Below are 72,089 nucleotides of genomic sequence, written 5' to 3'. Positions count from 1 at the left end.
TGCTGAGGTTATTTTGCTCACACTAATACCTACTTATAAACAAATCTCTCTCCACAGACCACACACAGTGTATTCTCGGCACAGAGGATCCCAGCAGGTTTGACTGTTCTAGGAATAAATACGATTTAAAATCCCAAAAGGGAATTTTATTCTGCTCTGTAATTTTGTTGTACACTACAACCTTTTTGATAAATCCTCTTGGGCTGTATTAGTGGGCCAGTTTATTGTCTCTATGGCAGCTTTATTTTTGTTGCTTCGTTATCATTTACGGAGAGGAGGTTTAACTCATTCGCAGGGTCTTGCAGCTGTTCAGGATTGAGTCTCTGGAAGTTATACATGTGGCAATAATAACAAAGGGGAAACTAAAAGTTGCATGTAAGATGCTGAATTATAACGTAAGTGGGAATGTTTGCACTTATTTCTGCCATTTGAAATAAAACCATAGACTCAAATTTGCAACTGAAATTCACTGGGGTGATTCTGGGAGGGCAGATATAATAAGGAGAGATAGGGCCTATAGTATGGAGATTATAATATGGAAATAATAGCATCTGTAGATGTGGGATAGCAGGTATAGTAGGGAGGGATGGTGCCTATAGTAGCAGTGGGATAATAGCCTCTGGGAAGGGACTGTGGCTGTGGGATAGCAGGTTTATTAGGGAGAGATGGTGCCTATAGTAGCAGTGGGATAATAGCCTCTGGGAAGGGACTGGAGCTGTGGGATAGCAGGTATAGTAGGGAGAGATGGTACCTATAGTAGCAGTGGGATAATAGCCTCTGGGAAGGGACTGGAGCTGTGGGATAGCAGGTATAGTAGGGAGAGATGGTACCTATAGTAGCAGTGGGATAATAGCCTCTGGGAAGGGACTGGAGCTGTGGGATAGCAGGTATAGTAGGGAGAGATGGTGCCTATAGTAGCAGTGGGATAATAGCCTCTGGGAAGGGACTGTGGCTGTGGGATAGCAGGTATAATAGGGAGAGATGGTGCCTATAGTAGCAGTGGGGGGATAATAGCCTCTGGGAAGGGACTGGGGCTGTGGGATAACAGGTTTAGTAGGGAGAGATGGTACCTGTAATGCTCATATTCATGTTCTTTATGTGCAGGAAACCAAGACCCTCTAGGCTGTTCTGTCTAATACCCAAGTAGCATTGCACCATTGCCCCCAAAAATGCTACGGGCTACAGAAACCTCTCTTATCTCTTATACTACAGACAGTTACAGTAAAATGGAATAAAGTATATCTTTAGTAATTCTATTGTTTGGAATTGATTATTATGGTAGAGGGGTTGTGGCCCCATGCTTTCTGTTTAGCCCCAGGACTAGTATAAGACTCTATTAACATGCTTTAGATTTTTTTAAATTAAATTAAGTAAAAAATAAAAGCAAAGTTTTAAATAAAGAACCCTCCCATGGGTAATTTTAAGCCTGTTATAGGAAACATATGTTCCTGGTTGTCAGGATCAGTTTAATTAGATTAAGGAGAGAATGGAATGCACTCCAAATCCATACTTTAGACATAAATGTGATTAAGGGCTTAGATGAGGGGTTTAGAGAGTAGATAGGCTCGGAGAAATGCAGTGTGCTTCAGAAGGCATGTTGCTGGAGTCAGGATGTACCACTTTGGAGCAACATATCATTCTGCCCCACAAGGAATGGATAAATTTCCAGTTCATATATTACAATTAGACAAATGGGGAGCAATCATTCCCAAAAAAAGGGGACTGTGGTGATTAAACCAATGTACATCACTATTTTGTTGCCATTAAAAAGGGGTAAAATAGAGATATAAAGTGCAATTGCTAGCTTTGCTAATTTTACTTCTTAGCTGATGCCATAAGGGGATATCGGTTCTGAAATGCGAAGTGCCATGTTTTTTGCCAATATCCACTGCTTGTGCCTGCACACGGCCCAACAAAGGGCAAGTCAGGCAAGGTAGGAGACTGATGTCGGGAGAGGGGCTGATACTCAACCTGCGTTTTTCCTCAGGCTCAGAATCAGTCTGTGTGGCATCAGCCTAAAACTGCATTGGCAAGTACAGGCTCCATCTCTTCTCAGCTACACAAAGCGGAGCCAAGCCCTGCAAATGCTTCTGAAAATGCTTGTAACCCTACTACATTTAGTATATGTTTATCCCAAAAATACTTCACTGTGAATACAGTATATTGCAACAGAACAGAATAAGCAAGATAGTGAAAACCACCAAACATGGTGGTTATATATATTATTATTATTTTTGACAGAGGCAGGGTTAGACTAGCCTGCCAGAGCACCAGAGGATCTCCTTTGGGCCCTCTCCTGATTCATTACCTATTAGATTGAAAAGGAAAGGCTGCATTCACTAACCCTGTATTTAAATCCCAAGCTTTTCAGTGGGGCCATGCCAGGCCCCTCTTTTAAACAAATCATTTACTATATGTGTTTCTGTTTCTTACTACAATGGTCTGTTTACAGTCTTCACCAAAGAGCCAAAGTGAGCTTTACAAATTCCTAAAATGCAAGTGTAGTTCTTTGCCCAAAGAAATGAATCTAGACTGCTGGGGTACCAGATAAAGTGATGTAGACCTTCTGCCATTTCAGTCTCATAAAAAATATCCTTAGTGACCCTGTCATTGCATTTTTCCCCTAAATACAGTATTCAGTATAACATACAATTCAGTATTATATGTAATTTCTATCATGTTTATGGTTTTATCGGCATAATGTCAAAACAGTGCCAATTAATTTGCCTTCTTGCCCTGTATGTACCACAGTCCTTGGCACTAAATGCAATACTACTTGGCCCATCACCCTGTCTGATGGCCCCCACCCTTTAATTGTGCCCCCCACCGTGAGTCGCACCTGAGGCACATGTCTTTGCTGCCTAACCCTGGTTCCAGCCCTCATGTAAGACCAGTCTTGACCAGGCAGTAAGTACAGTGCTCTATTCAGCAATGTCTCATCTAGTGGTTTTTACACACTTTGCACTACGATATCTCCCTCAGGGAGTGGAACGTAAACAAAATCTCTCCCCTTGGGGAAAAGCTAATCTCATGTTACATAGATCTCAGGGCATAGTGTTCGCTTATGTCATCTGTTGCATGACATTCACCTACCAAACATGATCCATGCAAAGAGTACATCATTTTGTTTCTTATGTAAGTAAGTAAGTATGTAAGCGTTAATTGTATGTGTTTTTAAACACACATTTAGGCCATATTAAGTGAATAGAGAAAGGTACCCCACCAACCACAAGACAGCATCTGCAGTTTGGCACTGAACCCTGTTGATTTGTGTCATACAACCTAAATTGCTAATATTGCCATGGTAGGTTCTGGTAGGTATTTACATAGCAATACATACTGTGGTTAGAGATTCATAATTTATATTTCATTCTGAAGCTTGAATGAAGTTGATATAATTAAACTGCAAAGTATCCTGAGAGTTCTGAATATCTAAATAAATTCCTGCCATAGAACAATAAATAGCTTGTCTTTGCCAAGAATATAGAAATAATTGCTTGTATACCAAGAGTTATAAAAAAGCGGCAAAATCTTTTCCAACAATAAAGTAAAACTTTTTTTGAAAATGTAATTTGTAGGAGTAAAACCTGTTTTCCGTCCCAGGATTCCTTCCTTCCATACAAATAAGAAGAGGGTGTCCTCACTCAAAATGCATCCTGTGGCTCATTATAACCTTATATTTAATAGTATGGCATATTGCTGTCTGTATATTTACCACTATGTAAACAAAATACATCTTATTCCAAATGTATTACTCTTAACGACTTTGTATTCACTGTGTAGCTAACAAAAAAATACTGTGTGTTGAAAAGTGGTACCACGTCTCAGGTCAAGTGTAAAGCTGGTCATTTACTTAACGGAAAAATTGTAGGAAGCAAAGTTTTGTACAATTTTCAGACATGTATGGTTGCTCTCAAAACCATTCTGATATCCATGTACTTTGGATATTGGTCAGTTTGGAGATCGGCATTGTAGGATATCTATGTTATCTGCTGGTTGAACCATATCGTACATGGTTAGATGAGGAAGTAAAGAGAAGCCACAGCTTCTTCAGTTCCTGACATAGAAAATAGAAAAATGGCCATGCTATTTATGCCTCATATGAGATATCCATTTGTTTGCCTCCAGGCCAATTGGCTGGAAGGCACAGGGGGCCTGTGCTTGTAGGGTCACCAGTGTCAGACTGACCCACCAGGATACCAGGAAAACTCCCAGTGGGCCCAGGTGTCAGTGGGCCCTCCTGCTACTCACCATTCGGCCTGTTTCACGGTCATTCCCTATTTCTGAATGGGAACAAAGAGGAGAAATAAATGTAAGGATAGATGCTAGCATGTAAATAAAAGAGACTAGGAGAATAAAGAGGTTGGGAGAGGAAAGAAAGAAATATAGTTTAGAGGGTGGGCCTAGGGTCTAAGGTTTTCTGGTGGGCCCCTGAGGTCCCAGTCCGACACTGAGGGTCATCATAAAGTACATGTAGGGGTGTATTTATTAGCATTGGAGACAAACTTCACTGGTGATGTTGCCCATAGCAACCAATCAGATCTTTGTTTTTGTTTTCTAACTTCTAATTGCTGATTAGTTGCTATGGGCAACATCACTGGTGATGTTTGCCTCCGGTGTTAATAAACACACCCAGTAGAGTGTTTGTGTTTAATAGAAAGAATATGGCAGTATCGTCTGAGAGGACTTACTACTCTTGTTCTTTTAATTCACAGATTGAAGCGTTTGGAGTCCTCATCGCTGAGGAGTGATTGAAGCCAATGGTGCCTGAAGGAAGATATTCCTGTGATAAAAGTTACAAGGAAGTGGTTACAAGGAATGGCTCTGAAACCTGAAGAAAGAAGTTGAGCTCATTAAACTGTGCATAGGATGGACATTATCATCACGTGTCCTTTGAGAGGAGGGATGTACAGGATTTCAGTAGGCCACCAGCAAAGTTTGGGAGAATGTGCAATGGGCTGGGTAATGTGGTGCTTATCTCTAGGGGTCCGAAAAAAACCCTGTGGTCACTCATCAAATACCAAAGGCACCAGAGGGGTACGGCCATTTCCAGCCTACATGTGTGGTCATTTTGGATTCTTTGGGCTTTCTCTACTACACACTGTTGTGTATGTATGATAATAATAAATGTACATATTATAGTCTATGATTTATTGTACAAAAAGTGTGTGTCATATCATTTGGTAAACACTTTTTGAGCATCGTTCCTATATGATGTATAGATTTCTATCTTACAGCTTTATTGTACACAGTAAAGCAATATGTGACTATTGGATGTTTTATTGACCTTACTAGATGAAACAGCACATTAAGCATCTGAAAGAAAGCTATTCATTAGCAACGATTAATATTTAAGTGCTGCAGATCAACAGTTCATTTAATGAGATACTGTTGGTGCTGTAACGATGAGTGATTTACTCACTACTGCTCAAAAATGATTTATCTTATCATTTATTAACGGCTGGAATTGGGAATCAGGCCTCCAGGATCCTTTGTTTTAAAGAAGGAAGTCAGAAAAGATATTTTATCTAATGAAAAGAATATGGTGTTGGTTAAATGGATTTCCTGCTTTTCTTAATTGGCACAAAAGTGTACAATTACAATGAACTTGTTCAGACTAAGAGTAAATCAGCAATTTTATACGTTTTAAATGTCACTTCTTTCTTTAAAGATAATGAATTATAAGGCATAAGAAAATTTTTTTTGTGACGATTTATCTTGCTTCAAGATCAGAGCAGGTACTTGGCCTGAAAAGTACAACTTATCGTAGTATGTTGATACTGCCCTCGATAGCCTCAATTCCAATGCATCCTTGAGCTCTTAGTCTGTTGCTACTGTACAATACCTAGTATTCCTGGCAGCAGAAGGGCAGTGGGCCCGTTCAGCCATAGCTCAAGGACAACAGATGAGATCCCTGTGCTACATGCAGCTTCACACATTAGTCAGTATTTGGCTTCAAGGCCTACTGATAAACCTAGAATATATTGCATTGCTAAGGAATGGAAATGGGTTAGACCATTTTACATATCTGTAACTAAACTTCCCAAGACCTTCCAAAATGTAAGCAGCCTAAGGAAAGCAGATTTCTGGGAAAGGTAAAAAGTCATTGTTTGAAGAAACTGTGTTGGGAATGATCTCCTCTAGATAAGCATGAAGATTAAACTCATACTCATACCAGCCACAGTAGAGCATATAAGTGGTAAGGCTAACTCGGGGTTGTTCTATGTAATGTATTGATGTGTTTAAATGCTTGGTTTTTGCATTGTTTCTGATAAAGATGCTGTACATTTCCTTATTTAGTGATTGTATATGTTGTGCATTACTTATAAGATGTACATTCTCTTTTTGCTCACCTTTAATTCACTATTGCTTCTTATCAGATGCAAAGCACTGCTTTTCTACATACAGCGGCTAGGGTGGCAACTTAACCAAATCTGGGCCAATGCATCTATTCCAAGGGGTGAGACTAATGTGAGAGCTTGTAGCCAGGCATTTTATCCATACGTGGGTTCTAAAACACCACCTAAAATCAGATATGTGTTATTCTGAACTGCTTGTGCTTTTGCTTGCAATCGCAAATTAAAGAGGTCACTTTAAATTCTATTATCTTCCAGGCTTACGGTATCTGAAGATTTTTAAAGAAAGCACAGGAAAGTAGGATTGGTGTTGCACCAACTGGATCTTTTTATAATGGCCCGCTAAGCACAGGCCAGATTGATTATAATCTTATAACTGTTCACATTTTATCACATCATGTGAAAGCAACAAGGAAAATCATCTTTTTTTTTACAATGTAATTAGGCTTTCAGCTTTTTTTTTTAACACAGATAAAAAAGCACTTAAACATCTTCCCTTCAATTCTCAATTTGTAGGCCAAAACTAGTTGGTCATATGCCCCTCCCTCTGTAAAAATCTGCATTACTGAAACTTGCATTTAATAGAAATCTTTCCATGACATGGCAGTGCCCTTTATGGGCATGTCAGTAAATATAAAGACAAGAATTTTGGTGCATATTACAAATGTACATTCAAAGATATTCATCCAGGTCAGTGCCAGCTTTGATCTCAATGTTCTTTTTACTGATAACACTTTATTACATGACTTGACTGTTAAAGTTGTATATAACTAATCCAATTGTACTGTTCTGCCTTATAATGTAACAAGCTGGTGCTGGAGATGGACTCATGACAATCCAACGTTACTATATTTGGGTGCTGCATCAAAGCTGGCAAGGTGCTAATTTTTGTGTGTTTGTGGTGCTAAGTACTGTTAATCTTGTAAGGGCTCGGGCTGTGGAACATAAAAACCCAATACCTTTAATGCTGCATGACAAATTAGGTAAAGGCCTTGCATTCTGGGAGCTTTTACACCAACCAGCAGGATTCCATCAGTTTAGTGTAAGGAAATGTAAACGATAACAGAATGTAAACACCATCATTTCTTGATGACTTTCCTAAATTCCAGTGATAATATAGTTTACAGATATTTTACAGGTATTAAATTGGTACTAAATGTTAAGACTCTTCCTTCTGAGTGCTTGGCCACTGAATTTTTTTTGACATTCAATATTTAATGAGCGCTTCCGGAAACATGCAGGCCACTTTGTATTCACAACATCATAGTATGGTTCCTTGGGACATGGACTAGTGCTAAGCTTAGCTGTGGGTCAACACAGACGCTATATTATTTCACTCCTTAACGGTTAATGAGTGGGACTTGTGCTGGCCATTAGCACTAATGGGGTTAAAGAGCAAAAAGTATAGTTGCTATGCTGGCAAATACATAAACTACTGTTTGCTCTGCAGCCCTACCTAATCTAACTCGTTACACAAAAACTTAAGGTGCTGTCATTACAACATGCCACGTCTTTGGTAATTCAGTCATTGGTCATTTTGACTTGATGGTAAAACTAATGCTTGCCCTGTTTGATATGGTTTACTTTTAATTAAGTTACCCATCAATATCTGCAATTGGCGTTGCATTATTAGAATGTTGGTATAGGATCATGGAGAATTAAATAAAAATACTTTACATTGTGAGAAATTACAGTGGTCATGGAATGGCCCAAAACATTACCAGAAAAACTCCGAGTGTGCCCAAGTGTCAGTGGGCCATCCTGCTTACCCAAACATTTGACCTTTTATGCCTGTTCCATGGTCCATCCCTTATTTCTTTATCAGAACAAAGAAAAGAAGTTGAGAGAATAGAACAAAGTATGACCCTGGGTAAACGTAGTCCCTTTTATTACATATATGTGTAAGGGGGTGTATGTAATACAAGGTGCAAAGTTTGCCACAGTTCTAATCACTTTTAGCAACCAATCAGCAGGTAGCACATACTGGTCACCTGTGTGAAAGAAAACATCATATAGGTTGCTATGGGTCACTGCACCTCGGCAAACTTGGTGCCTTTTGTTACAAATGGGGGGGGGTAGAGAATAAAAAAGGAAAGTGAAGAGGGGAGGGAAATATTTTGAAAATTGGGGCCTGGCACCCCAGTCCAACACTGAATTACAATATGCTATTATTATTATTAAATCAGCATCAGTCTCCCACAACGCAGAACCATCCCTCATGCTTTGCTTGCACTCGTCCAGTTGAACAAGGCTGGTCTGCCATGTCAGAATATTTACCCACAGGTTATCATTTTTATGTGTCTATGTCGTAGTGAATAGTAAATAAAAATGATATTTGATTAAATTAATGTGTTTACAAACCATCAGTTCTGGAGCTAATTCAGAACCAATGGACTTTGTCAAGTTTGAAGTTGAAAAACAAAAAAAAAAAACTTATTAAACTTTGCATAAGTATAAATTACAATGCTGTGAATGACTCATTATTCATTTCTCCCTTTTCCCCCCACCAATTCTTTTCACGTCGTCGTAACAACATCCTATATTTTGCACTGACACAGAATTTATAAACTTTTCTGGCTGTAGATTTGAAAATGTAAAATGGGAAGGGGACAAGCTCTCTCCTGTTACATTGCAGGTCCCACATGATCACTATTTACCCTTGCCATTTAGGCTAAAAGTGTATGGCTCATGTTTTCAACAAGCTGAAAAACGCTTGCCGAGAATACACTCCATACGGTTAAAGATCCCCCTACCTGTGCCTGCACCCAAATGAATTGAATACGCTCGGGTGCAGGCACATGTAGCCGATATCCGCCAAAAACGCAAATTCTTACGTTTTTATGCAGATATCGGCTACATGTGCCTACACCCGAGCGTATTCAATTCATTTGGGTGCAGGCACAGGTAGGGGGATCTTTAACCGTATGGAGCTTATTTTGGCCAGGCGTTTTTTGGCTTGCCGAAAATATGCGCCATATGCTTCGTGTGGCATTAGCCTTATATCCATGGGGTGTTTCCAAGAAAACCTGGAAAGGCACACACATTAGGTTGCCACCTTTTTCTTTGGCTAAGAGTTGGGGGGTGGGTGGTGACATAATTTGGGTGAGATAAGGGGCGGGGAAATTGGCAGACTAGACAGGGAAAGGTGGATGGGCCTGGTAAATGGGCGGGTTATAGACGGAGCAGAATGGGCTCGTAGTTAAAAAGGGTGATCGGCGTGTGCTCACATGTGGAAACATTAAACAATGAAGTGACTAAATTGAGCATATGATGGAAACTGGGAACCGATGATAGAATGCAGTATTATTTGGCCCAGGTTGCTTACCAAGAGGACCTAGGAAGGTATGTGCAGCATAACATCAAGAGGCAGATTTACTAAAGCTCAAATTTATCTTGTTTTAATTTTTTTGTAACCACAATCACAAAAAATCTAAAGTGGGAAAAAAGTTGCAACTTTCTCAACTTGTTGCACAAAAACAAATGTCAAAAATCCAAAAACCTCTAAAAGTTTGAACCCAAAAGGTTTAGTGGGTGAATTGTCAGATTTGGATTTTTTGCCATTTTGACGCATATTAAATCTTGAAAAGTTGCAACCTCTTCTCAACTTTTTGCAAGTTTTGGCACTAAAAAAATCTGAATTGAAAAAAAAAAAAAAATAAGTCTGAACGTCAGTAAATGATTCCCTAAATGTTTAAGTGATATTAAAGAAGTTCAAATGTATTAGCTTTGAGGCTACCGTGCATTTCTATTATTACCAGTTTTAATAAAGGATGAAACGTTGGCCCATCACCAGCAGTCACAGAATATTGCCAAAGTTCTCACAGCAGTGCATTTATGCTATGAAAAATAAACTGTATTTATTTCTCCATAAATAAAATGAAAAACCAGAAGGTATAATTTTTGATTACAAGCATGTTTAAATAAAGGTCTTGAGTCACTTTTCTTGCCCTTGGAGGGCGCCAACATGAGAAAAAACATGTATCAGCACGTTTAGCAGCACTCTTAATCCAATCACTGGTTCCCCCATGTTTCTATGGAAAAAGTGTTGGGGAGCTACACAAGCATGAAATAAGTTCCTGGAGGTGCCAATAAGAGCTATAATGGCCCCTATGTTGACTGGCAACCTACAGAAAGCTCTGTTTGGCAATTACACTATGTTTTTATACAACCAAAATTTGCCTCCTAACCAGAAATTAAAAAATAAGCACCTGCTTTGAGGCCACTGGGAGCAACATGTTGCTCAAGAGCCACTGGTTGGGGATCACTGCAATAAAGCAACAGATGTACTCCACTTAAAGCAGTTGTTGTTGGACTTTGGACACCTATTAGAAGTCCAACCTTTAGAGAGAAAATAATTTCCAGCTGACCTTGAGAAGGGCTTTAAGGGGTATCTAGGTAAGAAAACAGGTTTCTCTCCAGTGTTTATCCTACCTTGCCTTTAGGCTGAACCCTTCCAACAAAGCTTAAGACTCGCCCCATATGGGGTGAACTAGAGGCTCACACTTTGGGAACCAGAGAGTTGGATCTGCATCAAGAGTATAGTGTAATAATCTGCTCTGTAAAAATCAAAGACAGACCTACAGTCATGTCTTGATGTATAAACCTCTTTGTCTGCCTCTACTGGCTGTCTTACAGTTTTCAGAAGATTAAATATGCTTTATTTATCCCTACAGAGATCTATATAGTGGGTAAACTCCCTCAATGACAGGCAGAGGTGAACAATGAGTTGTATTCTCTAAAACCTAATAACATCTAGGTCATTTTTTTTGTAGCATACTAAAATTTATCAGTGTCTCCAGGCCTATAGTAAGTGGCAGGAGATATTTCACGGTGCCAGAATGTCTGGCAACTCTTACTTAGGCTTCCTCTTGCCTACAAGCTACCCTCTGAAGCTACATTAACAGTCAACAGAAGGTGGGCCTCAATTTGTCATCCATTTTAATTTTGCCATATTGACCTTTAAGGTGTGGTTTGAAAATAATCACAAAACAAACAAAAAGAGCGGCCACAGTTTCTGTCTTGCTAATGATGCAATAATATAGACCAGTGCTGTCCAACTGGCGGCCCGCGACCCCCCTCTGTGTGGCCCCCCACCTGTCTGGCTGCTTTGATGGCTTACTCTTGTGTAAGCTTTAAATGGTATCAGTACTGAGATTAACTGCCCCCCCTGCATGGTTCTCACCTCAGATTCAGGCTGTAATCAGGCTGTATTGTTTAAATATGTAATTCCCTGTGTTGTTCACACCTTTTAATCTCTGCATTGTTCACCCCCTGCAGTGTTCACACCTCAGGCTCAGGCTGTAATCACTCCCATTGTTCCCCTGTTCACACCTCAGGAGCAGTAGAAACCCACAAATAATCCCTGCACACTACAAAAAGAACATATACTGAGGTGGTACTGCAATTAAAAAGTTTTTTAATATATAGTTATTGTACAGACTGTAGGAGCAGTGCCAGCATTGTGTCACTGTATGCTGCCTGTGTGTGCCATACACACAGGCATCATAGGGCAAGCAGAGTATGGCACACACAGGCAGGGTAGGGAAGGCAGAGTATGGCACACACAGGCAGAGTATGGCACAAACCAACCAAGAATGGCAAACACAGTGAAAGTATAGCCCACGCAGGCAAGGTAGGAAAGGGAGAGTATGGCACACACAGGCAGGGTAGGGAAGGCAGAGTATGGCACACACAGGCAGGGTAGGGAAGGCAGAGTATGGCACACACAGGCCAAGTATGGCACACAGGCAGGGTAGGGAAGGCAGAGTATGGCACACACAGGCAGGGTAGGGAAGGCTGAGTATGGCACACACAGGCAGGGTAGTGCAGGCAGAGTATGGCACACACAGGCCAAGTATGGCACAAACCAGCCAAGTATGGCACACAGGCAGGGTAGGGAAGGCAGAGTATGGCACACACAGGCCAAGTATGGCACAAACCAGCCAAGTATGGCACACAGGCAGGGTAGGGAAGGCAGAGTATGGCACACACAGGCAGGGTAGGGAAGGCAGAGTATGGCACACACAGGCAGGGTAGGGAAGGCAGAGTATGGCACACACAGGCAGGGTAGGGAAGGCAGAGTATGGCAGGTTTTTGCTGTACTACAACCATTAATATGGGTATGGTCATGTGATAACATGGGTGTGGTTTCAAGTGGGTGCGGTTTCAAAAAGGGGAGTGGTCAAAACTGGCTTCCATTATCGGCCCTCCACCACGTAGGTCGGAAAAATTCCGGCCCTCGGTACAACAGAAGTTGGACAGCACTGATATAGACAAACAGGTAGACCTTGGTCATTTCTGTTTCAGGAATGTTTTAAAAGCATAGTACATATATTGAAAACAAAATACATTCAATGAGTGCATGCAGATGGAAAGTCCTTTTGAGGATAAGTGATGGTGTCCTTTTATTCAGCGATGTGCAATATGTTGGCACTTTATAAATAAATGTTCATAATAAATAATATTGTTACTGTTGCTTTTAAAAATGCAGAAGGATATTCTAGTACGGATACATTTATGCAGTGCTTTACAGCATTCACATTAGTCCCAACTCCAGTACAGCATACAATCTAAGGCCTTAACGACATTAACGGTGGCCATACACGGGCAGATTTCAGCTGCTGATTCAGGTCCTTCAGAATCGGTCCCATTTACCCACCGTTTTAATTAGATCATATGGCCTTAAGCCAAACAATCAAATTAGCCTGACACTGCCCACCTTAGGTTGGCATATTAAGGAAAGATCAGCTCGATTTGCCATATGCAGATCCTACCAGGTATGGCCAATTAACATGCTGGTGTATGATTTTGGAATGTTAAAGAAAACCAGAGTACCTACACATGTCAATGGGAAAACATACAAACTCTTGCAAACAGTGCCCAGGCTGAAGAGTAAAAGTACTAACCAGAAATAGATATTCCTGTCCTGTTGAAAGATTTTTACAAAAAGTAATGGCTGACAGATGTTACTGGAAGAAAAACCTTTAATAGACAGTAAACAATAAAATACCTCTGCTGAACTGGTTTGCATGCAGGATATTACCTATACCTGTATGACTAATGTATCTTATCCACTGGCATTACTACATGCTTGGGGCCCCACAAAAATATCTTCGGCAAGCCCTACCCTTGTTTGTGCCACGGTAGGTAGGAAAGCAGCTGAGAAGAGGGATTTTTTTATTAACTATGGAGGAAGCAGGCACTGTGGTCTTAGCATGCTCTGCTAACTCTATAGTTACGCCAGTGATCCTGTTTTATATACAAGAACCCTACATACTTTCCATACCCTCACTAGGTGGGCTCCCATTCTCCTTGTATGTAGGCATACACGTATCAGGATAATGTAAAAGCCAAGTATACTGTGGGAAGGTGTGAACACTGTTCATGAGGAAAATATACAAGCCATATAGAGACAGTTCTTACTGCAGAAATAAACAAAGCTTGCATCAGAGTTACCCATGCCCTTTAATTTCCACAAGTTTGTAGAACACTATGAACATTTGTTCTTAAAAGCAGTTGAAAGGCAAATATGTTATGGCCCATTTATACCACAGAAATAAAAATGGTTTCACCCAGGAATGCTATTTTGCTTGCCAAAAGTAACCGTAACCATGTACCATATATAACCAATGCAAGACAAGAGCGCTCTTTCACCATGCCTAACAGCTTTTTGCGTCAGTACACTTGGAAGTGGGCTGAAGTTGAACCATCCTTCCATAAGCGGACAGTTTCAACAGCAACAGAACGGCATAAGGGACACGTGCGCTCTCTGTCAAACCAAAGACACAGGCATTCCTCACAGAACACGTGCTGTGGAAATAACAGAAATAAAGAAATTCAGGCTGGAAGCCAAATGAATAACAGAGATACACACAGCAGTCCAGATAATGGGAAAAATACAATACATTTAAAAGGCAAATATATAAAATTGTTATACGTGAAAAATCAAAATGGTTTATGCCAAACAGAGCACTTTAAAGTTCACAGCGAGTGAACTGCACTTAAAATTCATGTATAGGGCCTGTTATTCAGAATGCTTGGGACCTGGGGTTTTCTAGTTAATGGGTTTTTCTGTAATTTGGAACTCAATGCCTTAAGTCTTACAAAAAAATCATTCAAACATTAAATAAACCTAAACGTTAAATAACCCTAATAGGATTGTTCCCTTCTTTAAGAGGAAATCGTTTTTAAAAATAAAAATTATTTGATTAAAATGGAGTCTATGGGAGATGGCCTTCCCGTAATTTGAAGATTTCTGGATAATGGGTTTCCAGATAACAGATCCTATAACTGTACTGTTGAACCAAAGTATCTATTTGGAACTTGTTTGACCCACACACGAACCTAACCTGCAATAAACTAATCCACAGCTGACCCGGCCTAACGTGCCGATTTATATACCTATGCCCGACCCACTTCCGACTTGATCGGTGGGAAATAGGTTGGTTTACCTGCAGGTCGGGAAGGCTTGCACATCACTAATGTGAAGGCCTGTAGGTGTGCATGTGAGGACATTATTAGGGAGGAGGCAAGTCTTATGTGAATGGAACAAATATTTTGCACCACTGCACAGTGTATGTAATAAAACTTATTTCTGAAAATTTTATTTTTGCTCCACATAATTCTGCCACCTTCAAGCATCAGCTTCGTAATAAAATATGTACATGGCTTTCTCTCCATTAAGCAAACTTTTCCCAATATATATGCATTACTAAAAATAAATGCATTACCAAAAATAATCAATGGACCACAATAAGCGTTTTCAAAGATCTTTCCAATGCAGGGGATTGCCAGCAGCTTTTTTCAGACCTCCTAATCGCATCTTTTGTCACATGCAGTTTGGGCAGGGCCTGCTTTAAGTTCTGATGCGGCCAGTGAAAAGAAATATATATGACTGACAAGGCACAGGGACATGCCCTAAGTGCTTGAAGAAGGCCGTGCCCAAACATGTGATAAATGGCGTGCTTTGGAGGACTGAGAAAGAGGTAATCCCCTGCATTGGAAAACATCTTTGAAATTGCTTATTGCGGTCCACTGAGAATTTGCAAGTTGATATCAATTAAAACATTGACTTTTCGTGATGCATATATTTTGGAAAAATACTTGCTAAATGGAGAGAAAGTCATGTACAAATTCTATTATGAAGGAGAACCATGCCTTTAAAAAATGCACTATGCACAACTAAAATTTATAATGTGGTAACTGTCGAACGAAGAATATTACATTGTGAAACAATTTTTTTTTTGTTAGTTGCACATTTTTTTTTTCTGTGTATGACTTTTATTGTTTATATTGAGTGTATGTAGAGAAGAGGCTTTGTAGGTTATGGTGAAAAGTTTAAATGTGATGCGAGGAGGCAACTATTATCGTTGATTCTGGACTGAGAAAGGGGTGTAAGTTTGCAATACTTTTAAGATGTAGTTGGCAGCATTTTGTGAAGAATGGGATGTAAGGAATAAGAGAGAGAGAGAGAGTAGAATCTAATATAATTTCAAGAGAGCAAACCTGTGTACAGGAATGAAATGATAGTGTTGTTTACAGTACCAACAATTTTGGGGTAGCGCATGTGTGCGGGTGGGAATACAATCACTTCTATTTTGTCCAAGTTGAGCCTTAGAAAACTAGAAGACATTCGAAAGTATGTAGCAAAAAGCCAGTTGGATATGTGTAACAGAGAAGAAAAGATCAGGACAGATTTGGGTATCATCAACATTAAGATGGTTCTGGAAGGCAAAGGAGCTGATAAGTTGAGGGGGGTCGAAAAGTATTAGAATGGACAATGGAGAACTGTTCTTAAGATTTAGTAGTAGTAGTAGTAATTTGTGACTTCGGTTAGTGCAGTTACTGTTGGGCAAAAAACAGACTGAATAGATCAAACAGAGAGAAAGAAGATTAAGCAGTTGCAAATATACAGCATGTTCTAAAAGTTTAAATGTATAGGGCAGGTGAGCGATAGGATCGTAGTGTGACATTTGTTTGTTTTTTTTAGAATGCGACAAATGTATGTTTAAAGTCAAGTCCATTTATTCTACATTCACTATAAAAGATAATTATTCACTAACACTCTGTACATCAAGTAAAACAACAAAAGTCAAAATATTATCACCTTATAATATAAGATATTCCCTTAGAATGTATCATGTCTGTGAATATTACCTGGCAAATAAGAATCAAGGGGTCTTTGAAGTCTGCTTGGCAAATGGCACACATATCACCGGCTTCTGCACACTGCTGGCTGGAGGCACGGACACCATACTTCTGCTATAGCAAGAAAACAATATCAAATTTATTTTTTTTCTCATTTGATTTTACAACATCATGAATGCATTCTTGTAAATTCATAGGCAGCCAAAGATTCAAACAATATTAAATTCTAAACCCTTAACATCAGATACTGGAAAAACTGCACTTTTATATTAAGTCACTAATTTGTGAATAGAGGAGACCCAGTTTCCCTGAATGACTTAATTTAAGAAATGTAATCAATTAAATGTTTAATATATTTTTAATGATTTCCAGGACTGCCACCCATACAGTCAATTAGGCTGCAGATGTTTGTAGGGCTCTTAATATCCTGACATATACATTTCTAATTAAACCAAACTCTTTTGATCATCAGACTCATTTGCACCTTTAAGCATTTGTTTACAAAATTATTGGAGTATTTGGCAAATATGTCTGTGTAGAAGTCTTTCAGATGGTAAGCTCTTTTAAGAAGGTCCTTCTTCACCTCTTGGTATTGGTAGCTTTTTATGTAAATATATATATAACCTATATACCTATTAATTGTATAGCGCTGAGGGTAAGAGAATGTCACATTTAAATGTACTTCCTATTAGAGCTGGGCGGTATGACCAAAAATTTATATCACTGTATTTTTCAAAATTATATCGGTATCACGGTATTTGACGGTATATAAATAAAAAATAAATAATAAATATTGGTGGCCAGGCCCCCCCCCCCCAACCCCCCCCAGAAAGATAATGCTGAAATAGAACTTTAAAACTATTTAAATTGGTTAATTGTAGTGTATTAGACAAGTGGTTAGAATTAAATTTTCTTATTAGGCAAAAATGTGGGTGGAGTTTCTGAAGGGGCGTGGGGGGATACAGAGAGGAGGGGAAATGATGAAACTGATAGCAAAACGGGAGAAAAAGAAAGCAATTTATTATACTGATAAAAATAAAGAAAACATACAGAGAGAGACTTTGATTTGCCATCTTACAACCTGACAGCTCCTGCTTCCTCCCTAAGTACGCGCTGCCTTCAGTCACTTCCTGGTCTTCAGTTCTTCGGAAGTGACGTCACATAGCGACCGCAAGTTACTTGCATGCGGCTTCTTCCGTATTTCTTCCTGGCGCTCTAAGGTATAGGTAGCTGTGTTCGCTACTCCTGAATTCTTTTCTTCGCTAGCGGCTTTTTTCTCATTTTCTTCCTGGCGCTCAAAGAAACCGGAATTGCTGTATTGAATGCGCGCAACCCGGAAATACTTCACACCGGTATGGCGGTATGCTAAAAATTTATATCATTTTTTTTAAAAAAAACGGTGTTCGGTTTTTATCGGTATACCGCCCAGCATTACTTCCTATTACAAAATATTAGGGTTGCACCGAATCCAGTATTCGGTTCAGTATTCTGCCTTTTTGGCAGGATTTGATTTTTTTTTTATATGCTAATTAGGATTCGGATTAGGTTCGGTATTCAGACAAATCCTTTACGAAGGGGGTGGAGTAGGAGTAAAAGTTATGAGATATAATATGACAACTGGAGAAATATTGGAGAAAAGTAAACAACAGAAGGGAGAAGTACAGAAAATATATAGTGGATAACAGGAGGAAAATGAGAAAGGTTAAAGCAAAAAACCTTACTCTATTCTTTCTGTCTAAGGAGGGGTCACTATTACTAGAAATCATATTGTTCTAAAATTGCCCCAATTTATTCCTGTACTCTGCTAACTGTAATCTCATTTTATTCCTCAGATCAGTTATGTGCTAATAAACCTTGTGTTGATTTAATGCAGGCAAAGCTGTACTCTCTATCTTCCCTGCAGAGAATGTTTTACCTGAGGGTGGCATAGAAGCTTCACCGCTTTCCTTAATCCTCCGATTCGACCACAAATATCAAAAGACTGCATGAGAGAAAACAGAGTTATTAAAAATGCATGTGATTTTGTTATAATAATGCCCTCTGCCCCAAAAGTGAATGTTCCTGCAAAGTATGTTATGCTACAGGGACTAACAGGAAAGAATGTTTCTGAATTACAGTATTATAAGGTTTCAGTCTCGTAAGGATCATGGAGATATGGGAAAATCTGTTCTTTTCTATAATACAGTAGAACCCTGATTTTATGTACCTAGATTTTTACGTTTTCTTGGCTTCTTTTCATGTGTTTGGGATGCAGGTTTCAGTGCACCTTAAGGCATTAGCTACCTGATTTTATTAAATTCTGCCTTTCACTGCATTCGTGTTTCAATGTGTTTTATTTTTTTTTCTATAATGAATTGTCCTGTACAGGACACATACAGAAGACAAAAAAGGTTGCATATAAAAACCACAAAAATGCACTTATTTGTGCTTAAAAAACACATACATTTGCCTCTGTGCGTTTGTATGTGAACAATCTAACATTTTTTAGTAATGTTTTACAAAACTGACATAAATTTCTGCATGTAGTAAAAAAAAAAAATGGAGCTAGATTGCTGAGGGTATGCAATTTCAAATGCTATATATTTCATAGGGTATTGCAAAGCATTTTTACATCTTTTTAACTTTTTAGGAAATCAGCACAAAATTTGGATTTCTGTGTAATGAAAAACAGTGTACTTGTTGGGGCTTTTTTTCAGATAACAACTTTTTAAGCCATGATTATATATCCTGCTGCACAACATGGTATTTTACACAGTGCACTGTGGTGGTAATAATTTATGATGTATGTAATTTCGGTTGTTCATGCACTTTTATAAATATGTCCCTTTGGTAGTGGGACTTCCATTGGCTGGATAAGGGATCTTTATGCTGTATGGATCACCGTACCTTAAGTCTGCTAAAAATCATTTAAACATTAAACAAACCTAACAGGACTGTTCTGGTACCAATATGGATTCATGCAGCTTATCTTCCATCAAGTACTGTATATACTCGAGTATAAGCCTAGTTTTTCAGCACCCATAATGTGCTGAAAAAGTCACCCTCGGCTTATACTCGAGTCGGGTGCCATGGGTCCCTCCAGACTAGCACCCTCTGTCCTTTGTGGGCAAATTAGGCCACCTGCAACCTGACCCTCCAGTGCCCTGGTCGCTCCCAAATTCATCTTCATCTACCATCCATCTATCCCACTTTGCACTAAACATTGCACTTTATATTCTATAGAAACTATATATAGTTTTGAAGGACTTTAACTCTTTGTGTTTTAGCTTGGTTGCTGATTGAGCTAAGGGGGTAGTACTCTTACAGTATCATTGTTGATACCATATGGTTTTTGTTGACCCTCTTCTCCACTTACAGAGCTAGTTTACTGTTTTTCTTTGAAATAAGTATTTAAAAACATATGCCCCACAGATGCCTCATTTAATGTAATTTTATTGGTATTTATTTTGATTATTGAAACTTAGCAGTAGCTGCTGCATTTCCCATCCTAGGCTTATACTCGAGTCAATAGGTTTTTTCCAGTTTTCTTAGGTAAAATTAGGTACCTCGGCTTATATTCGCATCGGCTTATACTCGAGTATATATGGTACAATGTTTTGTTTTATTACTATAGAGAAAAAGGAAATCGTCTTTAGTTTCCTTCAAATGGACTCTATGGGAGATAGTCTTTCTATAATTCAGAGCTTTTTGGATAATGAGTTTCAAGATAAGGAATTTCATACCTGTGCTAAATTTTGTTTTTTGCTAAAAATTATTTACGTGCACTACCATCAGTTGAGTACTTTAGCACAAGCAAACAGGAACAAAGCCCGAGCCCCTCTACTTGATTCTTACCACGGCTAGATCATTTGGCATATTTAGTATGACAAGTTATACCATTTTTTAGTTTTAGACACACTTGCACGCTTGTGACATTGATGTATTTGTGATTGATTACAGGGTCATCACAATGAACAGAATGGTAATGCAACTTTCAAAGTGATTAAACACAATACACTAAAACTGCACCTTGCACAAACCTCATGAGACACTCATGGTTAGAGAAAATAAAATGTGTGTGTTTTTCAAGTTGTTAGCAATATAAAAAAAAGGCTTGTTCCCAAAGAGTGCCTCTGTTTCTGTTTTAGCAACTAACATGAGACTTGCACGTTATTATTGGACTCCAGTGAGTTGTTTTCATACTATAGGGAATTCTATTCCACAAGTGGCTTTTGCAATTTCATCTCTTGTCACTCTATATTGATTTAGAAAAGTATGTGAAGTATCTGTACGCTTGCACCTATTAGGAGACTGAAACTATGATGGCACAAAAATAAACCTTTTACATTCATATTTCATCAGCTCTAACAGGTCAGGCCCTTGAAACATTCTGTGTGTACTCTGCAATAAAAACACATTGGAGTTATTTATAACACCAGTGAAGTTGTTAGTGTGCCCTTACTACTTCTTTTCGTGATTACTTGCTCATTGAGCCTTGTGCTTCTGAAGGACTGAACCAACGGAAAATGTGAACATTTGTGTCTCTACTAACAGTCCAGAACTTTCTTAATTGTATATAACACACATTTATATATTAAAGCAAAGGTTAAATATATAACCATATATGGTTTTCATATATTAAAAATTCATGAAAATTTCTTATATTGTGTTGTACTGGGAAAATGGCTTAGCTAGCAATGCTTACTCCAGTTTCTTGTAGGCTATCCTTTGAGCACAGAGAGATGAGTGGGTTTAAGACACTACTGAATTGGTGCATCCAAAACTTTATGCAAAAGGCACAATTTGCTATGTGAATTGGCAACATAACTTGCACGTGCCCAGCTTTGAGGGAACATTGCTAGCTGGTACCATAAAGACTGCTGCATGGATAAAAAATGCATCCTTGAATATACCAGAGAGGAAAGTACGTTCCAGTGGGACAGGGACTTATGATGATGAACAATCTCTATAAAGGGTTGCATAAATGTGTCAGCAGTATATAAATAGAGCATAATAATAATAATAATAACAACAATAATAATAGTGTGCACAGACAGGAACACGTAGAACAAATAGATGGTCCTGAGCATTGTAGAAACCCTCAGATCTGCATTGTAGGTAATCCATCTTTGATTCTAAGCCCTGCACCTTAGGGGGCCTCTATTCTCTTACCTGATATTTCATTTGAAAAAAACAGTTATATTACTTATTCTTAAAGTTCCTCTGTAATTTATTATAAAAATCAGCATTGCATACATAGCAGCACTCTCTCTTTATGTAAATATGTATACATAAGCTAGGCTATAACACCAGGCTGTTAAAAGTGCTTTTCGTTACAGTTTTGGTTTGGCTTACCTTACAGAGGCTGTACAAAATGATCAGTATGCTCCCCAAGAAGTATGTGTTTGATGGATCATCCCCAATAATGTACTTATACCACAGCTGGATGGGTACAAGGGAGCGAACCAGCTGGCTAAGCTCTTCGATCAGCAAGTAGAACTTGCCCTGTGGACACACAAACGTTCTATTAGTATTGAAGAGAACAGCATTGAGACATACACTGAGGCTTTAATTACTGATACTTAAACGCTAATAGGATTTTCTTTGGATTCAAGTCAAGAAAGCTATAGTTGGCTAAAAATGCAGTCTGTGATACTTATTATTCAAACAAAAAACAAACTACACTTACACTGATATAATCCCACCTGCCAGGAAAACACATATTTACATGCAGCATCATTACACACTAGTTACTATTAAAGCACCATGCTTACTGTATTCTCCTGCTACATTTGCTCAGTTCCAGCAACATAAGATCAGGATGCAACTCCATTTCCATGTGACTGCAAGTGATTTTCATAGACTTAGTGAGAACAGATTTTAATAGGAAAATGTCTCAACCATGCTAAAAAATTGATTGAATTATGCCCTAAGTCCAGTAAAACTTATCATACTGTGTAACAATTGTTATACCCAAGTACATCATTGTACAACCAATAAAGATGTAGCTAATGGCAATACAAAGCCTCAGTGGCTTTTAAACTGAAGACCATACAAAAAGTTAATTCTAAAATGAACTTTCCCTTAAATTAAGTTATTTTTAAGGTATGGTTTTATGAATATTAGTTTAGAAGTTAGTAGTAAAGTGTATGCTTTATAGATTATTTGCAATAGACATGCCTTTGTATATCCGTGTGCTGCCTCTAACTTCTCTTAATATGCATGGTATAATTATACTATTTGTGGCAGATTTAAAAAAAACAGATCAAGTTCCCATTATTATTGCCATATTTCCTAGTATTCTTGGGTTACTACCACACAAGCCTACCACACTGCCATGAATGACAGTATCCTGCTGTCTCTGTTGAGGCTGGTATACAGGTATTTCTTGACGACTATTCACATAGTATAAGGTCAGATTTGCACCTTTGTTGTGCCCTTGTACATGTCAGGCAAAGGAAATGTAGCTGAACAACACATATGCACATAAATGTGCTGCATTTGAGCTGAATGCCATATATTATTATAGTATAGTAGAAGTGACATGGTCATCCCATAAATAAGTGTATGCTTGTAGTGGGGGAATTTTATTCCTGAAAACAAAAGAGTTCCATGGAGTTGACCCATGACTCATTTACAAGGTATAGTTTTGGCAATTAAAACAAAAACATGATCCAACTTCTATAGCTGCATGTTATGGGGTTAATACTTAAGATTATAGCACTTGATTCGGCTAATTGTTATAATCAGAACATTGGTCAAAACAGCTGGAAAAGAGAACAGAATACAGTATACACTTTCCACCCAAACTACTTATTATTCCTTTAAAAATCAAGCATTGGATGAAACAGTCACAGTGCTTAAACCTAACTCAATTTCACTCGCTGTTTGCAATTTATTTGTGACATGAATGTCAGCAAAGCCAAGGCACCCTGTATAAATCCCCCCATCAGCTCCTGCTATCACCTTAGGCAACTGGCACAGAAAAAGCTGCCATCTCCGCAGCACAAAGCATTTGACTACGACATTGTGCGTGGAGCTGCCGAAACTACGGTGCTACAGATGAAAAGACTATAGAGTGTGTTACACTGATTAAGGACTCAGAGATGGATTAGAGTCTTCTCAGTCAGATCTATCCCCCCCGAGGTCTTTGTAAGGAAAGAAGTGTGTATGTTTGCGCCTGTGTTTAGAAGCCAGAGGAGGGAGGAAGGTGAGATCATACTGCATGCCTCGTGCTTTCCAGTCCCGCTGCTAGGAATAAGTCTCATTGCTCAGAGCTTTGGCATTTTCATGATCTCATAGCCCTCCAGCGGGCTGCCAGTGAGTTCACATTTTCATCTGCATAAAGCACCTCACTCCATTTGTTTTCCCTTTTCCAGTGGTGTCGAGCAAACAAAAAAAGGTGATTTTAACAAGAATATCATTTAGGCAAAGTTCTAGTGCTAGTCTGTGAATGAGCACTTTAGTTACCTGTTCTGCACAAATCTGCACAGCATAAGTAAACATTTATAATGTTATAAGGTGAAGGGATGGATTCACTAACATTTTAATGGTGCGTGAAACTAAATAATGCATGCTAATAGAAATGAGCTGAAATTGGAAAGTGTGTAATAATTAAATATGTACATGCAGATTAAAGTGATCTTGTTAGCCCACAGGTACAGAATTGATGAGGACTGTAATATCTGGTGATTTTCTTAATTGGACAGAGTTTTCATACACAAGAGTACATTTTTTCCTGTCTGTAGCCTCAAGCAACAACGATGAACGGAATAATAAAGTGGCGGAAACTACAAAAGAGATCAGCATGGGTGGGGAGCGAGAGGCAGATGAGATAACCACAAATACAGGGAATACGTTAACAGAATGTTAAATATAATATATGGGCAACATGAAACCACTTACTGCCAATCATATAAACATCCTTAATAAACTTTGTTGGAATAGATTTTTGTTTGCAATGCAATTATGTTTCAATTTCATAAGTTTTTCTGTGTCTTACACCACCTTAATACATAAATGACAGCTCAGTCATGGGGGGGGGGGTGGTCATAACAAGAATCAATGTGACCTCTTCATGGCAAGTAATGCCAAGAGATTGTTGCCTGCCTGGCTCTAGCTTTAGTGGATATACAAGTATATAACAGACTGACAGTGGATTTTAGTCCTGTGTTTACCTGTTGCATTTTACTGTGTGATTAGTTCTCTTTGCTACTGGGCATTGCTCCGAAACCAGAGTCTGTTTGGTGGTCATGCCAATTCTACATCTAATTCTTCAATTCTGCCCTTTGAGAAGCACCACTGTGATTCTGAGATATTTAAGGGATGCTATCACACTTTCAACCCACCAATGTATATCTTTATATCCTTTATATATTTTTAAACACATCAATAAATATTTATATACTGAGAAAATAGAAATATGTGCGAATATGTGGCAAATATTTCAAAATCTTTTAAAGTCTTCATTTCAGCATTCTTATCTCTTCCTTCTAGATAATTTATATTACCATGGCAGAGTTCGCTTCCATAAAGCTTCTTAGGCTCATAAAAATGCCTGCACCTGACTGTGTTGCATGTCTTTGACAATAATGGACACCCTCCTTGGATTTCATTCATAGTCAATGACTAGCAGCATGTCCAGGTTCAGGCATTTGTCTGTAGGCAAACAAATGCCAGCAGAAAAAATCCTGGTATGCCATTACAGGTATAGGATCTATTATCTGGAATGTTTGGGACCTGTGGCTTTCCAGATGAGGGATCTTTCCATTATTTGGATCACCACAACTTAAGTGTTCTAAAAAAAACTTGAAATAAACCCAAAAGGATTGTTTTGCCACCAATATGGATTCATGCAGCTTAGTTACCATCAAGTACAAGGTACTGTTTTATTTTTATCAGAAAAAGGAAAACATTTTAAAAATTAGACTTTATGAAAGATATCCCTCCCGTAATTCTGAGCTTTCTGGATAACAGGCTTTTGGATAACAGATCCTATACCTGTATTTTAAACTGACCTGAAGGTACTTATGGCAGAAGAGTACAGAAAATAAATAACTACTGTGCAACAAGCAAAAAAACACTGCTCTTTAATTACAATGATGAAGGTTTAATATTATTATGTTAAATTAAAGCTTAAAGGAAAAATAAAGTCAAAGTCACTTGGGGGTGCCAAAATGTTAGGCACCCCCAAGTGACTTTGACCGCCTACCTTTTACCCCGGGCTGGTGCCCCTGTGAGGAAGGAACAGCACCAGCCCGGGGTAGCTGCCGGCGCTTGCGCGCGCATGCGCAGTAGAGTGAAAAGCCGAACTTAAATGTTAAAGTCGGCTTTTCACTCTACTGCGCATGCGCCCACCGCTGGCACTCAGGAAAAGGAAGCGAGGAAGACGGAAGCGCTGCGCTCCAGGTGCCCCGGGCTGGTGCTGTTTTCTCCTAACAGGGGCACCAGCCCGGGGTACGAGGTAAGCGGTTAAAGTCACTTGGGGGTGCCTAACATTTTGGCACCCCCAAGTGACTTTGACTTTCGTTTCCCTTTAAAGCATATATTTTTCTTATTAACAAAATCCCTTTATTTTATGCAATAATTTGCATATTACCATAAAGAATGTAAAATATATGTCAAAAAAGGGAATCCTTGATCCAATGGGACTATGAATACAGTGCACATGAGGGCAGCCATACAGATTTAGCAGGAGTAAATATGAAAGCATTAGACAATTGAATGTCTTGGGACAGCTATACATTACTGGTGGGCAAATCCCAATTCCCAACATCAGTTACATCCTTGCCTAAAGTTAGGTGTTGAAATGACTGTGTGCTTATCTACTCAGCACTGATTGTTACCAGAAAGCAGCAGTATTAGGTAATTTACTTTATATAGCAGCATGTCTCTTGACTCCTTCTCCCTCTCTGTTAGACTCAGCTACATCTGTTTTTTTAAATCAATACTGATTTTAGTGTAACATGGCTCTGAACCAACACACAGTATAAGCTTTTCATTGCTACAAAATTAACCCTTTCCCTTTTAACTAATTCATTTACCTGTTTTTTTCTATTTAACCTATGATGCTAAAATGACCTGTTTTTCTAACTCAAAAAAGAAAGAATGATGCCAGTGTGCAAGATAATGTGGAATATAGCAATGCATTGATATACAATGCTACAAAACCTACATGTAAATATTATAACTTCCCTTAACATCTAAACCCAGCCTGTTTATAACATAAGGTGGATAACACGTTTCCATTCATCTCAGCAATTAAAATACCTGCTAGCAACTGTCTCCCATGCACTTGCATTAGAAATGTGCCAGGCAGATATATTGCTTGCATTTGCATTAGGGATTGGTGATCCAGAGAGGTGTTAGAGCTCAGCAGGCAGTTGTCTGTTGTTGTAATCACAAAAATTTTTGTTTTTTGTTATTTCTTCATCTTAAAAGGAAAACTGATGCTTGGTCCTTGCAAAGTAGATAATTAAATTACCAGTGTACCACCCCATCCTTTCACCCTTTGCTGTGGCTGTTTATGCTGGGGATTATCTCTGCTGTGGCAGTAGATCTAATTATCTACCTTCCAAGGACCAATCGAGGAATTATTTCAACTTCCATGTCTGCCATGAAATCTCTCTCTCTGTGTAGAGGCATTCAGTAAATCTGGTGGTTGTTCCTGCCGCTGCTAGACAATGGCTGAATAGATTATTCCTTTGGTTGGCACAATAGGTGTGGCATTTTGGGACAGCAGATATAAATGTTGGAACTAATATATAAATTGGGCATGTAATTGCTCTCTTCAGACTCTCCATTTATACAAAAGGAAGCACTAGTTAATCAGCATATTGCATATACTCATCTTGTGTTTATACACTGGCATAAGCCTGGCAGCTTTGCTATGGGTTGGTTGGTGGTGGGAACTGAACAGCCCTATGTCCGTGAAAGTGTCTGCTCATTCAGAGCATGCTATATTTAGTAGCACTATGTCTAAAATACCTCGATTTGCAGAGTAATCGTGACAACATTTTGCAACAAGTCGCTACTCATAGGTAAAAAATGACCACCGTACATAATCTGCCCAGATGTCCTCTATTTGAATGCTAATTTCCAAAACCTCCCAATATTGATGATCCAAATGCTAAAAACATATACTAGGGCAGTGATCCCCAACTTCTTTTACCTGTGAGCAACATTCATATGTAAAAAGATTTGGGGAGCAACACAAGCATAAAATATGTTCCTGGAGGTACCAAATAAGGACAGTTATTGGCTATTTAGTAGCCCCTGTATGGACTGGCAGCCTATAGGAGGCTCTGTTTAGCAGTACACCTGGTTTGTATGCAACCAAAACTTGCCCAAAAGCCAGAAATTCAAAAATAAGCACCTGCTTTGAGGCCCCTGGGAGAAACAACCAAGGAGTGGGAGAGCCACTGGTTTGGGATCACTGTACTAGGGTATGTTTTTCTTCTCATCTAGGTTAAACTTCATCTGTGTTCTTTCATATATTATTATTATTATTTATTTATAAAGCGCCAAAATATTCTGCAGCGCTATACAATAAGTGGGTTTCATACATTGGACATACAGAGTAACATATAAAGCAATCAATAACCGATACAAGAGGTGAAGAGGGCCCTGCCCAAAAGAGCTTACAATCTACAAGGAGAAAGGGTTGAGACCCAAGGTGTGGGAATAGGCATGACCAGAGTTAAGAGAGGTGTGGCACAGGGTATTGCTAAACTAGATTAGGGTAAGCTTCTCTCTTTTTAGAGATCTCTTGAAGGCAGAGAGATTGGGAGAAAGTCTGACAGATTGTGGGAGCGAATTCCAGAGAAGGGGGGCAGCCCTTGCAAAGTCTTGAATGCGAGCGTGTGAGGAGGGAATCAGAGAGGAGTTGAGGAGCAGGTCAGTAGATGAGCGTAACAAGCGGGTTGGATGGTACCTAGAGATGAGTTCAGAGATGTAGGGTGGGGCAGAGTTATGAACTGCTTTAAATGTGAGAGTCATTAGTTTGAATTTTATCCTGGATGGTAGGGGAAGCCAGTGCAAGGATTGGCAGAGTGGCATGGCAGAGGAGGAGCGGTTGGAGAGGTGTATGAGCCTGGCAGCAGTATTCATTATGGACTGGAGAGGGGACAGTCTTTGGAGGGGAAGGCCAATTAATAGGGAGTTACAGCAGTCCAGGCAAGATAGTGAATCAGAATTTTGGCAGCATCTTGGGTGATAAATGATGGTATTTTGGAGATATTTCTTAGGTGAAAGTGACATGATTTGATAAGTGATTGGATATGAGGAGTAAAGGACAGGGCAGAATCAAGGATAACCCCAAGGCACCGGGCCTGGGAAGATGAGGTGATGGTAGAATTGTTAACCGTTATAGATACCTCGGGAACAATGTGGACGTTGGATGGGGGAAAGAGAACCAGCTCGGTCTTAGAGATGTTTAATTTAAGGTAACGTTGGGACATCCAAGTGGAGATAGCGGTCAGGCAGGAAGAGACGCGAGTTAGAAGCTCTGGGTTGAGATCAGGAGAGGAAAGATAGATAGAGTATCGTCAGCATAGAGGTGGTACTGAAAGCCAAAAGAATTGATTAATTTGCCAAGTGAGGAGGTATGGAGAGAAAAAAGTAAGGGGCCCAGAACAGAGCCTTGAGGCTCTAAGCTTTTCCAGCTCTAAGCTTTCCAGTGTAAGCAATATTTGCTTTTGCTAATACTCATTAGATATGAATCTATCCAAAATGCCATAAAGTACATTTCAAAATAGCATACTATTACAAAAATACATTACAAAAACCAATAAATAGATTTCTTAATGGTTAAGACAGCTTTACATTACCTCCCTTTTACATTGTTAAAATGTTCTGACTTCGGTAAGAGAGATCAAGGAGATTTTAGCATCTAAATAAAGCTACTTACTACTTTATGCTGCAAGACTGTCCATAACAGAGAATAACAAAGAAGCATTACCTTTTATATGCACAGCTAGTGTTGTAGGCTTACCAATAATTATATATTTTTTTCAATAAAGTAAGAACCAAATAAAACGAATATAACTTTTTTTCAAGTTAATTAAGGAAGTTCTCTTTTCGGTTGATACTCTCGCTTTAAAGCCCATGTAGATTCTCTATTACTTTTTCATGCTAATTTCTTTAATCTAAACCAATTTGGAGCTGTCATTTTTGATTAAATATGCCTCTGAGATCCAATATTGTGAACCAGGCAGGAAAGGTGCAGCATGTGATTTTACAAGTCATTTTTCAATAGAAAGAAACTAGCCGCTGATTCCCTAGCCAAGGACTAAGTGATCATCATCATTTCCATCAGTGCAAATGAAGATGTACCAGTGGAAACAATTGCTAAGCAAACAAAACATTGTCAGCTGGCAGCTCTGCTGAAGACTACTTATTAATCAAAACGTTGGCTTAAAGAATATCAAAATCACCAGGCAGAAACCTGGAAGCTCTCAGTCTTTAATCATCAAACAGCATCTGTGACTGTACTGGGCTCCCAGCTAGTGACTCCCAATAAGTTGGTATTGTGATCGAGAGTGGACCAGATGTGTTTATGTGGCAAAAATGAATCTACCTCTATTATTTTGCTACAACGATTTCTGCCTAGCAATTCAATGAGCCATTTCCTTGTGGTGTGTAAATGCCCTTTGTGTTCCAATGTGCATTGGGTATCCAACTTCATGAACTAATGAACAGTTAAAGAAAAATTGTTCCTGCGTTTGGTTAGCTATCTCAGATATGCTTTATACATTTTTTCCAAAATAAAGATATTGTAGGAGAAAAACATTTTATATGAAATTATTAAAATGGACAGAGCCAGAAGGGTGAAATGAGCAGCTATTCTTTCATGAATTAAACTTGGAAAATTGTTGGTACACAGGGAAGGGATATCAAATGAACAAACCTACTGTGCTAAGAAACACCATGTAAGCAAGTTGCTTTTGAATGCAGCCCAACCAAGTTGCAACTTAAAGCTCTTAAAGGGATATCATTTTTAATTTCTTTTTTTCTAAATCCTGTTTTGTAAAACCAACCAAAGCAAGCAGTTAAAGCAATAAGGGATGATTAGAATGTACAGTTCATGGCAAGAAGGGCCTGGCTCACTGGCTGTTAGAGGTATGGCAAACCACTCTATTTTAAAAATAATGTAAGTCTAAGCAACTTTACGATATATATTAATTAAACATTTCAAGTAGTTTTAAAGTTATTGCTAAAAGTAGTTGCAGTCAAAGGCAGTATTTGTTTAGCCCTTTCTGTTTTCTGGGGCTGACTTTTATATGAATATTTTTTAAATTACAGAGAAACAGTAATTTCCACCAGTTCACATTAAAGGGATACTGTCATGATTTTTATGGTATACTTTTTATTTTTAAAATTACACTGTTTACATAGCAAATAATTCACTCTGCCTTTTCAAGTTCAAGTTATTCTTGAACCAACAAATTTATTTTTTTTAGCTGTAATATTGGTGTGTAGGCGCCATCTCAGTGCATTGTGCCTGAGCTTTCAGCAAGAGCCAGCGCTACACATTAAAACTGCTTTCAGGTAACCTATTGTTTCTCATACTCCTATGTAACAGAAGGAGTCCCAAGCCAGACTTGGATTTCTTACTACTGAGTGCTATTCTGATATCTACTGGGAGCTGCTATCTTGCTGCCTTCCTGTTGTTCTGCTGATCGGCTGCATGTGAAATTTCAAAATTAATCTTTCACTTCTGCACAGACCCTGTGCTGGGGGGGGGGGGGGGGGGAGTATAGTAAATTCTATATTGGAACCACAAAACAGTAATCCTGGACAAACAATGACTCTATTGCAGAGTATAAAATACAATAGCATTTAGTACATAGCTGTTTGAAAACTAAATCCATTAACTCAACAGTTATTTAATTGTTTGTGCCATAAACATATTAAAGTGAACATAATCTTAGATGGACTAATCACAAACATATGCCATGCATGAAATGATGCACATACTTTTCTTTCTTCTTTAAAGGACATGTAAAGCCTACATTTGCCTACAACGTATATCAGTTGGGCATGCCTCCACCACCCAATGGCCACCGGGAGAAATCTGCTATTTGCTTTAGGAAAATGTGATAGTGCTGGCAAGCGGAGGGGATATATGCAGTACAAATATATCCCCTCCGCTTGCCAGCACTATCACATTTTCCTAAAGCAAATAGCAGCTTTCACCCGGTGGCCATTTTTCCTCTGATACATAATCAGATACATAATCAGATACATTTAAATCTAACAGCATACACACACACAGACTCTTATTCAGCATACATTTTATCAAGAAAGCAGGCTCACACAGGCTGCTAGACTGGAGGGTGTGGTTAGGGTGTGGGGGGGCGCGAGTGGGTTACAGGAGGAGAAGGAAATCTAAGTGATTAAGTAGATGTTGCAGCCTTACTATTGACCTCAGGACAACCAGTGTGGCAGGCATTAAAAGATTTCAAAGAGGCTGTAACTGATTACATTTTTGTGTGTTTGTGTTTAATCTTTCTTCAACTTATTACATAAGTTCGATTAGTCTGCCCAGTGCAATATACCTAAGGTATATATTTTGTGACAAACCAGTTACATGATTATATAATTATTGCTCAATTTCTTAGCTGTCATGTATCTTTGAACTTGCCACATAGTATTTCCTGTATTCATGAAAGTGTATGAATTTTTCCCTATAAAAAAAAAAACCTCATTATATTCCTACCCGTGCACAAAAATTTTTTTTGAAAAACCAACCTTGCTGGGTGCCAGTAGTTCAATGAAGGTCATGCGGGCTAGTAGTGTCAATTTTTAACATTCAACTTTTTTTGGAACCTTTTCTGTACCTGTACGAACCTTCTTACTTCACCCAGAAAAGTGGTCATCTCGAGTCTCAAAAAATCGACTGTATGAATATGGTTGCTCTTGGCTACTGTTTTACCAATTCTCCAGCATATTTTCTGTTTAGTTCTTTGTAAAGGCTTCTACTTATATCTACATTGATGGTTAGACCTAAATATAAATTACTATGAAGAGGAAATTTAGAGAAATTACAGATTACGTTATTTAGGAAAAATAAGATTTTAGGTAACAATTAGGCCTGTACTGTGCAGCAACCAAAAAATCGTGAAGAAGATGAAGAATTGTGAAATAATTACATGACTGATATATCTTTCAAATAAATAATAATAAATATGACAAATGCATTGTATGTGTATATCTTATACAGATAATAACGTTAGGATAGTGTAGATATTAGCAAAGTACTATTACTAATGTCTTTGACTTTGAAGTTGGCCAGCTTGAATATATTGCAATATAAAGATAACTAATCTCTGTTTTGTTTAAAGATAAGGGCATTTTTGGTAGATTAATGAACATGTCTTAAGGGCCCATTCATTTAAGCACGATGACCTCGATTAGAAAAAAAATAGTATTTTTTCTAAAATTTAGAACTGTTAACGTTAATATCGTTAAAAAGAATATGACTTTTCGTGATACATTCGTTATTCCATGAAAAAGTCATACTTTTCGTACTTTGCGCAACAACAACAAAAGTTTCATTGTTCATTCAAGCTTTGGTATTGTGGTCCTTTGGCCAGGTTGGAGCTGCAGAGTGCCATTGAGTCCTATGGAAAGCTTCCAAAATCATGCATTGAAGTTTCAAAGTCAGAAAGGTTTTTGCGCCGTTTATGATCGTTTGGCCACGAAAATTTTGTAACTTTCAGATAGCTACCACGATTTTTCTTAAATCCAAGAAAAGAATTTTCGTAACATTTTTGAACATCAGAAATTATCGTGGTTGCTACGAATTTTTTCCAATCATACTTATAACAATTTGAAATTTGTACTTTAATGAATGGGCCCCTTAATGTCTTTAGCATACTGATAATAAGTGAGTGCAGGGTACCTCTTTTCTTTGTCGGTATTATTACTGATGCACTACATATTGAAAAGTACATGGAAAGAGCTCATCAAAGGTTGACTAATTATAAAGGCCATTTGTTCTTCTTGTCCATTATATTTATTCTTATAGTGTTTAACTGAGTTCTTTAATGTGTCCCTGCCTTGCTAGTCAGTAAGGAATGAATTATAACATGCAGTTGTGCATGGATTAAGGGGAATAACACTGCAGTTTCAGTCTTTGAATGCAAGAATCTAAACAAAAAGAATGATTTAACTCCTTTGCCATAAGAACACAAAAGGCATTATTTTTAAGTTGAAACAGAAGCTTGAAAATTTTCATCAAACCAATAATGGTAAATACAAATAGAATATGCTAAGCACTGTGTAGTAGTGCAGTGCTGAGAGTTAATAAAACCGCCCATCAGAAGAGTTTAATCCTGCTCCGATTTCATCTGAATAAGCTGAATCTTTCATGTGAGACAAAGTCTCACTGGGTTTCTGGGGTGCTGTTCATTCCGATCATGCGCTAGCATGATGACAAGGATTAATGACTGCTCTCATTTCTTGGTAGGTAGAGGGGGTGGGGGTGGTGAATGACTCTAAACCTTTTCCGATGAAGCAATTTATCTCAGGAGAGATCACTTCTTTTGGTTCAGCTTCGGAATATTAATTCCGTTCAAAAACAACAAAAAAAAAAATGCTGAAGAAAACGAGAGGGTGTGCGTGAGGAGAAGCTCATCTTGGAGGAGGGCCAGGGACAAATCAGAATTTGCCTGACTGTATTCTCTGATGCCAGAAGTTAATTGATCTGCCAGTGGTACTTGTCAACCAATAAGACAAGAACTGCAAGCCAATCAAAATTGACCAACTTCTTCATTTTCTGTGGCACAAGTCTCACGATGAGATCATTTTTATTATAAATACATCACTTACGAAGCCATGAACTTCATGTAAAATATATCACAATTGCTTTAAAGCCTACCTTATGCATGTAGGGCCAATGTATACTAAATAACTGCCATTGCATCTCTCAACTACAAAATACCTAAAATTCCCCTTTCTATATCAACAACATATCACTATGGGGCACATTTACTAACCCACGAAGGGGCCGAATGCGTCCGATTGCGTTTTTTTCGTAATGATCGATATTTTGCGATTTTTTCGGAAATTATCGCGACTTTTTCGTTACCAATACGATTTTTGCAAAAAAACGCGAGTTTTTCGTAGCCATTCCGAAAGTTGCGCCAAATCTGGCGATTTTTTCGTAGCGTTAAAACTTGCGCGAAAAGTCGCGATTTTTTCGTAGAGTTAAAACTTGCGCGAAACGTTGCGCCTTTTAAGTTTTAACGCTACGGAGAAGGCAACTCGCGCAACTCATGTTTTTTCGCGCAAATCGTATTGGTAACGAAAAAGTCGCGATAATTTCCGAAAAGTCGTAAAGGCGCCGAAAAAATCGCAAAAAATACGAAAAAGTCGCAAAATGTTCGTTTTCCAATCGGAATTTTTCCAATTCGGATTCGAATTTGTGTCTTAGTAAATCAGCCCCTATGTGTATATACAGGTTTACATATCTATTTAAATAAAATTATTTTGATTTTATAACAGTTCAACCAGTGACCTGAATATGCAATGGAATTGCTTGTATAACTGGCTAGAAAATTAGTAAAATTCAAGGTCAGCTTATTATCAGCCTTTACATCAAAATCTTTGTTCTTGGTATTACAGCATTAAACTTTATGAAGAAAACAAAAGCAAATTAATCTGAAAATAGCAATATGAACACGGATCACAGTTACTATGAGAACTACATGTGCAGAAAGTACCTTTGATTTAACAGCTAGGATGATTCTTGGAAGAGCAAGCACCAGACACTTCACTGACACGGTGATGTATTTCAGAACAAAATCTGAGATGCCCACAATCCACATGAGTTCAAAGAAATCCAAATTGTCCAGGTTAGGTTTCAGAAAGATCAAGCTAAAGAATAAGGAAAAATGGTTTGGTCTTCTAATTATAGTTATACAATAAGATCCTAGAACTGCTAGGTGAATCTTGGCAATAGCGTTGACAATCTATGTTCCTTAGCTGGTACGGTCTATACATTGTAATATTTTACATTGACTGAGCAAGTAAACAGTTATCCTTGATATGATTTTTTTGTATATGAATCTATTTAATGAAGCCATAACTTTGTTCAAAATCAACTGAAAAAAAAGAGTAGTCCACACTAAACAGACTGTTGACTGTTGGCCAATTTCTTAATTTTATATGCCTCAGTGCAAATGTATCGTAACATACCAAACTTCACAAAATGTACTGCATACATTATAATTCTATTGCAGTGATAGCCAAGGCAATGAAAACATGTTGTATAATAACTAAACAGAGAAGGCAATAAATTGGCTACATCTGTTCTGTAGCTGTGGTATTCAACTAACAGGAATATAATCAGCAAGGTGATACTACAGTAATCCATCAAAGTCAGTCTAATAAATTTTGATTGTTCCTCCATGAGGCAGAACAAAACATTCTATATGTTGGTCTGATTTGTACTTGCACTGTTCTCACCCCAAAGTCCAAACAGAAGGATATTTAAAAAATACTGATAGTAAGTGGCGGGAAACCTTCTTAAACTAGAAGGAAAAAACTGACATCCCTGAAATGTGCATATTTGCAAATATTAAAGACTAAATGGGTACAATACATACACAATTTATATATAATGTGTTATGTTATGAACAATAAAGATGTTATACCCACATAAAGACACAAAGGAATGAAAATGAATTTGGGAGAATCGTAAAACTTTAGCATGCCTTATTTTTTCGGATAATTTAGAATTTATAATATGTTCTCCCAAGAATGCAATAATCTTGAGTCAAACATATGCATTTACATTTATTATAAAATGAATATAATAGTGTCCCTTCTTGATTAAAATCTTTACTCATAATGATTAATGCCACCGACCACAACCACTTTAAAAACCTCTTTAAAGGGCCACTATGCATTATTTATTTTCACTTTATAGTTCTCTAATGGCATTATTAAGCGGTAATAGTATATTTTCCTTTGGCTGTTTTTCTCTAGCTTTAAAAAAGTAGATAATGCAACTGGAACTCTCAGTGAAAGGATAAACTCCCTTTTTTCATTGCCCGAACAAAAAAATGCCACAAACTGTGCCAGAATTCACACATCCCTGCACAATTCTCCAGGAAAAAAAAACTGTACTACCAGTAAACAAGAATTATTATTAAAACAAGCCTTTTAATCTTCAAATGCACAAGGTCCTCTTTTGTGATTTGTATGTGGAGGCCAACCATTGCTTGACAAGCATATCCCTACTGACTTTACAACCCACTACTGATTCATTACTGTAAATGTATTTTCCCATTTGTACTGTTTGTCAGTGTTAACTCTAACTTTTGCTAATATACTCTGGGCAAAATATGAAATCACAAAACTAAATGTTGATGACCAATGTTTAAAAAATTTAAAATAAACAAATAAGTGGAAAATACTCACACAATACAGAGGGCTAAATGAAAACCTAAAACATAAAAACAAATGATTACATAAAGAAACAAAATGCAAATGAAAGAAAGAAGTGATCATGGTTTGTGTCTTCTGCAGAAGAGCTCAGGGGAAAGAGCAATAAACACCTCTATAATGTATCTGTCATTGGTTTCAAGCAGTAATCGGGAAGGTGAGTTCAGAGCAGCATTGTAAGCACTTGGGTTAGGTAGTCGGAGGTTACTGAGTATACAGAATGGGATTTTGCTCATTTGGAGGATCTAGCTTTATCATAACAAAATTTATATACAAATATTTGGACAAAACATAGCTATAAACACTAATATAACTGTTTGTTGCAAACAACATTTTAAGCTTATTATAATTATACTATTTTTTCCATTCAGAAAAAATATTATAGGAATACTTTTATGACAAAGCTAGTAAACATGTGCAAAGCTTGATGATACAAATTAACACACATCACCCAATGAATAAAAACAAATGCTGTGTTTGTTGCATTCAGATAAAAGCTTTAAAGTTTTAATGTCACAATATACGCTACTTACCTGTACTGCAGCTGCTGAGATTGAATGCTATATAAAAGGTAAAGTGTATTGGCCATCAGGAACACCACAATCCATATAGCTGCAAACACAGAACGCTTTTCCTAAGCAAACAAGCACAATATAGGTTGTAAGTGCAGAGCAACAATTTATGATTACTCTTGCAACATACACTTTTGAAAGGATAAGATACCTGTAATGTATGAAATTGCATACACCCCCAACCTTAAGTGTGAGCCACATTCAAATAGAAAAAGTGTTGGGGAGCAGCATAAGCATGAAACAAGTTTTGGGGGTGCCAAATAAGAGCTATGATTGGCTATTCGGTAGCCCCTATATAGACTGGCAGCCTACTGAAGGGTCTGTTTAGCATTACTCTGGGTTTCTATGCTACCAAAACATGCCTTCAAGCAAGGAATTCAAAAATAAGTACTTGCTTTGAGGCTACTGGGAGCAACATCCAAGGGCAACTTGTTGGGGACCATTAGCATAGGTCAAGCTTAAATAAATAAGGGACCTCTAGTCTGACAGTTATTTAATCCCTACATGGGCATACAGCCTCTTGGTGTCAAAAGACACATTTCCTTCAGAATGGTGCAGAGGCACTGCTTCTGCTGACAATGACGAAACTACAATAATAAAAATTAGCTGCTTACATTTGCTAGGCATATATATTAAATGCTAAAGATGAGAACATTGCTGAAACAAAGCCAGTACCATCAGGGTTATTGTGGCAGGGCCATATACAGGTTTACAGCTGGAACAGAAAGCAAGGGTAAATGACCTAAACCTACATGTCTGTAAAAAGAAAGTATACTATAACATTTATACAACACTTTGCCACAGTAATCATTTTTATTTATAGCAACAGTTTATAAGTCCTTCGCAAATAAAATCTGAAGTTTGCTTAAAGCCTTCATTCTTTTTCTTATTGCAGTTTTTGAACCATTTGACTATAAGATGACTAGTACAGATACTAACCAAACTGATAATAAGGGGCAGATGAATCATGGCATTTTAAGATTTAACAATTTACTACTCCCAATCCTTGATATAAGGCTGGTGACAAAGTGGGCATTTTGATTGTGGTACTCTCAGCACACAAAATGCTCACTAGCTGCTGCCTATCACTTGCATGCAAAGCATATTTCAGACATTAGCTATGTCAGTATCACTTGTACTCTGCTTTGGGAATTAACAATTTAGTGTGGTGTTAATGCCCAGTGATGCTCAAAGCAGTCTAACATATTCTAATGAACTGATCCTTTGTCAGGTTGCTAAACCCGTTTCTGGAGAGCTGCACAACAATAAAATGACAGAAACCAAAGAGAATTAAAAATAAACACCACATACCACCATACAGATACCACTAAAAATGAATTTCAAGGTAAACTACCCCTTTAAGTGATTAAACTGTTCCTTACCTTTAGAGACACTTGGTGTTTGACAGAGGAATTTGCATAAGCAAAGGTACTGGCCATTCCAATGCAAACAGCTATCCCTAGAGAAGATTATAATCCATATTAGTAGTGGGTCTGTTTTACAAATTGGATTAAAAATGAATATTTATGCTAGGTTCTCAATATTATTTTCATAATTTATACATTGCACCAGCAAGTTACGCAGCCCTTTACAATAATTTTATAACAGAGTGGGGGTTTACAATAAATCAGCAAACAAAATGTAAGTAGTTCACCAGCCCATATTAAATGTCCTTTGGCATGCTATGCTATATCTATAATATATCTAGCTTCTAGAATTCTCCAGGCTCATAATTTTCTCACAATTTTGCTCACAAAACTAGGATCACCTACTATCTCGGCTTAATTAAAGGGATATTGTCACGGGAAACGTGTTTTTTTTCTAAATGGATCAGTTAATAGTGCTGCTTCAGCAAAACCCTGCACTGAAACAATTTTTTGAAAGAGCAAACAGATTTGTTTTGTACATTTAATTTTAAAATTTGACATTGGGCTATCCATTTTGTTAGTTTCCCAGGTACCCTCAGTCATGTGACTGCTCTGATAAACTTCAGTCTCTCTTTACTGCTGAACTGCAAAAGCAAGATAACAGCTCCCTGACACTTAAAACTGCTCCCATGTCCCACCTAATGGTACATATGATAACAGCGCTCACTGCTGTTGGGTCCTGCTCACCCAATTCATGACTCTTTCAGTCACACTGGGTAGGAGAAACAATAGCTTATCTCAAAAGTAATTCTATTAGGTAGTGCTGGCTCTTTCAGAAAGCTTAGGATCAGGCAAAATGCACTGAGATGGCTGCCTACACATCAATATTACAGCTTAAAAAATGCATTTGTTGGTTCAAGAATAAAATATTAAATGGTAGAGTGAATTATTTGCTATGTAAACAGTGTAATTTAGAAATAAAAAGTACATCATAAAAATCATGACAGAATTCCTTTAAAATGGGAATTCTCCCAGACTGGTCTGCTTATTTTAAAAAGGCATATGGCAGCTAAGCCCTTATGGAGAGCAACCCTATGACACTGGTGCACATAAGCATAAAGTACCCTGTGTTGACCCACATCATTGACTCGGAGAAGAAGGGCCACTTCAAAGCAGCACTGAAGGTATTTTTTGTGGATCTTACTTCAGTGACATAAAGCTGCGGAAATGTTGAACTTTTGTCAAATATTTTCTGCCTAACTCATAAAATATATATCTAAAAGAGATACATGGAGAAAGTGGTGGCTTATAGAAAGTAGATCAAGCACAAAAAATGTTAGGCACCCCCAAGTGACTTTAATCGCTTACCTTTTACCCCGGGCTGGTGCCCCTGTTAGGAGTAAACCGCACCAGCCTGGGGTACCTGCAGCGAGTGTCTCCTCTTCCTGTTTCCTTCTTCGCGCGCTTGCACATGCGCAGTAGGGTGAAAAGCCGAACTTTAACAAAATAGTCAGCTTTTCACTCTACTGCGCATGCACTGGCTCAGGGAATTTGACAACTTAAGGAAGCACTCGCTGCAGGTACCCCGGGCTGGTGTGGTTTTCTTGCCCCCCCCAAGGTAATTTACCCTGCCCCTGCTGCATCCTCACCCCTGGCTACTACCTGTCTGCAGACGGGGGAGCAGGGAGCTGGGGGAAGCAGCGGGGAGCAGGGAGCCGGAGGAAGCAGCAGGGAGCAGGGACCCGGAGGAAGCAGCAGGGAGCAGGGAGCCGGAGGAAGCAGCGGGGAGTGGGTGAACAGGGAGCCAGAGGACACAGCGGGGAACAGGGAACCTGAGGACGCAGTGAGCTGAAGGATGAAAGGATTAAAGGAGACATATTGTTTGAAAAACAATATTGTGCCAATGAATTGGAATTGTACTTATCTAAATATAGAAGGAATGTGCTTTTAAAAGTAGTTTTGGGCTGATTTATTAAAAATTTCTCCAAAAACCAACTAGTCCCACCCATCTATGCCGCTTCCTGCTGCCTCCTCTTTCAGGCTGTGTGGGAAGGGGGGGGGGGGGGGGAGTCTGCCACACTCAGCACACTGCACTGCCATTTTTACATATAGCATTAATTTTAGGCCAAGAGTAAACCAGCACCATATATTATTCATAATTGCCTACAAGATTATAGTTTTTTCATTTATATGTCTCCTTTAATACACAGTTCTCTATAAAGTATTCCCAAATGCAGTTTACATATCCAGCCATTCTTTTCTGGGTTATTGGGTTAAAGAATACCTTAGTCCTGTACCAGGAATATTATGGCCAGAAAGCCTTTCTTACAGTGAGGTAAATAAACTCTATGGCATTCAGTATGTAGGAACAGTGACTTGTAATGCTGAAGGGCACAGCAAATTATTGAATATGATCCACCAAGTGATCATATGGTTTGTTGCTGAGCCTGCTATATTCCTTGGACTCGTAATAAACTCTTTGAAACTGTTATTGGCAAAATAATAGTAGCCCATCAATAACTAATTAAAAGGGAAAATATATAAGTGTACAATGAGTTACTTTTCCAATCTTTTCTTAAAGCGGACCTGTCACCCTAAGAAATAAGTCCAAATTATTTTCTATATTGTTAGTTGAGCAAAATAAACTTTACTTACGCTATATAAATAATATAAATCTTGTTTCCTTCCGTCTTGGAATTACTCAATCAAAGCAAGCAGGAAGGCACCATTTTGTGGACACTGTTATTAAGGCAAGCTTTGTATCAAGCCAAAATCTTGTTTATGTGATAGAATGGGGGACCTGATGCCCAGGCCCATGCACTGGCTACACAGTTAGATAAGGAGGAGGGAGGGGAGAAGTGAGATGTGCAGTGACATCTAGGAAGTGCTGAATGGAAAGCTAAAGTTACTGTCTGCCCCGCCTCTATGCCTAAGGCATAGAGGTGGGGCAAGCAATATATGATTGACAGCTGTGATTTTTAAATGCCTTTATAATGGGTTTGGATGTGTTAATATAAAAATGAATTTGGGTTTCATGTTTAATTTGAACAGGACTTTTATTATACAGATTTTCATGTCTGGGTGACAGGTCCACTTTAAATGAACAAAAAGAGCACTGAATAATTTATCATCAGTTCAAATATAAAAACATATATGAAAACATTTTTTGAAAGAGTTAAATGTGTAAAAGTATATTTTACACAATCCCCTCTGGGATTAAGATACTTCTGAAACCATTAGTACTTGTGCACAACAAATACAAAACTAAGGTACAGAAAAGTGGAAATCTGATATACAAAATCAATATAAAATCAATAACAGTTGCACATATAGCACTCAGTCTGTGTAATGTATACCCACACAATAATTTGTTTGTTTTTATGAAATAATCTCAGAAGTGTGTGTCTGGAGATATTGTTACACTTGATAAATGAATGTTCTGTTTCCATATTACTCACACTAAAGGGGGAAAAGGACTGGAAAAGAAATCCTACTATTAAACAAAAAATATAATACATATATCCACAGTTTCTTTTTAATTTGCCCTTTGTATTGTTGTAATGACTTTCAGATAGGAGTATAGAATGTTGGAGTTTAAAAGAGTACCCAGAGAATGAAACCAAGGTTTTTGCAGTTCCACAGATATTAATTGCAGATTAGCCTGTCATATATCAGTTGGTCACACTTACCAAGTTTATGCTGAAAGCAGACTTTAGCCAGTAAAATCAGTATAAATGGTAGTCCCTTCTGTAGCCAGGATACAATGGCCCTGAGCTCAGAGAGGGCAGGTGCAGGAGTGCCATGCTCATCACTGCTCTCTTCTCTATGCCGCTCTGAAGTAGCTGCATGCAGTAGAGACGACCGGGAATGAGAGTGCTGAAAATGGTGCTGTTGGTGATGTGGTGGTGGCTGTGGCTGCTGTCGGTGGTGAGGGTGATGATGTTGATGATGTGTAAAGGGGCTTGATTCTGAGTGCGTGCTGGTTTCCTCTCTCAGTGCTGGAGGCATTTGTATGAAAACTTCACCCCCTCCAGCTGACGATCCCAGAACTAATCCAGACTGTACTGTAATGGGACCCGGCTGAAGTCCTGCCAAACTGGAAAACAGATTCTGAGTTGAAGGAGGGTCTTGCTTCAGTCCATTGAAAACTCCATCCTCCGTATTAGAATCTGAACTTAAGTTCTGGTTCTGGTTACGGTTCCTTAAAAAAAATGGTTTCAGGGTTTAGATGAAAGGAAGTAAAAGTGTACTCAGCAGATGCGGCACAGTGGAGTATTGGATTTTCAAATGTCGCCAACCCACGAACCGACCAATATCAACAATACATTTATACTGGTTTGGAATGTCGGCCTGCCAAATAAGTATTGAAAAAAATCACCTAAACAATATTATCAGTATGTGTATGGCTAGATTACATTTGTGTGCAGTGCTACTCTCAACTGATTTAAATAAAACTGATACTGATATCAGTCAACTGGACTGATATAAAAAAAAAAGAATAAAAAGGACACTGACTATATCAGCATGAATAAGATATAAATGGCTATTTTATTTTTACGCTTTCTCATGTCAGGGCAGTACTAACATCCTCTTATAACAGGGCTGTTTTGAATAGATTCAGCTGTATGATGATCGATCATTGTAAGTTCAACAAATTGTTGCAATGTTATTGTACAGTAGCTACTACAATGTAATTTTCTTACAAAAAACACACCTCCCAGCTGGCAGAGTTCTAACAGAACTGGAAGAGCTATCAAGCCAAAACATGTGAAATGGATTTAACAAACCAGGGCTGTATTAAGGTGTGGTGGTGCCATAGACACTGGACCTCAGCCTGCCCCCTCCCCTGATAACTTGCTCATGCACACATTCCAGCTGAACTACACATGTGCAATCGCCGAAGAACAAGGTATCCCCCCCTGCTCAGTTCTACTGCCAGATTAAGCAGAAAATATCTCTAGCAGTGGGATGGAGAGATTTTTTTGTTAATGCTATTTTGTATAATGTCAACGCCCTAGGTACAAGTGCTCTGGCCCTGTAACCACCAATATTACACCTTATCAGTGAACGCATTGATAGCAATCAGTTTATCAGTGAAGGGTGCATATTTATTACACAGGAAAATATCACTGTATCTAAAAGATTTTGGTCACTTTAAACATACAGCGCATACACCCCCATTTATATGTTAGGAGATAGGCACACCCCTGGAACACAGCATTCTTTTTATAACAAAGAATAGACCAGAAAAGTGGAGAGGGATAAAGTACATAGGCTGCCAGATGAATTAACAGGGAAATAATTGTTGACCTGTTGTGATATAGGTATTGACTGTGCAATAATGGCTGTGCCCAATGGGCAATTATGGATTTAGTTTGTTTTACATTTTTAAATATAAATAATGTCCCATACATGTCTGATTGCCCAACAGACACTATCTTGGCTAGTATGTAATAAAATGAACCCAGTAGCCCATAGCAACCAATACGATTTTTTTATTTTAAGCGTAAATAAGTATGTAACTGTGACATTTTAACAAATGTTGTAGAAATAATGTACAAATATTTGTATATTTAAGTAAAACAAAACTCAGTCCAGGGGCCCTGTGGGGAACATATATAAGCTATGATTTGTGATAATCATAACAAAAAACCCAGTCACGAATACTTTACAGAGTTTTGAAGATTTATCAAAACAAATTTTATAAAAATTCCAACGAAAAAATTCAGCAGCTTCGACATTCATGCTATTTTAAAAAACATTTTTTAGTCGATTTACTAAAAATGTGTGTGTGATTTTCGAAGCGATCAAGTTTTTTTCTGCAAGCAAATGTGATCAACTTGGATATATGAATTCTAACTCCTTGCAGACAGCGCCCTGGGTCAGATCAAAGTTCAAAGATTGCAATATTAGTCACTGCATGTACCAACGAAACACAAACTTATATAATATTTCACTAGAAGTAAAATGGGGAATCCATTTTGCATTAGCTCATTCTGACAGAATTTTCAACTTGGTGACAACAAGTTGTGTGAATACATTAATGGATTACACAAAATATTAAAATTTTTTGCTATAATTACACTTCCATATATTGAATATACCCAATTATGACAATTCCTTTACATAATGTGTATTGATTCTCACCTTTCTGGGGGAGGGTTGTCCGTGAGGCTGCTGTGTCGTCTCTGCATTGTCTTCAGAACCTTAAAACAATACATTTACAATGTACTATCTAAGGAGAAAGGCAGAAGGCACTGAGCTTTGACTGACATGAGCAGTCCTCCCAAAATGAATTTCTATAAAGGATACATTGAGTAAGGATTAGTGCAGTATTAAATAAATATGACAATATGATATCAATACAACATATATAAATATTTATTAAAAAAAAATATATATATATATTTTTGTGTGTGTGTGTGTGTGTGCGCATGTGTGTATACATGATAGAATATAATATCACATATAGCAGGAATATTTGACCTGGGTGCAATAACAAAAAGCAATATACAGAAGTCCACACTCTCAAAATGTGTTTTCATTTCAGGAAACTGACGCATTGAAATAAATATGAAGGTGAACATAAAGAGAAACAATAACTGAAATGTAGCAAACAGAACACTGGAACAAAGTTACCGCTGGATATACTCTTCTAACATCAGGGCAGGACAGATATATATATATATATATATATATATATATATATATATATATATAGCAGGTGTTGCTTAGAGACTTTTAAAAATAATTTAGATTTAGCTTATTTTTTTTAAAAAAAACATGTGTATACAATATATTAAAGGAGAAGGAAAGGCTAATAAAGAGTTAATCTAAAGCTGCAGGCATACCTTCAGTTCTCTTAATAGTGCCCTTAAGTCTCCCCATATTTCTCCCGTTCAGATGATCAGAAGCATCATAGGAAAAAAAAAAAAACGCTGAGCTCTGTAAAGAAAGTTCCTATAATGCCTCACTCCTGCACTGAGACCAAGACCCGTGTACATGCTCAGTTTGTAAGACTATGAGGAAGCTTCCTGCTGATTGGCTTAGATCCACATTCCTAAGGGGGGGGAGTGAGTTCTTAGCATTCTTGAGGGAGAGAGGAGAGAGCTGTATGTCTCTGGCACAGGAAAACAGAGACAACAAATCTTTGGACAGAGGACTCAGTGCAGTGTTTCAGTGAATGCTTATGGCTGTATTTACATAGACCTTTCTGATAAAGCTTACTTAGTTTTACCTTTCCTTCTCCTTTAATAACCATATCTGGCTGCCACATATGTTGAACGTTTAAACAAGTTGTTAGAATCGACATAGTAGAGATCTCATATTAGCTAGAAAGGACCATATGCAAGACTATTGTCTTGTAGTACAAGAATATCTTCTGTATCTGATTCAAAATTATGCAAACCGCCAGAAAAGGTTGCTTAAATAGGTGCACAATTGTCAGATGTAGGGAACAATATGGAACCATAATTGACAGGCATAGTAGGCGTGCAGGCTGGCCTAAAAGCACAGTGCAGTATCACTCGCTTCCCTAACTTTCAACTAAAGGCTGTGGGTAAGATCTGTACTCACATCTTACATAGCAAGTTTGAGCGTATATAGGTGTAGAGAAAATTTTTTCCAAAAACTCTAGACTAAAGTAAGGTTTTAGAAAGCAGGGTGCTCACAAGTATGGTGAAAAAATGTTTTTTTGTTTATTTGTTACTCCAAAAAGGTAGCAAATATGACACATATATGTGAAGCTACGGTATAAAAATAGTCACACTTTCCCTTGTACTTTGTCCTAGTCCTAGATTAGAAAAAATTCTAAGTTACAAAAAGATGGAGAGCTGGTCCTTCTGAACAGGTTTTTAAAGTATTTTTATGCCAATTTTTTCAGAATGCACCACTACCAAGGACTGTTTAGCAGCAGCCAAATTTGGATTACTTATTGAAGTGGTAACATGAAACATTGTGAGTTTAATTATATATGCTATAATTGTATACCATAATTTACACACAGGACATTCTCTGCATAACTGAAATTTAGCTAGTCACTGGAAACTGCCATATGCTTATCTCAATAGTGTCATTTTCTATTGATAATGTACACTCAATAACCAAAAGGCCAATACAGAGACAAGTATTTTATGGCAGATAATCTCACAGTATAACCAGCAGATTTGCCACTTGATTAATTAATGCTTAATAGGAAAGAAAGTTAGACAATTTAAATTGTTGGTATTCTTATTATAAAAGGTGGCAACTCCTACTAAGGAACAGAGGTTTTATGAGGTTTATAGTTCATTGACATATGTGGAGATAAGAAAGAATTATTTTTTATCCTTATTTATAAGCAGAAAGGGAAATACACACAAAGGACTGTAAATATAATACAACAAAGTTAATATTTCTCATGAAGCGAAATAAATAAGAACATGGTACATTTAGTAAGTTCCTCTGTGTATGTGAGATGCTTAAATAATGCATGCTTTAGAAATCATTAAAAGGTCATTTAAAGAAACAGTAACATCAAAAAATTAAAGTGTTTTAAAGTAATTAAAATATAATGTGCTGTTGCTCTGCAAAAAACTGGTGTTTTTGCTACAGAAAAGCTACTATATTAATAAGCTGCTGTGTAGCCATGGGGGCAGCCATTCAAGCTGGAAAAAAGGAGAAAAGGCACAGGTTACATAGCAGATAACTAGTAGATAAGCCCCATATAATGGGGGTTTGCCGGTTATCTGCTAAGTAACCTGTGCCTTTTCTCCTTTGAATGGCTGCCCCCATGGCTACACAGCAGCTTACTTATATAAACTATAGTAGTCTTTCTGAGGCAAACACACCAGTTGTAGCAATGCAGGGCAACAGTACATTATATTAGATTGTGTATATATATATATATATATATATATATAGATTGTAAGCTCTACGGGGCAGGGACCTCCTTCATCTTGTGTTTCTGACTCTTATTGCAACTGCACCTTGTATTTATTGCTGTACTTTGTATTTATCCATTATCTTTAACCCCGTCTGTATTAATGAATTCTACTGTACAGCGCTGCGTACATAAGTAGCGCTTTATAAATAAAGATATACAAAGATATACATATTGTATCTACTTTTATACACTTTCATTTTTTGGTTTTACTGTTCCTTTAAGCCTGGGCACTAGGTTTTTTTTATACAAGTCGTCCACCCAAATATGTCTAAGTAAGAAAATGTAATTCTAAGTGATGTTATTACATGCAAAATGTAATTGTTATTGAAAGCAAAATCTGGCTGTTTATATTCTCTGCACTTCTGGTTCTGACTCCTGCCCCAGTGAAGCAGAACCTTGATATTAACAGACATGGAGAAGAACTGACGTCTGTTACATTGTTTCAAGAGTCAGAACCAGAAGGGCAGAGAATACAAACAGACAGACACTGCTTTGAATAACATTTACAGTTTACATATAACAACATTATAACCATGTGTAATGAATGTATATTGGAAAGTAACAAATCTACAATGGACTTATTCGCAGTCAGGCCCGCACCCAATTCATTTTCAATAAGTTTCCTATGATTTCCATAGCTGAGATAACACCCATGCTAACCTGTGAGCTGCACCACTCATGGCTTTGCACACAGGGGCATTTTGCCATTCCAGGTTCATGTATGACTATAAACACATATTTAGCATAAGAATAAGGCCGCACTTCTATCACAACAAAAACATTAGCCATTCCCTTCTCCAGTACACAATACCTTCTGACCTCCACCTTATTCCATATCCACCGGTGCAAGCGCAATACACACTATTGCTTAGCCAACCAGGAAAGCGCGACAGATGGTTGGCTGAGCGAGGTCACGTGGGATGGCAAAGACGCCGAAGGGATCCGAAAGCAACACTGTCGCCATAGCAACGGCCGGCAGGAGCCGGAAGCAAAACAGTATTAGTTCCGGGTTATAGTGGACTCTATTTCAGATGGAAAGTGGAAGCCGAAGATTACTTCGCAATTGTTTTTAATAAATTCATTGTTAGGGGGGATGGTTTATATGTTATATACCACATGCAAAAAACGGTGTCCCGCTTAGGGTCCGTTCGGAAATGTCGTTTATCTTGCGATGGAAGGGTTTCCTTGGGCACGGTTCCGTTAATAGGCGATATATACAGTAAAGTCTTCATGTGGAACGTATCTGCGTAAGAAGTTGATGTGTCTTGTAAAGTGTAAAGGGCAGGGGAAAGGATCCGGAATTGTGTCGCCCAGCACGTAAATGAAAACATTGCAACACGTGTCACAGAAAGCTTCTTACAAACTGTGTCATGTCAAATACGATTCCCCTATCCGCTACACCCTTACTGCGCTGCTTGGAGGTGGGGCACCGAGGGTTTGTGTTATGTAGAACATCGGGAATAACATTCAGGTTTGTGCTGAAGTGGAAGCCCACATCTTCTTTCTAATGCAGTGACTAGAGAAGCGTCATATTTTAGAATGGTTCTGTTCGTATCTATGCTTTGGAGAAAGATCCTGAGAAAGAGATGGGTTCTTGGCGTGGTTTTCGGCCTCTCCCTCATTTATTTTCTCACCAGCACCTTCAAGCAGGTGAGTAGCAGTGACCCTACCGCCAAATAACATTTCCTTAAAGGAACAGTAACACCAAAAAATAAAAGTGTATAAAAATAACTAAAATATAATGTGCTGCTGCCCTGCACTGGTAAAAGTTGTGTGTTTACTTCAGAAAGTCTACTATAGTTTATATAAATAAGCTGCTGTGTACCCATGGGGGCAGCCATTCAAAGGAGAAAAGGCACAGGCACATAGCAGATAACAGATAAAACACTATTGTATTCTACAGAACTTATCTGTTATCTGCTATGTAACCTGTGCCTTTTTTCCAGCTTGAATGGCTGCCCCCGTGGCTACACAGCAGCTTATTATATAAATTATAGTAGTGTTACTGTAGCAAACACACCAGTTTTACCAGTGCAGGGCAACAGTGCATTATATTTTTATTACTTTAAAGCTCTTTCATTTTTTAGTGTTACTGTTCCTTTAACTTCAATAACAAAACCACATTCACATGTGATGTACATTTTGTCACCAGATGTTTCATGGGCAGTTATCTCAGCAATTCTCATTGTCCTCTAATTATGACAGTTCTCAATGTCTATAAGCTGTACTTGGTATATTTGCTATCTTTTATTCCTGCTGATATGCACTTACATATATGTCTTGTCTTGTGTGTGTATGTATCAGTCACTGGTGTCAGAAACTTACAAATATAACATCTCTAATCTCCCTAAAAAAACAAACATGCCAGTACCCTACAATATTAAAATTGGAAACAAGCATAAGCAGCAGTTGTCTTTTTCATGCAGTGACAGAACTACTACAATCTAAAAGAATCACAGAAACGATCACAAAAATGATCATAAACCTATATAATGTTTTGAAGGAATGCTGTCATGGGAAAGCATGTATTTGTTTCAAAATATATCATGTTAATAGAGCTTCTCCAACAGAATCCTGCATTGGAACAGATTTTTTTTATATTTAACTTTGATTTAATTTGATTTTAATTTCACATGGGGCTAACCAAATACTTAATTTCTCAGGGTGCCACAGCCTTGTAACCTGTGCTCTGATAAACTTCAGTCACACTTTACTGCTGAGCTGCAAGTTGGAGTGATATCACCCCCCTCCCAGCAGCCAATCAGCAGAACAATGGGAAGGTAACAAGATAGCAGCTCCCAGTAGATATCAGAATAGCACCCAATAGTAAGAAATCCAAGTCCGGCTTGAGACTCCTCCAGTTTCATGGGAGTAGGAGAAACAATAGGTTACCTGAAAGCAGTTCTAATATGTAGCGCTGGCTCTTTCTGAAAGCTCAGATTTAGGCACAAAGCACTGAGATGGCGCCTACACACCAATATTGCAACTAAAACAAATACATTTGTTGGTTTAAGAACAAAATTGTAAATGGTAAATTATTTCCCATGTAAACAGTGCAATTTAGAAATAAAATGTACACCATAATAACCTATACTATTTATTTTCCTTCTGATTTAGGAAGAAAGAACTGTGAGAGACAGAACACTTCTTCAAACAGATCAAGATCAGAACATCCAGTGGAAAGTTCAATTCAATTTAGGAAACAGCAGCCGCATAAGTAACCAGTGCCGAAACTCTGTGCAAGGCAAATTGCTCATTACAGATGATATGGGTAATAAAATATGGCATGAGGTTCACATGGGTAAAGTTGATTATACAAGAGTCGATTTTGTACTTTTTTATGGAGCAGTCCAGTGTTGCAGGTTTCATAATATTCTCTTTTGAGCAAACATTTTAACGATTTTGCATTAGGAAACCTATTTTCAATAAAAATAAATGGCCTGTGTGTTTGCAGTTTTTAAACCCACAGCAATTAAAAGTTATCCTGACACATAATAATATATTAATATATTATTATTAATAATAATAATTATTAATAATAATATATTGAAACCTGTGAGTAAATCTATTTAATTTAACAATAAATACAAGACACCTGAGTATCCAAAAACAGCAGATGGATCTTTCATAATGACTTATCCACTTACTGCTTCAGCTGGGCTTCTGTTACGAAGTTAACACTAAAGGGGGGATTTCTTTACATTCTGATTTTCATGGTTTTGTATTTTTTTAACCATGACTAAACTTATTTTCATAAATGTCAGTCATTTATCAAAAAGTTGCGGGAAAACCACAAACACCGTGACTTTTTCGATATGAAACATGCAACTTTTTCATATTGTTTCACAAAAGCCAGATAAAAAAAACCCAAAAAACTCTAAAGCAACAAAGCAAAGAAATATTTCAGTTGTGAAAGGAACATCTGCCAATGACTTCAACATGATCTCGACAGGTTTTAGCAGGTGCATTTTTTCTGCGACAAAAAACCTGAGCCAAAAAATCGAGCAATAGTAAATGCCCTCCTAAAACTAAAGGGGCATTTACTATTGCTTAATTGTTTTTGGGTTTGAGTTTTTTTGTTGTAGAAAACCTGATATTCTCACTGGAACAAAACCACAATTTTTTCATGATTTATTATGCGTCTAAAACCGCCAAAAAAACTCTATATTAAACCTGTTGAGATCATGTAGAAGTCAGTGGCAGATGTCCCTTTTACAATTGGAAGATCTTTTTCGTTTCTTGGTTTTAGAGGTTTTGGGGGTTTTTTATGCTGTCTGGATTTAAAAATATATAGAGCTATATTGTAATCAATCCATTTTGGCTATTGTAAACATTTTATTTATTTTTTGTTTAGATGGTCTGTTTATATAATGTTAGTGGAGAGTGTAGAAGTAGATGTCCCCTAAATTAGGCTTCACTTCCCTATCAGGTAAGCCTAGCTGCTGATTGGTTCCTATCCTACAGTGCAGTGTACTGAGAGCTGCCGGCCTCCCTGCACATCCAGAGAATTCAGCCAGCAGGAAGTGGAACAGATGGGCGGTACTAGTGGGGTTTTGGTGGAATGTCTCAATAAATCAGTCCAAAACACAACTTTTTAAAGCACAATCCTTCTATATTTAGAGGAGTATAATTCACTGGTACATTCTTAATTTTTATATTATATGTCTCCTATAATGTGTTTATATTAAATCCATATATCACAATATTGTCTGTTTTGTGTTTTTGCAGGTTACATTTGTGAACGTAAAGAGCTCTTAGCAAATGGATGCTGTAACATAAATGTGGCCAGTACTAAACTGTACAGCTGTGAAACTTGCCTGTCCAATGGGTGCTGCAGTGTATATGAGTATTGTGTATCCTGCTGCTTGCAGCCTAATAAGGTGTGTAGCTGCTTCATTGCATAAATAATATTTGCAGTCAGTCTTATCTTCTGTTAAGAAACGGAATAGTGCCACATAAAAATAAACTTTTCATTTGTCGTAAATATTCAGAATCACATGTATGAACTAATAATATTCTCCAAATGGATAAAGTTGATTTATAATGTTTACAAAGCAGAGGCTTTTTACGTACTCTTCATGAAATAAGTCAGGGCAACAAACCTTTTTTGGAAGGAAGTTAATCACCTCCTTTGTGTGTATAGCCACTTGTCTTTTTCTTAGGGCTGTGGTAGACGGGGTGATTCTCCGAAATCGCAGAAGTTGCCTTGAGAGGAAACTTCCGGAATTTTGGGAAATCGTGGCGCCGCATATGCCATCCCACTGGCGATTTACATTCAAGCCGGTGGGATGGCATATAGGGGAGATTAGTCGCGGGCAACTAATCCCCCAGTCTACCACGGCCCTAAAAGCAAAATAGGTTTCTCGTATTACAGCTTTCAGCACACAAGATATTACATTTTTGAGCTTTATGGACAATGAAGCCCTGCCTGTGAATACTCTTAAGATATGAACTTGGTTCACTTGGCACTGTCATGTTTAACCTATAAGGGTCAAATTTTGCAACCTTTTGCAAGCCAACCTTAATATTATTCACATAGAAGTGATTGTAGCTGCATGGGAACTTATTGATGCTGAATGGCCATGTCTTGATTAGTACCAAGGTCTTCTTTTATAAACATTAAGTGAAATAATGTGTTTGAAATGCCGACACATATAGGAGCTTATTTATTAAAGGTCAGTCATGATTAATGCATGTTATCAGGTGAATTGATAATCTACATTTTAAAGCAATGTCTTTCATTAATTCAATCCAAAGTTATTTTTAATAGGTATTATATTCATTAAAATAATATTATATGAGATATTAGTACCTAAGCCAAGTTAAAACTAGTGAAATATAGTTTAAATGCCTGATTTAACATATACTTAAAGCATCCAAAAAAAGTCTGTTAAAAACCTGTTATATAAGCTTCCATTAAAGGTGGCCATACACATTGTGATATCGGGGTAATTCGATTGTTTGACCCCATGTGTGTCAATTGGGGAAAAAATTGCCATTAAGATAATAGGAGCGCATCCACTGACAGGCTACTAATCACTATTATTATGCAAATGAAAGAAATAAGCTTTAGTGTGAACTGCAAATTCTTTTACTATTCTTCACATTTCACTACTCAGTTTAGTTAGTGATCATTTGTGTTTAACATACTGAGTATAATGAATCAAGTGATGCCTAAAGACAAATCAGCACTTAAGTTAATGTGTAGTGCATAATGCTATAGTGCATAATGCTATTTTGTTTCTTGCCTAGTAAGTCGTCAATTGCTACCCTTTAACTCACATTTTTTTTCTTGTTTCTTTTTTTCTGTTTCCTCTCTGTATCTTTATAGCAACTTCTACTGGAACGTTTTCTGAACAGAGCAGCAGTGGCTTTCCAAAATTTGTTTCAAGCAGTTGAAGATCATTTTGAGTTGTGTTTGGCCAAGTGCAGGACTTCCTCACAGGTGTGTTTTTTTGTCATAGTTTGCCTTTATACTACTGAATCAGCTGTATAAATCTCCTAAATAATGAAATCTGTTTTTTTTTCCTACTAATGCTCAGAGTGTTCAGCATGAGAATACCTACCGCAATCCCATTGCCAAGTACTGTTATGGGGAAAGTCCTCCTGAGCTTCTTCCCATCTGATTACAACACTTCTGTCATCTGCAGTGCAAACTGTGATTTCAAAAAGGAAAGAATTTGCTGACTATACCCACCTTCCATCTCCATTTGACATCAAAATCCAAAAGGTGTATATACTTGAAAACTTTGGCTGCGAGAGAAAGCTTGACATTACCTGTAGGAACATAACAGTGGTGTGACTAATTTGATGCAGAGCTGCATAAGCCCAAAGGCAAGAGGGAGTCAGTGGTGCTCCTTCAGTACGTAAGGCTTTTCTTGACAACAAAAGAGAGCGAACTATATTTTATTTTAATGCTGAGGGTCATGACCAGTTTTCAAATACTAGAAGGATACAATGATAACACTAAATATTCCTTAAATATTGAAACAAATGCTGTAATTAAAAAAAACTGATGTTTACATTTAAAATAAGATGTATGCAGGCCTTGCAAAATATAAAGTTCCATTACAAAATTAAAATTTGCAGGAGGGAATTATACTAATCTCTCAAGTTACATTTTGGGAGTTAATCTAATTTATCATGTGCATTGTAATAACACACATTGTTTGGAGATTAATGGTTGGATGCTCAGATCAGATCACTATACAAAGGGTCATACAACGGGCAACAATAGTAGTACACCACCTACACCAACAGATGTCCTCAGCAATCTGTATTTCCACATTGTCTGGCTCATGCAATCCTCTGTTATAAGATGTTTGGTCTTAAAATTGCTCCATATATAGGGTTGCAAGTAAAATTTAGAGAATGTATTCTTTTATTGGGAAAAGCACATTTATGGTTTCTCCTCACAAAATGAGACAAAAAATAAGCTTTCGAGTCAGCATGTTTCACATAAATGAAGGTTTACTTGCTGGCATATAGTACATAGCACAAAAACTGGGTATTGTTTGGCACAGTGACAGCTATTTACAGCCTTTGCACATACCTAGAGAATGCAGGGGATATGTAAGGATAATGTGTAAGCCCCTCCTGCAGTTTTAATATATTCCAGCCAAATGTTCATTATATTTTTTATTTAGTCATAATGAAATAATTTGCTTGTTTGTACATTTTATTTAGAATATGTGTCTTGCTTTCCCCTTCCACAGCCAGAAACCTATTTATTAAGAGTAATAGGATTGTATATTTTTAACAATTTGATTAAAACTGTGAGTGAAGCAGTGTCTGAATAGAGTGATAAAGGATTAGTGACATGTTTGTTTCTCTATCATTAAAAAGGGCATTAAACTGCAGTGGGTCTCGTTCAGCTAAGCTTCTCATATCAATGCAATTTCATACAGTACATATGGAACTAAGTGCAATTTTTTATAGTATGTTTATTAATTTGATTCTATTTATTGTATTTTATGCCCCAAAAAACAACACCTCTCTTAAATCTAAGCAAATATTGGCATTATACTTGTTTCTTTCTTTTTATTAAACTGACAAGAGAACCTGCAATACCATATTTTGAACATTTGTTTAAAAAGACAACACAACTACTCCACTCTACTATGTTTCCCCATCTGACAGATAACCCTTTTGCTGTAGTGATTCACTTTTATTTTTTTTTGCACAATAGTGCCTTCTTTAGTTTTCAGTTAATAAAGAACTTCTCCACAACTCTATTAGCCACCATATTTTCTTTTTTGATGTCACCAAGATGGGAGTATGCATTGTTTGCATGAATGTGCTGCTATAATCCTACATAAGCCTAATATATAAACTGTAATTGTTTCAGACCTTGTAGTATAGTGGTGGTGACCCAAACTGCAGGGAGGCAGGAAAGAGCAATCATGTATATGTACTAAACAAAACCCGCGTCACTTTGGCAACCTGACGCTGTGTTTCCTATTGGTTAAAGTACTATGGAAAGCAGGCATGGGGGGAAATTATTAGCAACATGTGCAATCACGGATAATTGTTGAATAAAACTGGTCGCTATGGCAACCTGATACTCTGTTTCCTATTGTCTCAAATACTATGGAAGGTGGGCATGGGGCTGGTATCGTTGAAGTGTGCATTGATTGTTCCATCAAATGGAAAGCTCTCTGCCTGCTGTCTTCTGTACATGCTCTGGTTCCTGATACTGCCTAGTGTGCAGAATCTCGTTCTCTGTTAGAGTTCCAGACCGAAGATTTATAGGGAATTGCGATGGGACGACTTAGGAATGTATTAAGAAGGATGCAAGTGCTATATGAAAATGGATGTAAATTCAGGAGAGCTATAAGCTCTTTTCAGAAAGAAGATTTACTGGGCTTTCCTTTTATATAGCAAATTAATTGTCTGAACCAAGTATATGATTAATTCTTTCTTACACATCTTCAATTCTAGCTTGAGATTCCTCTCCTAATAACTTCCAGTATTCTGTCCCCTGTACATATATATTGGTTATTGATACAATTGCATAGTTCTTCCTTAGTAGAGGCTGTTTATCAGGAAAGTATATCAGTACTATGGTATTCATCACTTGCAAAAATCTGCCATTGTATTGCAGCATGATGTGATAAGAAACATGTTAAAAAGTACATGCTAGACAGGCCAGTCCAACTATTAAATTAAGATTGAAACACCGGATAGAAAGGGCCACTGCAGCATTACATAGTTATTACCTGTGGCTAAAGTAAATTGCAGGGTCTGTTTTTCAGCATCACACTGTATATATACTAAATATATAGTAACAAAGAATTTTCTAAGAAAAAAAAAAAATCCACTCTTGCACGTATACCTTTTATTTGTGGCACAAATACGATAGAACTGTCAATGAGTAGCAGGAGGATCATTTTTCAGATTTCAGTTTGTTGTCTTTGTGTACTGTGCTCTTTTTTTTGTGATATTAAATTAGCGACCATGTTTCTGAGTCACTATTTGATGATTTTGGCTTGTTTTCTTTTTCCTTTCATTTTATATATTAAAAAACGTAGTATTTTTAATATTCTTGAATGCTTTGTGGATAAGCTTAAAATTACAAAATACAAATGTGATTGCCATCAACACCAATCATACATTTATCAATTTAGGGTATACATTTTGCAATCTCGGGTTGCCACCTGGCTAGTATTTTACTGGCCTGACCGGTAAAAATTATCTTAGAGCCAATGTAATTAATAGTGAATTAATATACAAAGAAGAGCGGTATTTTTTTTTTAGAAAAGGTGGTAAACCTAATGCAATCTGTCCATTTAAATATAATGTACACTACCTCTGCATTGGTTGAAAAATGATCCTGCCTTGTCTGTTTAGCTGAAAGCCCAACAGCTCATAAACACAAAAAGCAGCATAGTTGCTGGTAGCAGTTAATTGCTCTGAACCCACCAGAAAGTTACTTGTGCTCTGATTACCCACCCACCTGCCGAAGTCACAGCCCTGTCTTGTGTCAGTGATCCTCAACCAGGGGTTTGTGAGCAACATGTTGCTCCCCAACCCCATGATGTTGCTCCCAGTGACCTCAAAGCAGGTGCTTATTTTTGAAAAGGAGGCAAGTTTAAAAGCATAAAAAAACAGTAATTGCCAAACAGAGCCTTCTGTAGGCTGCCAGCCAACATATGGGCTACCAAATAGCCAATTATAGCTCTTATTGCTACCCACAGGAACTTTTTTTATGGTTGTGTTGCTCCCCAACATTTTTTCCATTTGAATGTGGCTCATGGGTATAAAAGGTGGGGTATCTCTACTATAGGAAATGGAGCTTTCTCAATACTGGATTTCTGGATAACAGATCCCATACCTGTACCTGTGCTCAAATGGTGTCCCATCTCTTATAAGAAGAAAAGCATTGACGTTACACTGAAATAAAAGATAAGATGTAAATCAAGGTAAGGGAAATATATTAGAATGGAATGTGTGTAAAAACTTTTCATGTAAAGCAGTAGAATGTCCATAGAACCGACTTCATTTTCCCCTGATATCTGCTAACAGAAAACTTCCTTAGGATTGTACTACAGGTATGAGATCTGTTATCCAGAAACCTGGTATCCACAATGCTCCAAATTACAGGATAGCCATTTCCCAAGGAGTGCATTTGAATCAAATAAATTTCTCTTTTTTTTCTGTAGTACTCGATCCTAACTAAAATATAATTACTCCTTATTAAAGGTAAAACTATCCTGTTTGGTTAATTTAATATTTAAATGCAATTTTAGTATGGAAATTACTAAATTACAGAAAGATCCCCTAAACCTCAGGTCCTGAGCATTCTGGATAACCGGTCCCATATCTGTATATGAAAATCCCAGCCTATGGGACATTAGTGAGTAAATGTCAAGATAATTAGGAACTTGGGAACTATCTTGCAGGCGATTACAAAAATCAAACTTTGTTGCACTGTTACCCTACCACACCCACAATTCATTTCTGTTTTATTTTCGGGATAATTATTCAGAATAAAATCTATTTATCTGTTCGTCTTCTTTAACCTCATGTTTATATTTAGAAATTTCTTTCAGCCTGGCTTGTTTATACTTTAGTTTTTTATATTACAAATAAAATGATAAAATATAACAGTTACCTTTTGTTATGTCAGTCTTTTGCTGGAATGTGTATATGCTGCGTGTCAAAACATTCTTTAATTTGTGTGAAGTAATCAGCCAAGCAAAGGAATTCACAAACTGCATAGTGTATAACTGGAATTACTCCATGTTATTGTATTTTAGAAGTACATGGATGTCCCTCAGAGTTTACTACTACTACTGTGTCTAGTTAAAGGAACAGTAACACCACAAAATGAAAGTGTATAAAAGTAATTACAATATAATGTACTGTTGCCCTGCATTGGTACACCTGGTGTGTTTGCCTCAGAAAGACTACTATAGTTTATATAAATACCCCGCTGTGTAGCCCCGGGGGGCAGCCGTTCCTGCACTGGTAAAGCTGGTGTGTTTGCTTCAGAAATACTACTATAGTTTATATAAATACCCTGCTGTGTAGCCATGGGGGCAGCCATTCAAAGGAGAAAAGGCACGGGCACATAGCAGATAATGGATAGAACACTATTGTATTCTGCAAAGATTATCTTGCTATGTAACCTGTGCCTTTTCTCCTTTTTTCCAGCTTGAATGGCTGCCCCCGTGGCTACACTGCAGCTTATTTATATAAACTATAGTAGTGTTACTGTAGCAAACACACAGCTTTTACCAGTGCAGGGCAACAGTACATTATATTTCATTTACTTTAAAAAAACTTTTTTGGTGTTACTGTTCCTTTAAAAAAATTTTTAATACAAGTAGTAGGAAGTCTCACACGTGAATTTTTTTTGCTGCAAAAGACAATGATTATAGATTTATCCAAAATTAAAAAAAGCAATCTTAGAGCTATAGAGGAAGCAGCCCCTGGGGTCCAGGCCCCCCTCTCACCTGATTTACATTTTTTATAGAGGAATCATAGTGTGCATTTAAATTTGGGATTTATTTAAAATCTATATGCCATGGCTAATGTTTATGGTTAATGTGCACTGCTGAAGTGGTTTTAGATTTGCCCCTACTCGTTGGTGAAATGTATCCTTAAAGGGGAACTAAGGCTTCTGAACCAATACAGCAAACCCTAATATACCTAATACTGTCATCTGTTCCTTCAAAAAGTATCAATAAATACCATTTTTATTGGTTGAAATCTAGCTATAAAATAATTCTTCTCTTTCTGCATCATTTGAAATCCTGGAAGGGGAGGAGGGACTAAAACAGTGATGTTACAAACTGTAACAACTTCTCCACAGCTCCACAGACTGTTTGCAGGAACTACATAACCCACAATGCATTGCCCAGTGATCTTAATTTCAACTACTGTAACATTTTATTTTAGTCTAAAAGTAGTCAGTTAGTAATCAGCAGGGGTCCAGGCTAAGGCAACTGTTCCAAACCATATTATTACTTTAAAAATCATGAAAAGGCTGCATATATTTTAACTGATGTATATTGCAAAGTTGCTTGAAATTATGTTAACTTTTTAAAAAGCTTAAGTTGTGTTGGATGGAGTTCTCATTTTCATAATCATGAACAAACGACCTATTGATTACAATATCATTAAAATCTCAGAGTCTCATGAGCATTAAGAAGGTAATGAGATACCCAACCTGATGGCATAATCAAGTGGTCCCATAATTATTTCCATGTATTAGCAGGGCACACATGGTGCCGTAACTTAAATCTCCCTCCTCTGCAAAGATGATTACAGCGCTTAGTAACACAATAGACAAACCCTCACTGTCCTCCTTTCACCGCCAAATTCCACAAAGTTGATTAATGATGGGAACAGATTTTTAGGTTCATCCTTTCTTCCTTCTACAACGTCTGCCTGTCATTGCTGCTAATGCAATCTATACTAGCTAATGATAATGTTCAGTTATCCCAACTTGGCACTGCCTTTGGCACTCTTGGGCTATCAGACAGATGGAAGGAGATGAGCATGTCGTCTTAAAGAATGTCTGCAATCTGTCTGACTAAGGCTCAGTGCAGAAAACCTAACATGCTGGCCTCCATTAAAATAAGAGCAATTTTCTTTAGATTAAAATGTATTTGCCATTTTGACATATTTTTAATTACTGCAAATTGTACCCATAGTATGTAGTGATTATGCATTTGCAGAACAGCAAAGTAGCATTAATGTCTGAGAATTGCTTAGCCGTCCAATAAGCAATTACAGACCCGCTACAATTAAAAACAAGCACTAGTGTTGATAGAAATAGACAATTTTATATTTAAAAATAATTTATTTCTAAAGTATTATTTTATAAATGGAAGAACTTATACATTTACTATTGCCTGTAGATCCAAAGAATGCATCTAATGAAATTTCTTGGACTGCTCTAACCTGTGTACTTGCTCTAACCTGTGCACTGCTGTAAGATGCCATAGACAGTCACTATTTATTGGGCAGGTGGGGGGTTGCTTGGGCTTCTCTGTACTTGAAATGCCAGGGCCTATTTTGAATCCCAGATCAGACATGGGGTGCAGGAATAACTTGAAGTATAAAGGGTATTGTGGTGATCATTTTAATCTGCCTCCACCTGGTGAGGATCTGAAACTCGTCTAGTGCTCATAACCAGAGGTTATCTATCTGCTTATACGTGAATGTTCCCCTGATGCTACTGTTGTATGCATATATTCTTACATTCAGGGCAGCCATCATGGGGGAACAGGTGTCACTGCAGTAAGGGGCCCCATGGCAGAGAGGGCCCCCAAAGTGAAAAAGCACAGTTCACAGGGTTTGCTGGTCACAGGTCTGTGGATTCTGGCAAATGCCAGAGGGACTGCTGTAAGATGCCATAGACAGTCACTACATAATGGGCTTGTGGGGGGGGCTGTTTGGGCCTCTGAGTACCTAAATGCTAGGGTCTATTTTATTCCCAATATCGCCCTGCTTGGAGGGGGGGTATCTTTTCTAGCTGCTGTCAAGGGTAGAGCAGTAGAACATGTAACTTCACCTCTCCTGCACTCTCATAGAAGGATTGGAAGGATGTCCAACAAAAACAACTCTCAATGAATTACTTATCACAAAAAATATATGGGTGCCAGTGGTTTTTAGCCAAGATCAGCAGATTTGCTAAAGAAATAAAGAACTCCCCTTGCATACCATATATTTACAAATTACACACATGGGTAGGGTTGCCACCTGTTCGGTTTTGACCCGGACAGCCCGGTTCTCGAAAGGGCTGCACGGGTCAAAACCTCCTGCGCAGTTTCTCTAATTAGGAAAACCAGGCAGGTTGCCATGTCATAGACCCCTTAGACCCCATAGACCCCACAAGTGGCTTTTCTTTTTAACCTCAAGCATTTAAGCAAAAAAGTGGCAATATTCACAGGTGCGTTATGTGGAAAAAAATAAATCGCACACAGGTATAAATCACAAAATCAATGAAGTTGTTAGAGAATATTTCCACTGACTTTTATACAACATTGCCAGTTTTTACTTGCCGAGTTATATCTGGCAACTTTTTGTATTTTTTTTTAATAAATCCTTAGTATTCAAGGCTTCAGAAAAAAAACTACATGTTTTAGTCGCTTTTGTATTTTGTCTAGAATTGAGAAATAAACACCACGTTGATTTTTTTCATAAATCAGCCCCTTAGACCAAGAGAAAGCAGTGATGAGCAATGTTTAATAGGGATGAGTGAATCTGTCCCATTATGCTTCGCCATAAAATTCGTGAAATGGCAAGAAAATTTGCGAAACAGCGAAAATTTTGCGAAACGCATTTGTGGCGTAATTTTTTTGTCACCTGCATCTTTTTTGTCGTCCGTATCTTTTTTTTGTCGCCCATGTTTTTAAGAAAGAAAGAACAAACTGTTTGGGTCAAAATCGAACAGGTGGCAACCCTAGATCCGTTATGCAGAAATACTTTAGCCAGAAAGCTCTGAATTATGGAAATGCTCCCATAGACTCCATTTCAATTAAATAGCTAAAATTTTAAAAATGATTTCCTTTAATAATAAAACAGTACCTTGTACTTGATATTTTTATTGATATTTTAGTAGACTTAAGGTATGGAGAGCCAAATTATGGAACAACCCCTTATCCAAACCCCCCACCCCCCCAATGTCCTGACCATTCTGGATAACAGGTCCCACAAAGACTGAAGCCTGACATGAACACTAGTTGATATGACTCAAGCCATGAACACTAGCAACTTATTAAGTCACGGTTCTATTTTACAGTGAAAGCACTTTTGATTTCCAATTCAAAAGTCTTTTATCTAGTATATGTGGTAAAATGAAGTAGTAAAATGCTATTAATTAATTAGAAGGAGCACTTTCAATTTCATAGCAATGCCGTTCTCAATATGCACAACCAATAAACATTGCAAATGGTAGGAGTGCATGGCTGACTGACTGATTAATAGCAGTGTCTGAGTAACAGAGGTTAATGTTTACTGGTTATTTATATTTAGAACAACATTACCATGTAATCAAAAGTGTTCCTGGTATTTCAGTACCAGGCCCTTCTTAAACCTTGCTGTGATTATCATGTTAGCCAGTAAATGTATTACCTTTCTGCTACTTTTATTATGTTTCATATCAAACATCTTGCGCCTGCAAAGTACAGTTCTGCCTACAAAGTATGGAGGGTATGCACCGTCACCCTGTGTGGGGTTTAAGTCAAGCTCCTGACTGAGGATTAGAGCAATCTCTATGCCAGTTACTGCTGTGCCAATAGCGCCTGCCCTACCATTGCATAAAGTAGTTTGTTTAGAAAGATGCTCAGAACGGCTGTGCTAGTACAAAGCTGGGCATAAGGATCCAGTGTATGTGCCACTGCACAGATGGGCATCATAAACATTGTCTGGATATGCTGAAATATTACCATAAGCAGCTATGGTACATTTAATGGCTATTGGAAATATCATCTCCTATCTCTATTCACTGTTACAGGACAAAACTAGTCAGCTATAAAAACACCCTGTTTATCTTCTCTGTATGTAGTTGTATTGCCACGTTAGTACTTTGCCCTTGGTTAGAGAGAGAAGTAACAGCACTCACCACTTCTTGCAGGGAGGTGTAGACCCCCTGAAATGTTGTTCTGTGTGGTATAACTGTCTCAATGAACAAAGGATTGCACCAACTAGAAGTGGTGAGCGCTGTTACTTCTTTCTCAGCTACGGTACATATAATGGCTATTGGCAATATCATTTCCTATCTCTATTCATTGTTACAGGATAAAACTAGTCAGCTATAACAACACTGTGTTTATCTTTTCTTGTGCTTTATGAATATAGCTACAGCAGATTTCTTCCCACTGCAATGTTTGTATGTTCTTTCTGTGCTTGTGAGGGTTTTTAACTTCTATACCCCAAAAACATACAGGCAGCATAATGAGCTTCGATTGTAAGCTGCAATGGCGCAAAACTCATGTGAATGGTATAAAATCTCTGTAAAGGGTTAAGTAATATGTAATCTCTATATAACTTAAGAATAATAATATAGGTATAGGGCCCATTATCTAGAATGCTCAGGACCTGCAGTTCTCCAGATAAGGGTTTTTTTTTTGTAATTTGGATCTTCACACCTTAAGTCTACTAAAAAAATATTTAAACATTAATTAAACCCAATAGGATTTGTTTTGCCTCCAATATAGATTCATGTAGCTTAGGTTTTACAAATCTGAATTATTTGATTAAAATGGATTCTATGGAAGAAAGCCTTCCCATAATTCGGAGCTTTCTGGATAATGGGTTTCCAGATAACAGATTACATACCTGTACAGTAGAATGCCCCTTAGGAAAACTGATTGTATGTCATTCTATATAGATCCACAAGATGTCATTGTTGCTCTTGATTTAGAAAAATATTGTTAATCAACAGTAAAATAACACTTTGCACTGCAAAGTGTTTTTCTAAAAAATGCATTATATTATATAAGGATGTAGCATAAACTTAAACTGTAAATGCAACATTACCTTTAGGGGGTTACATATCCATTTAAACACTTACATTTTTGCTGTCCCATCCCACTTACTAGACAGCTGTCTATAAACAACCAGTCCCAAAGGAGATCTGTTTTTGAATACTACTGCATAAAACAGTATTCCGGTTACAGTTTGCTTCAAATGTTTTTGTTGTCATTATAGAGCCCCAAATCTTACTTTTGATTTAAAAGTTATAACAGAACAAAACTGTGCATATAATATAGGCCAAATAATGGATGTAGATTGTGTGAAGGGCCTTGATCTATAGCTTAATCTGCTTTGTCTTGCCAGGTTTATCTTTCTCTGTAGGTGATAAAACTCAAGCACCAAACATAGTTACATAATGAATTTGGGTTGAAAAAGATCAATATATATACACACACACTTATACAGACCTATCTATACTATATATATATATATATATATATATATATATATATATATTTACCAATACCTAACTAACTGTAGATATTAGTATCACAATAGCCTTGGATACTAAGCTTGTTCAAGAACTCATCCAGGCCCCTCTTATAGGCATTAACAGAATCTGCCATCACATCACTTGGAAGATTGTAAACTCTTTTGGGCAGGGCCCTCTTCACCTCTTGTATCGGTTATTGATTGCTTTATATGTTACTCTGTAAGTCCAATGTATGAAACCCACTTATTGTACAGCGCTGCGGAATATGTTGGCGCTTTATAAATAAATGTTAATAATAATATTAATAATAAGGGCATTCCCCAACCTCACTGCCCTCACCGTGAAAAACCACCTATGCTGCTTTAAATGTTCCTCTAATCTAAGGGGGTGGCCTCTGGTGTGCTAATCTTTTCTATTGGCAGAAAGATTCCAGTTTTATGTCTGTAATGTCTTCTAATGGACTTGTAATTATGTCTCCTTGCAAGTGCCTTTTTTTCCAGAGAAAACAACCCCAACTTTGACAGTCTAACCTCATAGTTTAAATCTTCCATCCCCTTAACCAGTTTAGTTGCACGTCTCTGCACTCTCTCCAGCTCATTAATATCCTTCTTAAAGACTGGAGCCCAAAACTGCACTCATACTCAAGGTGAGGCCTTACCAGGGACCTATAAAGAAGCAACATTATATTTTCATCCCTCAAGTTAATGCCCTTTTTTATACAAGACAGCACTTTATTTGCTTTAGTATCCACAGAATGACACTGCCTAGAGTTATACAAAAATCTTTTTGGGAAGCGCATCCCTTGTCTATGCTTCAGATATCAGTGGTGAAGACTTCTAGTTGTAGAGAGAGAAGTAACAGCACTCACTACTTCTTGCAGGGAGGTGTAGAAAAGTTGTTTAGAATTGGTCTTTTTATAACATACTAAAAGTTAACCACCCCTTTAAAAGCACATTGGGTTAAACTGCATGCAAACCTCATTTTTTTTTTTTTTAAAGCAGCAAATTCATTTCTAAAAGAATGACTCATTGCTCAGGCTTTGATCAGTTTATTAAATACTTTCCTGACAGGAAATTGTTCATAGCTTTAATAACATTTCTTCAGGGTTCCCAGTTTGAATTTTAATAATTCTGCCCCTAATTTTTCTACCTTGTCAGTATATGCAATTTTTTTTGCATCAAAATAAGTATGCAATTTTCTAAGGCTCCTCAGCAACAGCTATAATCATAGTCTTGAAAGCAGCATAGCAGGGCGAAGGTGCAGATTAGGGGATTAAACAACAAATAATAGACAAAGAGACCATCTAATAGTTATGTCTCATTGATAGGTCCTGAATAGCAATATAAATAATCAACAATTTTACCAGTGAAACAAACAACCATTTATTGGCTCAAATTGTTAACAAAATTTCAAAAAACAAATCATACTATACCAAACAACAAACAGGTGCTTTCCAGTGCCTCATGGTCCCCATACTTGTTTCGCACCATTGGGTGCTTCGTCAGATAGCAATGTAACTATAAATTTAGATTTGTAATGTATTTGAGTCTTTGCTATATGGGGCCTTACCAGTTATTGCAAGCTTGTGCAGGAAAATTTGATAGTTTTTCTACTTTTTAAACCTCTCTTGGCATATGAAGCCATAGGTTTTACTGTTTCACTAAAATACAATACAAATACACTGGAAAATGTATTCTCCTTTGCCATCAGCCCAAATTTGACTTCTCCTCTTCCCAAATGCATGCAACAAGTGCAAATCATTTTTTTATGAATTTTGTAAGCATCAATCTGTTTGGCCCGTGCACCATATACAGCATTAGAGCAATGATCTCACCTACAACAGTTGTATGTCTGTGATTTGATCATACATTAAAGGTTGCTAAATGAGCAAACCTAAACAAGGTGGGAAGCCACTCTAAATTCATTATATGTCTAAACCATCTGCAAACTTGGTTATCTGTCCTGACAGTGACCAAGCAAGATCAGGTCAGATAGCAGAACAGAATGTTCAGATTCCATCTGGATGCATTTGTTGTTTGCCAATAAAGCTGTAACCAGCAAGACTGGTCAGGGCTATACCCTATACAGGTCACAATGTTGGGCCTGACAAAAGCTAAGTGGTGTTGTAATCTTTTACTATTCCATACCTTTCTTTTACCTCTCAATTACCTCCTCAATTTTGAAAAACATTCATATCCTATACTTTACCTTTTCTTTCGATCTTCCAAACCCTGACCATTACTAACATAAATTCCATCACGCTGCCCTCTATTGTGTCCAAAACCTGCACTCTAACCAATCACAGCATGGCACACTCCATGTAGAAGCACACTACTGTAATTGGCAGCATGCAGAATAAAAAAACAAGTTATTGTTTTGTTGAAAGGGGAGTAGATTCTAATCAGATGGAGGGGAAAGAAAGGAAAATCAATTAAACTGGTTAAGTTTCTAGATGTCTGCTGATGGAGAGATTGGATGAGTTTATTTATTATGCAAGGAAGCTATGGACATTTTTCACATCCCATATCTACATCAGCAGATTTTAGAGCACATAACACCTCATTTGTAAATGACTTTCCTCTTGTACATCTGATAGAAATATATTCCCCTTTGATCAAAGGTTTGTTCTACCAAGGTTTGCATCTTAGTTTATATTTCATAAGCAATCAGTAAACTCAATATTCTTTGACATGCAAGAATTAATATATTGAGTCCTTGAGACCAGGTGATTACTGGTTTGTTTTACATGGATAATAAATTGCACAAGTTCTGTTGCCAAAACCAATGTTTAGTGATAGCGATTATTCTGCAACAAATTGGAATATGAAAGAAAAAATCTGATTGGTTGTTATGGATAATACACTGGTGCAATGTAGTACTTATCTTAGTCTGCAATTTGGAGCTTCAAGCATAAAATATGCTAGTAGGTAGGATTTAGGGCTCTGGCACACAGGGAGATTAGTCGCCCGCGATTTTCGGCAAATCGCCGAAAATGCCTTGCGAGGCAACTTCAGCGATTTGCCGAAATCGACTGCGCAGCGTGTGCCATCCCACCGGCGACTTACATTTTCGCCGGTGGGATGGTAGTTCGGGGAGATTAGTCGCCCGCGACAAATCTCCCTTGTCACAGGGACTAATCTCCCCGTGTGCCAGAGCCCTTAAGCTTCTTTTTGAAGGGTTGAGAAAGTGTCCCCTAAAGAGGTATTCAGGGATAGATTTCCATAGGTAATGAGACGCAAGGTAAAGTGGTTTAAGACATAAAAAGGCAATGGGGACTAGGGGGAATGGTATGAAAAGATACTGGCTCCGAGAGGAGCAGGAGAGATGGGCAGGAACTTACAAGGAGACAATTATAAAAAAAATTGTTTATTTTTATTTATTGTGTGCTTAACCTTAAAGAGACAAGGCATTCAGTTATATCAGAGATTTGTGTCTGCCTCTAAATGCAACATCATCATTTTAATAATATTACCATTTATTTAGATATAAGTTAGACCATTCAATGTACAATTGAAAAGTGGGTTCCCAGGATTGTTACCTTTTCTCCTGGCACCAGTGAGGTCTTTGCTGAGCTCATTAGACACAACAACACAATGTACACTGAACCAGACTGACTTTACTGCAGGCTTCTCAGTATGCAGAACAGGACACACTGAAGTAAACCAACCAAGAAACCCTTGATTAATTTCACAAAAATGAGTCACACACACTTCTCACACCAAATCTCCCCTGAATCAGCCAGGGCCCTTGTCTCCTTACAGTGGCCAAGCTTCACACAGTATGCCTTGGACTGGGGGGGGGGAGGGGGGAATTTTGGTTGTATAGTGTAAATTGGAATAATTGGCCCGCATGTTGGTCTAAGTTATGTTAATCTTTCCTTATAAAGTTTTCAATAAAAAAATACATAAAAAAGTTACCAGTGTAAAAAGCTCCCCTAATTACTGGGTTTGCGACTAACCCCTCAGGCCTTACTACAGTGTCCAAGCTTTACCCCAACTGTGTTTCTACTGCTTTGCCGCAAGGCCTATACCCTAATCCTACAGATTTACAATCCATATCTGGTGTACACTTATTGGGGTATTACCCCAAATACTGACTCTCATGGGGACTCGAGCTGTTCTTACTAGCTAACCTGTCTAGCTCTCGTTCCTAGAATGAGCTAGTTATCACCTTCTACCACTCTGTCTACTCTAGTAAGGCTTGGGTGACCCACCTGGTTCAGCTCAGTGGTGTCTGTCTGAAGATCTTATAAAAAGAAGTGCACTGCTAATGCACTGCCTTATTTAGGCTCTGCGGGTGGACTTGGCGCCAACTGCTGGCTGGTCCTGCACACCGCTTTTAACTATTTATATGAATAAAATAATCCTTTACACGGTGATAATATTCATCATGGGAACGCTATCACCTTGTGACCCACTTACATGTGACCTTCTGGCAACACTAGATGGCTGTGTTCAATAACATTGCATGCTATTTTAAGTAAGGCTATTTCAGGATCCCTATCAGATCTCACTGCTTCATGGACAGAAATTGAGTGTTTAGTCAGCTAGTTGATATAATCAATACTTGCAACTGTTATCTTAGCATCTCTTGTATTGATCAGCTCCTGTATTACTTGAAGGCAATATTTCTGGCATTGTCAGATTTTAAAATGAGGCAGTCATGAAATGCAGTTTTTTATCTGTCTGATCTGACCCAATGTTGAACTTTTTAATTTTTCATATATTTAAGTTGTTTTTAAGCATCTTTTTATTTGACTAATCTTACCCAATATTGAATTTTTCAGATATCATCAAGCCTTTTTTTATGGTTAACATAGGGAAGTGTACTACCTATTGGATGCAGATACATTCAGTGAAATGGAACAACCATTCTTCTCTGCAATTATGCAATTGTGGCTGATCCATTAATGCTAGCGCAATTGCACCCACAAATCATCGTAAATCTGATGCAATGGCGCTTTTTGAATTCCCTTTGGTATAATTTCTGCCATTTTGCATGTGAATGATGCATGCGCCCTATTCTTTTGACGCAACTGCGCTGCTGAGATTAATGTACAGTAGACTGCTGCGAGAACCCTGGAGATACTGCCTGGTTCTAAAGAGGCAGTCCCTTCAACGTTTCTCTGTGTTAACATGCATTACTGACCCATAAAATTACATACTGTCCACAAGAGAAGGATAGTTTTACTAAACAGGGGGACAGTGATTCTATCCTACCTCAAAATTTTCAAGCCCTAAAACAAGTTGAAGTATACTCTAGTCATTGCCGTATTCCTTTTTACAGCTTACAGATACGGAACATTAACTGGTATTGCGCTCATCATTTTAGAGTAAAAACATTTTTTTGTGATTTTTTATGGGCCTAGTCAGGATACATGAAAGTACTCTGGTGGCAGTTCTGATATATATTTTATAGATTCCTTTTAAAAGCTACTTTTATATTGTTATCTCTATTTTAAAGTATAGATTAAAAAAACTGCATTCTTATCTGTATTCCCCTGCTATAGACTCCTTTAAGTTATGGTGCCACCATAAGGACAATGGCACATGGGGGATTTTAGGCCTATTAGGGAGTTCTAAATCAGACTCGAAGCAAACCACACAATGCGGAAATACTCTAGAAAACGCCTTAGCATGGATTTTTCAAGTGTTGGCCGAAATACGCCAGTATTTGCACAGCAAGCTATTCCTATGTGTACACAAAGGCAGCTGCCAGACCTAGCAGAAATACGCGGCGTTTTTTTACTGTTTCGCACTATTAGCACCATGGAAACGGGATTTGCTACGTCACCAGTACTAGGCTGAAAAACGCCATAGTCAGGGGCTGTGTGGCTTGTGCGGCGTTTTGAGGCTGAGAAAAAACGCAACGTAAAACCGCCAGGTGTGGCATCAGCCTAAGAGCAATGGAACAAGGGTTGATTTTATGTGTTTTGTCACCTGAATAATTTTTTTTTATCCAACAGGTGGACAACAAGCTAGATAGCCCCTATTATTACCTATACTGCACTTCTGAGTCTTGTTATTATTGCTCAGAGAATGGGCAGAGCTGAGCGCTTAAGAGAGCTATATGTGATAAGAGACAAGCTGGAAGGTTTATAAGAATGGATCCACTAGCAGAAAGGAGCACGGAGGCGAAGGAAAGAAGAAAGGGGAATTATACATTTCCGACTCAATACTGCCCCTGCCCCTAGCTAGTGATTTTCAAGCTAAGTTAAACAAATACCAGCCAGATGGCAACCCTACTCCCAAGTGCACCAGTAGGTGCAGGTGATCATCATAAGACTTAATGGAGGTGATTCCAACTGTTTTGTCGCCTGCTTCCCAAAATGGAAAAGGAATGGATGATGTAATTATGCAATTTCCAATTACCCTCAGATGTTTACAGAGGCATTATACTCTAGGTCAGTGCTGTCCAGTGCTGCCAAACACTGAAGGCTATGGAGCCCTAGAGCCAATTGCTGGCCTTAAAAATCCTTTGAAGGGCCACATCTGGTCCACAAGCCTCCAGTTGGACAACCGTGTTCTAGGGTACTACTGCTTATCTAGAAAGCAGCAGTAAGAATGCCAATATATATATATAATATATATATATTTGATGTTATTTATTTTTTGCCAAAAATGCTGATTTGGCTCCCCTACTACCCCATACATTGATAGAAATATAATTTTACTATCACTGGGGTTAGAAAATGAAATGCACACTTCAGTGTCCTTTGCAGAAATGCCATGCAGAATCTGTTAACAAATAATATTTTAAAAAAGCCAATATATCTCCATTGTTCTATCTGGTGAGATTCTGAGAAATTATTATATGGTCCCTTTTTATTTTTATACACAGGGCTCATTTCCATTGCAAATAACAATATCTTTA

The 72,089-nt window shown here is 37.8% G+C and overlaps 2 protein-coding genes across 3 annotated transcripts; one reads left to right on the top strand and one right to left on the bottom strand.

Annotated features, from left to right (window-relative positions):
* Nucleotides 1–12,654: 12,654 nt before the first annotated feature.
* On the bottom strand, nucleotides 12,655–48,706 carry rnft2 (ring finger protein, transmembrane 2). 2 transcript variants are annotated; one of them, XM_004910503.4, is made up of 10 exons: nucleotides 48,606–48,706; nucleotides 45,019–45,170; nucleotides 42,561–43,072; nucleotides 38,887–38,963; nucleotides 37,466–37,566; nucleotides 35,207–35,360; nucleotides 21,837–21,986; nucleotides 18,418–18,483; nucleotides 16,512–16,613; nucleotides 12,655–14,165 (listed from the first exon to the last, which is right to left on the bottom strand). In XM_004910503.4, exons 2-10 carry the CDS (start codon nucleotides 45,090–45,092, stop codon nucleotides 14,031–14,033), a joined length of 1,371 nt encoding a protein of 456 aa, XP_004910560.1. In that variant the 5' UTR covers nucleotides 45,093–45,170; nucleotides 48,606–48,706; the 3' UTR covers nucleotides 12,655–14,030. The 2 variants fall into 2 exon arrangements, with proteins under 2 accessions (XP_004910560.1, XP_002936455.1); XM_002936409.4 differs by having other exon boundaries at nucleotides 16,512–16,616; nucleotides 48,606–48,705.
* Nucleotides 48,707–49,286: 580 nt separating this feature from the next.
* On the top strand, nucleotides 49,287–55,584 carry c12orf49 (chromosome 12 open reading frame 49). The gene is given in 5 exon segments (NM_001016016.3): nucleotides 49,287–49,444; nucleotides 50,912–51,065; nucleotides 52,523–52,674; nucleotides 54,126–54,239; nucleotides 54,337–55,584. Coding segments are annotated over 5 exon segments (615 nt in total). The 5' UTR covers nucleotides 49,287–49,333; the 3' UTR covers nucleotides 54,421–55,584.
* Nucleotides 55,585–72,089: the final 16,505 nt, after the last annotated feature.

This window comes from Xenopus tropicalis, chromosome 1 (assembly GCF_000004195.4).
Source record: "Xenopus tropicalis strain Nigerian chromosome 1, UCB_Xtro_10.0, whole genome shotgun sequence".
In the NCBI taxonomy this organism is placed as follows: domain Eukaryota; kingdom Metazoa; phylum Chordata; class Amphibia; order Anura; family Pipidae; genus Xenopus; species Xenopus tropicalis.
The sequence above is the reverse complement of the archived record's forward strand: the minus strand, read 5'-3'. Positions and strand labels throughout refer to the sequence as shown.

Coding starts and splice junctions, on each gene's coding strand:
- rnft2 (XM_002936409.4), bottom strand. CDS start 45,092: ATGTATTGTTTTAAGGTTCTGAAGACAATGCAGAGACGACACAGCAGC. Junction 43,073..45,018: donor GACAACCCTCCCCCAGAAAG/GTGAGAATCAAT, acceptor ATTTTTTTTAAG/GAACCGTAACCAGAACCAGA. Junction 35,361..37,465: donor TCTCAGCAGCTGCAGTACAG/GTAAGTAGCGTA, acceptor CTTATTCTTTAG/CTTGATCTTTCTGAAACCTA.